We start from the raw sequence: 72,089 nt of genomic DNA, 5'->3' as shown, positions 1-72,089 counted from the left end.
TGGCTATTGAACTTCCTTTTTCTCGGCTCGGCGTACGTGTAGTACGTCACTGAGTTCTCACGTTCGGAATTTTGGGCCAACAGTTGTGTGACCCTGTGTATACAAGACAAGTTTCAGCCAACATCCTTCGGAAAAAAATCCATGGTTTTGTTGTCGGGAAATCCATTCGTGTGTACGGGCCATAAGAATTGTCAAAGTGCAATATAATAAATGTTTTTTTTTTTTTTTTTTTTTTATTATTAGAGGTACTTAGATAATGCCATCAATTTACACAGCACTTTACATATATATTGTACATTCACATCAGTCTCTGTACTCAAGGAGCTTACAATCTAAGGTCCCTAACTCACATTCATACATACACATACTAGGGGCAATTTAGAAAGGAGCCAATTAACCTACCAACATGTCTTTGGAGTGTTGGAGGAAACCCATGCAGGGACAGGGAGAACATGCAAACTCCAGGCAGGTATTACTATGGCTGGGATTCAAACTGATGACCCCAGTGCTGCTAGATAGAGTTGCTAACCACTTGGCCACTGTGCTGCCCAATACTGCTTTAATATTTACATATTGTTTATACTGTTTAAACAAACATTGAAATAAGCCCAGACACAGGGGCCCAATGTATGATCTTGCACACAGGCCCATTGCATTCAGAAAATTCCCCTGATGTGAGAGCTGAGCACTGTGGTGATGCTCGGAGGACAGGCTTATGCTACATTCACATGGTTGATTAGCTCCAGTTGGTTAGCCTCTGCTGATTCCCGCTGCTGTTTTTAGCACCTGTGAGTGGCTAGCTGTGGTCACTGAGCCCTGTACAAATATCAGGTCGCCAGTGGCTGCAGCTATCTATGACTGTCTGCATACAAAGGCTACTTTCACACTGGGGCGGGCACCGGCGGTAAAGCGGCGCTATATTTAGCGCCGCTTTACAGTCATTTTAGCTGCGCTATTCGGCCGTTAGCGGGGCGGTTTTAGTGCCCGAGAAAGGGTTAAAACATTCCGCAAAGGGCCGCTGCAGCTGCGCTTTGCTGGCGGGTTTGCAGCGCTGCCCCGTAGTTTTCAATGGGAAGGGGCGCTTTAGGAGCGGTGAATACACCGCTCCTATAGCGCTGCAAAGATGCGGCTTGCAGGACTTTTTTGACCATCCTGCAAGCGCATCGCTCCAGTGTGAAAGCCCTCGGGGCTTTCACATTGGAGTAAATTGAGCGGCTCTTTCCTGCGATTTGCAGGTGCTATTTTTAGCACTTTAGCGCCTGCAAAGTGTGAAAAGTGTGAAAGTAGCCAAAGTGTCATTGAAGTGTACAGGGCTCAGCAGCTGCAGCTAGCTGCTCACAGATGGCAAAATCAGCAGCAATTCCTCCTGATGTCATTCACACTGGGGCTAGTCACAAGTGCGAATGTAGTCTTATTCATTCTGTACTCACAGGACATCCACAGTCCAGGCATAGTTCGACTTGCAAAACTGAGTTCATTTAGTGACTCTAAAATATAAACTGCTGGGAGCAGCACTGGACATAAGGTGAGAGTTGCTGCCGGAGCTGCTTTTTTGCTTCTTTGCAAACCCTTGCTGGGGCTATTTTCGCCCAAAGATGGGCTTTAAAGAAGGCCTCCACCCAAAAAGGGAAGCACCGCTAGTCTACCTACCTAGTTTTGCTGCGGCAAACTCAGCCAGAAGTTTGGCCCCCCTCCTCCTTCCCCCCACGGCTGGCCCATTCACAGAGCACACCATGCTTCACGCAGTAGGGAACCAGCTGTGAAGCCCATTTCCCTCAGTGGAGATGGTGGAGACAGCACCCCGAAAGGCCGTTTGCAAAATCGGCTCATGTGAGGACACCGCTATATCCCTGGACAGGTAAGTGTCCTAATACAGTATTTAAGTAAGCAGCTACAGTATTTGTAGCTGCTGACTTTTATTTTTTCCGGAAGGAGCCTGTAGGTCCACTTAATAATATATTAGTCTACTTAGTCTCTTTTTCTGACCTAATCACCAGCGGGCGGGAGGCCAGCATGAAAGAGCTGGCGGGCGGGGACAGCAAGAGAAATCCGGTGAGCCGGCGGGTGGGAGGCCAGCATGAAAGAGCCAGTGGGCAGCATAAGAGAGCCGGCTGGCCGGCAAACAAGAGAGCAGAGAGTTGACATCATCTCTCACCACCCTCCTGGCATCACCGCTGTTCCATCCACTGTACATCTGCAGGCAACAGAGAGATTACATCACCTGTCACTGCCTGCCCTCTCTCTCTCTCTGGGACCCAGTTAATGCACATGTGCTGGATCTGGTGGCAGGTGAAATGGCAAGTGACAAGCTGCATATGGTGGCAGGTGATGTGACAAGCTGCATATGGTGGCAGGTGATGTGGCAAGTGACAAGCTGCATATGGTGGCAGGTGACGTGGAATGTGACAATCTGCATCTGGGAGCAGGTGACATGGCAAGTGACAATCCGTATCTGATGGCAGGTTGACGTGACAAGCTGTATCTGGTGGCAGGTGACACGGCAAGTGCCAATCCGCATCTGGTGGCAAGTGCCGTGGCACGTGACAATCTGCATCTGGTGGCAGGTGACGTGACAAGCTACATCTGGTGGTAGGTGAAGTGGCAAGTGACAATCCAAATCTGGTGGCAGGTGACGTGACAAGCTGCATCTGATGACAGGTGACAAGCTGAATCTGGTGGCAGGTGATTTGACAAGCTGCTTCTGGTGGCAGGTGATGTGGCAAGTGACAAGCTGCATCTGGTGGTAGGCGACGGTGGCAAGTGACACGCTCAGGGCTCCCACTTATTCTGCATTATGGTGAATTGAACTACTGTATTTATTGGCGTATAACACGCACTTTTTCACCCTGAAAATCGTGTGCAAATAGTGTGTGCGTGTTATACGCCGATACTTCAATTTTAACTGCCTCAGAGGGGACAGGGAGGGGTGCAGGACGAGCGCCGTCAGATTACATACAGTGAGAATCTCCTGTTTACTTGGCGGCCTCTGTAATAGGAAGTCAGGTCTCGTGGGCCGCCATTGGACCACTGGTTTGTCTATCACAGGAGATTCTCACTGTATGTAATCTGTCGGCGCTTGTCCCGCCCCCCTCCCTGTCCCCTCTAGGCTGCAGATGGGCATCGATCAGGCTACACTGATGGCAATGTTGAGGCTGCTGCATTGAAGGCAATGGTGAGGCTGCTGCATTGAAGGTAATGGTGAGGCTGCTGCATTGATGGCAATGGTGAGGCTGCTGCATTGATGGTAATCGTGAGGCTGCTGCATTCATGGCAATCGTGAGGCTGCATTGATGTGGACTGATGAAGCTGCATTGATGGCACTTGTGAGGCTGCAGATGGGCATTGATCAGGCTGCATTGATGGCAATGATGAGGCTGCAGATGGGCACTGACCATTATTTTGCTTCAAAGTTCCTTATTTAAAATTTAAGTTTTTTTCCTGAAACTTGTTATACGCCGATAAATATGGTATTTAATTTTATATTACAATGTAATAATTGAAATAATGCGCTTCAATCATTGCCCTGATGCACAAACTCCAGCCATTGCCCGTGAAAATCCGCATGGCCCCCCACCCGGGCCTTGGCATAATTTTCTTCCACGCAGCCAGTCCCCAGTGCCAAAAAGGTTGGGGACCGCTGCTTTACAGGACAGGAAGTAAAGGGAAATCTTTTTCAAGAGACTCTGTCACGTGTTAAAAAAAAGTCAAGCAAAAGCACAGAAAAAATATGTATTTTAAAAGCTTACTTGTGGTGTTTTTTATTTCTATAACTATTTCATATTCCATTACAATGTATCTTTGAACCTGCTAATACATTTAGTACTCCATGAGAGTAAGTTCCCTTACACAGCCTCCTCCCTCCTTGCACGTCATAGCCCTCTCCCCTTCTGGCAGTGTCTAATTACTGTCTGTGCTGGCCCAGCTCCTCTGACCTTCACTTCCCTACTGTTTGTGTAGCAGCTGAGGAGAAGAGATGGGGAATACTATAGGGCAGGGGTCTCTTTCTAAGGGCCAGTTTACTGGGGGGGCAGTAGGGGGGGCAGACTGTAGCTGTTGGGAGTAGAACAGGTCCCAACGTCAGTGGGGAAAAAAACAATGCTTAGTCCTTGGTGTCAGTGGGAAGAACAGTGCCCCATCATTAGTGTCATTGGGAGGAATTGTGCCCCATGGGTGTCATTGGGAGGAATTATGCCCCTTCGTTGGTGTCGGTGGGAAGAGTTGTGTCCCATCACTGGTGTCAATGGAAGGAATTGTTCCCCATCGTTGGTGTCATTGGGACGAATTGTGCCTCTTTACTGGTCTCAGTGGTAGGTAATTCCCCATCGTTGGTATTAGTGGATGAAATAGTGCCTCAAGGACTGGATAAAAGCAAGAAAAGGACCACATCTGGCCCGAAGGCCGCAGTTTGAAGACCACTTCTATAGGTTGTCCCTTGAGTATCTGCTGGGGCTGCTGACATCACATCCAAGATGACAGTACCCAGCAGCAGTCTCAGGACTTTTTGATGCTTAAAAGAGGGAGGCTTTTGCAGATGGATAGCATGCATAAAAATGTTTTTAAATGCATATATAACTTCATGGGAAGATTTTGGTTCAAATGAATGGTCTGGCAAAAAAAATAAAAATAAATATGACAGTGGTTTTAACCCTCTCCTACCCTATCAAACATTTAAAAAGAAAACATTTGTCTTTTAAATATACTTTAATAGGTCTATTTGTAATTTTTTTCTCCCAAGATTCACACATTTTAATTGGGAAAAAGTGTGAATACTGGGTGAAAGATGTGTGAATCTTCTGTGGAAACGTTTATTATTGAAATGCTGTGCATATAAAATGTACTATTTTATTACCAAAACATGTTATGCCGCACTAAACTTTTTCCCAAACTCTTTATTATTATTTTTATTTCTTTGTTATTTTAACAGCTTCAACCCCGGAAGGATTTACCCCCTTCCTGTCCAGAACACTTTTTGTGATTCGGCACTGCGTCCCTTTAACTGACAATTGCGCGGTCGTGTGACGTTGCACCCAAACAAAATTGATGTCCTTTTTTTCCCCACAAATAGAGCTTTCTTTTGGTGGTATTTGATCACCTCTGCGGTTTTTATTTATTGTACTATAAACAAAAAAAGAGCGTCAATTTAGAAAAAAACGCAATATTTTTTACTTTTTGCTATAATAAATTTCCCCCAAAAATATATATAAAAAATGTTTTTTTCCTCAGTTTAGGCCGATATGTATTCTTCTACATATTTTTGGAAAAAAAAAATTGCAATAGGCATATATTGATTGGTTTGCGCAAAAGTTATAGCGGATAGGGGATAGTTTTATGGCATTTTAATTTTTTTTTTTTTTATTAGTAATGGCGGCGATCTGCAATTTTTATCAGGACTGCGACATTATGGCGGACACATCGGACACTTTTGACACTATTTTGGGACCATTGTCATTTATAGAGCGATCAGTGCTATAAAAATGCACTGATTACTGTGTAAATGACACTGGCAGGGAAGGAGTTAACCACTAGGGAGCGATCAAGGGGTTATGTGTGTCCTAGGGAGTGATTCTAACTGTGGGGGGGTGGGCTACTACTTACATGACAACGATCACTGCTCCCAATCACAGGAAGCAGTGATCTCTGTCATATCACTAGGCAGAACAGGGAAATGCCTTGTTTACAAAGGCATCTCCCCGTTCTTCCGCTCCATGACACATTCCTGGTGCACCTGGCAGAAATCGAGTCCACGGGATCTGCAGTCACAGAGCACGCGGCGGGCGGGTGCGCGCGTGCCCACAATGCTGCTTCTTAAAGGGGACGTACCTGTACTGTCTTTTGCCCACCCGCGCAGTTCTGCCGACGTATATAGTCGTGTGGCGGTCGGGAAGGGGTTAATAAGCAGATATAAAAGGAAAAATAGAGGTCAGAAAACCACCTGTGTGGTTTAGCCAATCATTTTCTGCATATTAGAATAGGGTCCATGTTACCGGGCCATGGCAGGGACGTGTCCTTTGCCTACATACTGTGTGCCAAAAGGTACCCCTCTTTATCATTTCAGAAAGTGGTGAGGTATGGAAGTATAAGACCCCTTTCACATGGGCAGAAAAAATTGACAGGCAGACCCTCCATTATCCTCTATGGAGCAGCGGATGTAAGCGTAGACGTATCCGTTTACACCTGTCCACATCCAATCCGTTCTTCTAAAAACAAAAGAATGAGGATCTACTCCCCTTCCATCTAGACTCTAGCGGATCAGATCGGATGGTAGTTGGGTGTAAATGAACAGGTGGTCCTTTTACATCCGACCTCCCATAGAGGAGAGCGGTCTGTGTACGCTCTGCATGCGTGGAGTAGGCACAGACCAGCCATCAGTGGGGATCAGCAGACAGATTCCTCCCTGAGCAGGCAGGCTTCTGGCAGAGTCCGCCCCATGTGAAAGGGGCCTTATACAGCAGGGCAAATTTAGGATGAAGGAATGATGAACACCTGGATGCACAGCTTGAATTTCATCCAAATCCTGCTAGATCAGCCAAAATTTGAGCCATGGCACCACCTGGCCTGACAATAGTCAATTTAAAAATCGACTAAGGCCCCTTTCACATGGGCTTTCACATGGGCTTTCCGATCAGGTCCGCCTGTCAGTTTTTCAGGCGGACCTGATCGGAGCCTCCATTCACTCCTGTGGAGCGGCGGATGTCAGTGGTGACATGTCCGTTGACACCCGCTACTATCCGATCCTGTCCATGAAATCCAGATAGATGGTGACCCTATTTCCCACCTGTCTGGTGGATTGAATCCGATGGGGTTGGATGCTCAGATGATCTTGAGGGGGAACTCCGCGCCAAATTTTAAATAAAAAACCGGCATGGGTTCCCCCCCAAGGGCATACCAGGCCCTTGGGTCTGGTATGGACCTTGAGGGGAACCCCCTACGCCGAAAAAACGGCGTGGGGGTCCCCCCCAATCCATACCAGACCCTTATCCAAGGACGCAGCCCGGCCGGACAGGAATGGGGGTGGGGACGAGCGAGCGCCCCCCCCTCCTGAACCGTACCAGGCCGCATGCCCTCAACATGGAGGGGTTGGTGCCTTGGGGGAGAGGGGGCGCGCTGCGGTCCCCCCCACCCCAAAGCACCTTGTCCCCATGTTGATGAGGACAAGGGCCTCTTCCCGACAACCCTGGCCGTTGGTTGTCGGGGTCTGCGGGCGGGGGGCTTATCGCAAGCCGGGAGCCCCCTTTAATAAGGGGGCCCCCAGATCCCGGCCCCCCACCCTATGTGAATGAGTATGGGGTACATCGTACCCCTACCCATTCACCTAGGGAAAAAGTGTCAATTAAAAAAAACACTACACAGATTTTTAAAGTAATTTATTAGACAGCTCCGGGGGTCTTCTTCCGACTTCGGGGGTCTCTCCGGGTCTTCTGCCGGGCTCCTCTGCTATCTTCTGCTCTTTTGCCGCTCTTTTGCTATAGCGGAGGAGCCCAGTCTTCTGCCTTCTTCTCTTTGGTTCTTCTTCACGCTCTCCGGATCTTCTGCCGGGCTCCTCCGCTATTTTCTGCTCTTTTGCCACTCTTTTGCTATAGCGGAGGAGCCCGGTCTTTAATCTTCTGCCTTCTGCCCTCTGCTCCTGATGTTGACACGACGCTCTCTCGGGCTGGAATGCACTCTGGGCGCTCCGCGCTGACTTATATAGGCGGTGACCCCGCCCCCTTATGCCGTCACAGTCCCTGGGCATGCTGGGACTGTGATGTTTTAGGGGCGTGGTCATCACCCGATGACCACGCCCCCTTATGCCGTCACAGTCCAAGCATGCCCAGGGACTGTGACGGCATAAGGGGGCGGGGTCACCGCCTATATAAGCCATAGCAGAGCGCACAGAGAGCATTCCAGCCGGAGAGAGCGTCGTGTCAACATCAGAAGAAAAGAAGAGGGCAGAAGACTGAAGACCGGGCTCCTCCGCTATAGCAAAAGAGCGGCAAAAGAGCCGAAGAGAGCGGAGGAGCCCGGCAGAAGATCCGGAGAGCGTGGAGAAGAACCGGAGAGACCCCCGAAGTCGGAAGAAGACCCCCGGAGCTGTCTAATAAATGACTTTAAAATTCTGTGTAGTGTTTTTTGTATTGACACTTTTTCCCTAGGTGAATGGGTAGGGGTACGATGTACCCCATACTCATTCACATAGGGTGGGGGGCCGGGATCTGGGGGCCCCCTTATTAAAGGGGGCTCCCAGATTCCGATAAGCCCTCCGCCCGCAGACCCCGACAACCAACGGCCAGGGTTGTCGGGAAGAGGCCCTTGTCCTCATCAACATGGGGACAAGGTGCTTTGGGGTGGGGGGGGCCCGCAGCGCGCCCTCCCTCCAAGGTACCAACCCCCCATGTTGAGGGCATGCGGCCTGGTACGGTTCAGGAGGGGGGGGCGCTCGCTCGTCCCCACCCCCATTCCTGTCCGGCCGGGCTGCGTGCTCGGATAAGGGTCTGGTATGGATTGGGGGGGACCCCCACGCCGTTTTCTCAGCGTAGGGGGTTCCGCTCAAGGTCCATACCAGACCTAAGGGCCTGGTATGCTCTTGGAGGGGGAACCCATGCCGGTTTTTTATTTAAAATTTGGCGCGGGGTTCCCCCTAAAGATTCATACCAAACACAGTGCCGGGCATTGGCGGGGATCCAAGTCGGATCCCCGTTCATTGAAAGTTGGACATATGCCGGCTTCATGTCGCAGGGCAAAGTCGGATCCAAAGTAGGACGGCTGTCGTGTCGCACCAGTGTGAACCCAGCCTAAAACACAAAAGATGACAGGAGGTCAGAGGTCACTGCAATACAGAGCATTCACCCGCAGGTAATATTTAACACACAGTCAATATTGATGGAATCTGGACTGTTGGGAGCCATTTCTAGTAGTTATATTACTGTAGCAAGGTCCTGGACCTATAGAGGCCTAATGGTGACCTCCAGGGTCAGGGAGAACTGACATCCTTCTTGGTAGAGTGGGTTACGAGGCATGGTGGGTGTAACACAAACTGAAGTGATGGGCGCTAGACACTTTTTGAATGCAAAGAGATTTATTGTCTCTTGAACAAGAACTGTGGGAGAGAGGGTTAGGGCCAGGACACCCTTAGGTAGATGCAATGATAATTGGCAGACACCTAAAGGTAGACAGCTATACAGTGGAAGGCCTCTAGCCGGATACCACGTCTGTATAGGTAGGAATATAGGTAGGTAGGTATCTTGTAACAGTCACTAACGGTAATTGTACTTAACTATCGGTAACACAGTTCTCCTCGCACGCTACAGTCTCTCACTGTAGATCTTCACTCACTGAGCTCCCAATCTCTCATTAGACTCTCAGACCCAATCGCCACTGGATCCCTTGAGCTCTTTCACTTCTGTTACTCAATATCTTCCTCAAGCGTCACCCCCGCTTCCCTGCTGGATCCCTGGCTTGGCACTCACAGATACTCCTCAAGCGTCACCCCTGCTGACCCGCTAGGTCTCTGGCTTGGCACTCACTGATGCTCCTCAAGTGTCACCTTTGCTCTCCTGCTGGGTCCCTGACTTGGTACTTGCCGCAGTTTTCCCACTTCTTCACCATCCCTGGCTGGTGAGAAGACTGCTCTGGTACTGGCTCCAGCTTACTCACAGTGGTCTCCAGTAACAAGGTGGATGGTCCCTTAGTAGCGACAGCTTCCCCTCCACCTCCGACCTCAACTGGTTCCCGTCCGGCTGAACCGTTACTCTCGGTTGGACTCCAATCCTTCAGTCCCAACCCTGCGCTGCTTCTCCTGCTTATGGATAGGCCTCAGACAGCCTAGCAGCCAGATGTCCCCGGGATAGGCCTCAGACTTTCGGCCTAGCAGCCCGGGGCAGCATCACACACGTCTCCCCAGACAGTTGTCTGGGTGGCACAGAACCCCGATCACCTGACTCCACCCAAAAAAAAATAGGCTCTCCCAGCAGGCCAAGAGGCTTAACCACTTGACGACCGCCTCACGCCGATGTACGTCGGCAAAGTGGCACGGACAGGCAAAATCACGTACAGGGTACGTGATTTGCCTTCCGCGGGTGGGGGGTCCGATCGGACCCCCCCCCGGTGCCCGAGGCGGTCGTCTTTTGTCCAGCGGCGATCGGTGATGAGGGGGAGACCATCCGTTCGTGGCCCCCCCCTCGCGATCGCCGCCGGCCAATGAAAACACTCCTTTGCTGCTGTATGCTAAACAGCAGCAAAGGAAGTGATGCCATCTCCCCTCGGGTCGGTATTTTCCGTTCCGGCCCGAGGAGAGAAGACATCTATGTGAGTGCACCAACACACACACACACAGTAGAACATGCCAGGCACACAAAACACCCCGATCCCCCCCCCGATCGCCCCCCGATCCCCCCCCAATCACCCCCCCCCCCCCTGTCACAAACTGACACCAGCAGTTTTTTTTGTTTTTTTTTTTTTTTGTTTTCTGATTACTGCATAGTGTCAGTTTGTGACAGTTACAGTGTTGGGACAGTGAGTATTACCCCCCTTTAGGTCTAGGGTACCCCCCTAACCCCCCCTAATAAAGTTTTAACCCCTTGATCACCCCCTGTCACCAGTGTCACTAAGCGATCATTTTTCTGATCGCTGTATTAGTGTCGCTGGTGACGCTAGTTAGTGAGGTAAATATTTAGGTTCGCCGTCAGCGTTTTATAGCGTCAGGGACCCCCATATACTACCTAATAAATGTTTTAACCCCTTGATTGCCCCCTAGTTAACCCTTTCACCACTGATCACCGTATAACCGTTACGGATGACGCTGGTTAGTTCGTTTATTTTTTATAGTGTCAGGGCACCCACCGTTTATTACCAAATAAAGGTTTAGCCCCCTGATCGCCCGGCGGTGATATGCGTCGCCCCAGGCAGCGTCAGATTAGCGCCAGTACCGCTAACACCCACGCATGCAGCATACGCCTCCCTTAGTGGTATAGTATCTGATCGGATCAATATCTGATCCGATCAGATCTATACTAGCGTCCCCAGCAGTTTAGGGTTCCCAAAAACGCAGTGTTAGCGGGATCAGCCCAGATACCTGCTAGCACCTGCGTTTTGTGCCTCCGCCCAGCCCACCCAAGTGCAGTATCGATCGATCACTGTCACTTACAAAACACTAAACGCATAACTGCAGCGTTCGCAGAGTCAGGCCTGATCCCTGCGATCGCTAACAGTTTTTTTGGTAGCATTTTGGTGAACTGGCAAGCACCAGCCCCAGGCGTCAGGTTAGCGCCAGTACCGCTAACACCCACGCACGCACCGTACACCTCCCTTAGTGGTATAGTATCTGAACGGATCAATATCTGATCCGATCAGATCTATACTAGCGTCCCCAGCAGTTTAGGGTTCCCAAAAACGCAGTGTTAGCGGAATCAGCCCAGATACCTGCTAGCACCTGCGTTTTGCCCCTCCGCCCGGCCCAGCCCAGCCCACCCAAGTGCAGTATCGATCGATCACTGACACTTACAAAACACTAAACGCATAACTGCAGCGTTCGCAGAGTCAGGCCTGATCCCTGCGATCGCTAACAGTTTTTTTTGTAGCGTTTTGGTGAACTGGCAAGCACCAGCCCCAGGCAGCGTCAGGTTAGCGCCAGTACCACTAACACCCACGCACGCAGCATACGCCTCCCTTAGTGGTATAGTATCTGAACGGATCAATATCTGATCCGATCAGATCTATACTAGCGTCACCAGCAGTTTAGGGTTCCCAAAAACGCAGTGTTAGCGGGATCAGCCCAGATACCTGCTAGCACCTGCGTTTTGCCCCTCCGCCCGGCCCGGCCCAGCCCACCCAAGTGCAGTATCGATCGATCACTGACACTTACAAAACACTAAACGCATAACTGCAGCGTTCGCAGAGTCAGGCCTGATCCCTGCGATCGCTAACGTTTTTTGGTAGCGTTTTGGTGAACTGGCAAGTGCCAGCGGCCTAGTACACCCCGGTCGTAGTCAAACCAGCACTGCAGTAACACTTGGTGACGTGGCGAGTCCCATAAGTGCAGTTCAAGCTGGTGAGGTGGCAAGCACAAGTAGTGTCCCGCTGCCACCAAAAAGACAAACACAGGCCCATCGTGCCCATAGTGCCCTTCCTGCTGCATTCGCCAATCCTAATTGGGAACCCACCGCTTCTGCAGCGCCCGTACTTCCCCCATTCACATCCCCAACCAAATGCAGTCGGCTGCATGAGAGGCATTTTTATGTCCTCCCGAGTACCCCTACCCAACGAACCCCCCAAAAAAGATGTCGTGTCTGCAGCAAGCGCGGATATAGGCGTGACACCCGCTATTATTGTCCCTCCTGTCCTGACAATCCTGGTCTTTGCATTGGTGAATGTTTTGAACGCTACCATTCACTAGTTGAGTATTAGCGTAGGGTACAGCATTGCACAGACTAGGCACACTTTCACAGGGTCTCCCAAGATGCCATCGCATTTTGAGAGACCCGAACCTGGAACCGGTTACCGTTATAAAAGTTAGTTACAAAAAAAGTGTAAAAAAAAAAAAATATGAAATAAAAAAAAATAGTAGTTGTTTTATTGTTCTCTCTCTCTCTCTATTCTCTCTCTCTATTGTTCTGCTCTTTTTTACTGTATTCTATTCTGCAATGTTTTATTGTTATTGTTATTGTTATTATGTTTTATCATGTTTGTTTTTCAGGTATGTAATTATTTATACTTTACTGTTTACTGTGCTTTATTGTTAACCATTGTTAACCATTTTTTTGTCTTCAGGTACGCCATTCACGACTTTGAGTGGTTATACCAGAATGATGCCTGCAGGTTTAGGTATCATCTTGGTATCATTCTTTTCAGCCAGCGGTCGGCTTTCATGTAAAAGCAATCCTAGCGGCTAATTAGCCTCTAGACTGCTTTTACAAGCCGTGGGAGGGAATGCCCCCCCCCCCCACCGTCTTCCGTGTTTTTCTCTGGCTCTCCTGTCTCAACAGGGAACCTGAGAATGCAGCCGGTGATTCAGCCAGCTGACCATAGAGCTGATCAGAGACCAGAGTGGCTCCAAACATCTCTATGGCCTAAGAAACCGGAAGCTACGAGTATTTCATGACTTAGATTTCGCCAGATGTAAATAGCGCCATTGGGAAATTGGGGAAGCATTTTATCACACCGATCTTGGTGTGGTCAGATGCTTTGAGGGCAGAGGAGAGATCTAGGGTCTAATAGACCACAATTTTTTCAAAAAAGAGTACCTGTCACTACCTATTGCTATCATAGGGGATATTTACATTCCCCGAGATAACAATAAAAATGATTAAAAAAAAAAATATGAAAGGAACAGTTTAAAAGTACGATTAAAAAAGCAAAAAAATAATAAAGAAAAAAAAAACAAAAAAAAAAAACACCCCTGTCGCCCCCTGCTCTCGCGCTAAGGCGAACGCAAGCGGCGGTCTGTCGTCAAACATAAACAGCAATTGCACCATGCATGTGAGGTATCACCGCGAAGGCCAGATCGAGTGCAGTAATTTTTCCAGTAGACCTCCTCTGTAAATCTAAAGTGGTAACCTGTAAAGGCTTTTGAAGGCTTTTAAACATGTATTTATTTTGTTGCCACTGCACGTTTGTGCGCAATTTTAAAGCATGTCATGTTTGGTATCCATGTACTCGGCCTAAGATCATCTTTTTTATTTCATCAAACATTTGGGCAATATAGCGTGTTTTAGTGCATTAAAATTAAAAAAAGTGTGTTTTTTCCCCAAAAAATGCGTTTGAAAAATCGCTGCGCAATTACTGTGTGAAAAAAAAAAAATGAAACACCCACCATTTTAATCTGTAGGGCATTTGCTTTAAAAAAATATATATAATGTTTGGGGGTTCAAAGTAATTTTTTTGCAAAAAAAAAAAACTTTTTCATGTAAACAATAAGTGTCAGAAAGGGCTTTGTCTTCAAGTGGTTAGAAGAGTGGGTGATGTGTGACATAAGCTTCTAAATGTTGTGCATAAAATGCCAGGACAGTTCAAAACCCCCCCAAATGACCCCATTTTGGAAAGTAGACACCCCAAGCTATTTGCTGAGAGGCATGTCGAGTCCATGGAATATTTTATATTGCGACACAAGTTGCGGGAAAGAGACAAATTTTTTTTTTTTTTTTTTTTTTTTTGCACAAAGTTGTCACTAAATGATATATTGCTCAAACATGCCATGGAAATATGTGAAATTACACCCCAAAATACATTCTGCTGCTTCTCCTGAGTATGGGGATACCACATGTGTGAGACTTTTTGGGAGCCTAGCCGCGTACGGGACCCCGAAAACCAAGCACCGCCTTCAGGCTTTCTAAGGGCGTGAATTTTTGATTTCACTCTTCACTGCCTATCACAGTTTCGGAGGCCATGGAATGCCCAGGTGGCACAAAACCCCCCCAAATGACCCCATTTTGGAAAGTAGACACCCCAAGCTATTTGCTGAGAGGTATAGTGAGTATTTTGCAGACCTCACTTTTTGTCACAAAGTTTTGAAAATTGAAAAAAGAAAAAAAAAAAATGTTTTTTCTTGTCTTTCTTCATTTTCAAAAACAAATGAGAGCTGCAAAATACTCACCATGCCTTTCAGCAAATAGCTTGGGGTGTCTACTTTCCAAAATGGGGTCATTTGGGGGGGTTTTGTGCCACCTGGGCATTCCATGGCCTCCGAAACTGTGATAGGCAGTAAAGAGTGAAATCAAAAATTTTCACCCTTAGAAATCCTGAAGGCAGTGATTGGTTTTCGGGGTCCAGTACGCGGCTAGGCTCCCAAAAAGTCCCACACATGTGGTATCCCCATACTCAGGAGAAGCAGCTAAATGTATTTTGGGGTGCAATTCCACATATGCCCATGGCCTGTGTGAGCAATATATCATTTAGTGACAACTTTATGAAAAAAAAAAAAAAAAAAAAAAAAAAGTGTCACTTTCCCGCAACTTGTGTCAAAATATAAAATATTCCATGGACTCAATATGCCTCTCAGCAAATAGCTTGGGGTGTCTACTTTCCAAAATGGGGTCATTTTGGGGGGTTTTGTGCCACCTGGGCATTCCATGGCCTCCGAAACTGTGATAGGCAGTGAAGAGTGAAAGCAAAAATTTACACCCTTAGAAATCCTGAAGGCGGTGATTGGTTTTCGGGGCCCCGTACGCGGCTAGGCTCCCAAAAAGTCCCACACATGTGGTATCCCCATACTCAGGAGAAGCAGCTAAATGTATTTTGGGGTGCAATTCCACATAGGCCCATGGCCTGTGTGAGCAATATATCATTTAGTGACGACTTTTTGTAAATATTTTTTTTTTTTTGTCATTTTTCAATCACTTGGGACAAAAAAAATAAATATTCAATGGGTTCAACATGCCTCTCAGCAATTTCCTTGGGGTGTCTACTTTCCAAAATGGGGTCATTTGGGGGGGTTTTGTACTGTCCTGCCATTTTAGCACCTCAAGAAATGAGATAGGCAGTCATAAACTAAAAGCTGTGTAAATTCCAGAAAATGTACCCTAGTTTGTAGACGCTATAACTTTTGTGCAAACCAATAAATATACGCTTATTGACATTTTTTTTACCAAAGACATGTGGCCGAATACATTTTGGCCTAAATGTATGACTAAAATTTAGTTTATTGGATTTTTTTTATAACAAAAAGTAGAAAATATCATTTTTTTTCAAAATTTTCGGTCTTTTTCCGTTTATAGCGCAAAAAATAAAAACCGCAGAGGTGATCAAATACCATCAAAAGAAAGCTCTATTTGTGGGAAGAAAAGGACGCAAATTTCGTTTGGGTACAGCATTGCATGACCGCGCAATTAGCAGTTAAAGCGACGCAGTGCCAAATTGGAAAAAGACCTCTGGTCCTTAGGCAGCATAATGGTCCGGGGCTCAAGTGGTTAAAGAAATCCTTGCCAATGGCTGAGACACCCCATCCATTCGTAACCTGACCTTGCTAAGCCCTTGTCTATCTAATGTCACCAGCATAACGCCACCTAGCGACACACTTTTTTTTTTTTTTTTTCACTGCCCCTTTTATTTATTATTGTTGTTCCCCTGCCCCCTTTTTTAAAATTGTCAGCCGCAGTTTGTCTTGCTGCAACGCTGATGTTCCCCCCCTTTTTTTTTTTTTCAATTTGTGTTAGCGGTAGTGCTCAATTGTACACCACATTTCTTTTAAAAAAGTGCATCCAATCACCCATTTCATACTATCCAATAAATTTGTGTAATAAGCCCCCCCCATCATTTCTGGGAGGCCAAAAGGAGAGGCAGACATTCCCATGCCACTATGAGGGGGCCAGCAGCTTCTGTGTCAACAGGCAAAGGTGGACGTGGTTCGTCCTCAGGTACATTTGTCTCTTTTTACTAACGGCTGTGCTATCCAGCCACAGCATGCAGAGGAGGTGGTGAACTGGCTTACTAAACCATCCTCAACCTCTATGACCCAAGTAGAGAATAGTGTGCAGTCCACCACAGCTGCCAGAGCAGATTATTCTGCCTCCTTGTCCACAGCCACTCCTGCCATAGCCCCAGCATCATGCATGGAGGAGTCAGCTAAATTATTTGAACACAGTGTCAGCCACTTGCTTCTTAAAGATGCACAGACATTACTTGATTCTGAGGTTGAGGAAGGGAGTAACATGAGCCTACGGAGAGGGGATAACATTGATAAATAACAAATTGGCAGTCATGTTCCCAGTGGTGTATTTAGGTTTTGTGCTGCCCTAGGCGTGACTAAACTCATGTACCCCCCTAATTTAAATACGACCCACCCCTTGTTGCCGAGGCCACACCCCTTCCTGTTTAAGACCCACCCTATCATCTGTAAACTACACCCCTTCCTCTTTAGGCTCATTTGGCACCTTTCGGGGGAAGGGAGGAACGGGTACCTGTTTTTTACAGTGCCGCCCTAGGCCTAGGCCTTGTCAGCCTAGGCCAAAACACAGCCCTGCATGTTCCCCCATGTGCTTGAGCCTGAGTGTACTATGATTTGGCTTCTTTACATAAGGCTTGCTCAATGTGGTGCAAAACCTTGTTATTTCCATCTAAAGACAACAGAATTTATCCAAAACATCTCTAATCTTGTTCTGAGTACACTAAAATGTGGCCTCATCATACAGACTGGCTCCCCGAGCCATTGTTTACTAAATAAAGAAAGCTTGCAGGGAAAATCAATTTAAATGTCATTTGTTTTTTTTATATATGTCAGTTTTGCAGCAGCAGGTTCTATACACGGTACAGATAGGCCATTACATCAGGCAAACTAAGGGGACAATCCAAGGCACTATATTTAAAGGATTTTTTTTTTTATTACTTCACTTTAAGCATCATTAAAATCTCTGCTCATTTAAAAACAATATTTTTTAACAGTTTTTTTTGCATTGATACATGTCCCCTAGGGCAGTACCCGGGCCCCCATACCCTTTTTATGGCCAATAACTTGCATATAAGCCATAAAAATGGGGACTTTTGATTTTTTGAGTTCTGGTCCCATAGAGTTTAATAGGGCTCTGGGTTCTGGTGAGAACTTTTTCCAGGTTCTGGTGTAGAACAGAACCTGGGGGTGTTCTGCCCATTACTAGTTCAGATCGAACCCGCCAGGAAGCCGTCACTGCACACCGCCAATCATAGGCAGTGAGGCATTTCCCGACTGACAGCTGCACATACACACGCTGCCTATGATTGGCAGTGTGCAGTGCCGGCTTCCTGAAGGGTCCGAGCTGAACACGCCTGAGCCCATTCTTACCCATCACTAGTTGCTGCTACTACATTTTTGTGCATGCGGCCATGTCCACTTCTATAGGCTGCCTACACACGCAAAACAAAGGCAGCTTGCACACAGGACGGTTAATGTTTTTTTTGGGGGGGGGAAAGTCCATTAATTACAAAATCGATCGTTAAAAGCTAATGAAGTTTGTACTTTTGAATATAATTTGTCAACTCATTGAATGTACTGAGAATTTTAGTATAAAATGTTTGTACAAATGTTTGTTTGAAAATCTACTAGTATATGCAATAGAGGATTTTACTGGATAAGCCCAAATTCAAGCTGTGGCTGGCCCTACAAGCACCACCTGGCCAGACAATAGTCAATTTTCCATCCAGCTCAGCTGATTTTTTATCTTATCAGATGCAGTCACTATTCAGGTATTCAATACAATAACCTTCAGTGGGGATTCCTCCATCTACATTGTTCGTGACTGGGGGATCAATTGATTGCTGCAGGCTGATCAAAAGAAAATCAAGCAGTGTAGGACAGCTGGTAAATAAACAGAGGAACTTTTGCTTTATTGGTGTGTTTTATTTCATAATAGGAAGAGAGGAGAGGGGAGTTTTGGATAGAAAGGTGAGCTGAAGTATAGTGAGGGATGGGTAAAGCTTGGGGTTCACTGGAAGGGATCTCATCTGTAAAACACAAAGGTCAGTGGTCACTGCAATGCAGAGCATTCACTTGCAGGTTATATTTAACACACAGTCAATACTGATAGAATCTGGACTGTTTAGAGCCATGGCTAGTAGTTATAGGAGGTGCTGGTTTCCTTCTGAAACTACTATTATGTCTGGAAGTAATTCTGATCCTCTAACTTTAATACTTTGAGTCACTGATCTGGAGAAAATATGTCTTGAAAGTAGAGTGCCTCAAAAAATGGAACTTCCGCTTTAAGTGATGGTGACCCCCTGACATGCCACATTTGTTATGTCATTTTTTTTTTGGTGGGGGGAGTCTGTACCCAGTTTTTATGGGCACCCAGCTCCCACTTCCTCCTCTGGCTCCGCGGCGCCGGAAGGAAGTTCACCTCTCCCCCCTCCCTCCCCTGCAATCTTCTGGGACACGTCACAGGTCCCATAAGATTGCCCAGCTATTCACAGCGCGCATGCGCAATGCACGCCTGGCTGTGAAGCCAGAGCCAGCCGCCCACAGTTAGAATGCCGGCACCATGGTAGAGAAGAGGTAGAGCAACAATGCTTTGTACGCCCGCATCGCTGGACCGTGGGACAGGTGAGTGTCTGGTTATTAAAAATGGGTGGAAGTCCGCTTGAAGAAGGACGTTAGATCAACCTGACAGCCAGGGAAATGCCATTTTTACAAGGATAGTTCAGTATAGAAACAGAACACTGCCATGAGAGCCATGCAAATGCCTGTCAACGAACGCATACAAATTGAGACCAGTGGTTCTTTTCGTGCAGCCGCCGCGTTACAATGGGCATGACTGGGACTGCCTGCACACAGATGCATAGAACACCTATGCATCAAAGTCAGTCCTTCACTGTTACAGCCCATCACTGTTCATTTTTTTGTTTTTGTAACTTTACTTGAAATGTCACGGTACATGTCATTCAAGTCACCCCACAGCAGCTTGTTGTGACATGTGATGTCAATGGCCCCACCTTTAAAGCAGAACTAAACCCACCTATCTTTAGAAGCTGAGGAAGCTGCCATCTTAGCCGCTGTTTGATCTGCAGGTGCCATGGTGCTACACACGTGATCAGATATGATACAAGCCTTTGATGGCTCGACAGTTCAGTTGAGCACTGCCAGAAGCACCCTAGTGCTGGTAAATGTAAAAGTGATCACTCAAGACATGCCTTGAATGTAACTTTTTGGGAAACAGTTAAAAATGGTAGGTTTAGTTTTGCTTCAAAGCAGAACTAAAGCTCCATTTAGAACAACGAGCAGGCAGGCTTTTATTGCACAAAAGGCATGCAATGTTTCCTGTGCAATAAAATGTCCCTACCTGCCTGCTCACCATCTCCTCTGGCGCTGTAAACTGAGCTGCACATGCACAGCTCATCTTACAGTACCGTGATGTCTCTGAGTGCCGGTGTTCTGACGAGAACTGTCCTCCTATCAGATAGTGTCCGCCCCATACTGCGCAAGCGCAGTGCCTGCGCAGTACGGAGGAGATGGAGATGCCGAAAGTGTCCGAAGTTGATCAGCTGACTATTAGCTGTACACGGCGCTTGGGCATTTATTAGTGATGGCTGTGTAAGAGGGCCCCTCGTGGGCTCGCTTCGCTCGCCACGCTTCGGGCACGGCCTCGCTGCACTCGGCATCTATTTATTCTTACTCTATGTCCACTTGGATAGTAGGGAATGAACCTGGACACAGGGTAAGAATAAAAGCGCAGGCGCCGTGTACAGTTGACGATCAGCTGTTGAACATCGGAGACTTTCGGCTCTCGTTTGTCCTCTGTACTGCGCCTGCGCAGTACACGGTGGACACTATCAGATGGGGACAGTATTTGACAAGACACCGGGATGACTGGCTCTTGCACAGGAGTGACGTCATCCCGCCTCAGCCAATACAGAGGTCTGAAGACTGGCACCCAAAGTAGACTCTGGCACCAGTGAGGGACCGTTGCATAGATGAAAATGAACCCTTTTATTCTGCTTTACAGAAACAATACATACTCAAACCCCATCAGAAGCTTTATAATGAAAATAAATCGGTATTTGTGTGGCTCCTGTTCCTCTAAAAGTCAGATGTAGGTGGAAGGATCAGCTGTGACTGGACACTCCTCCTCCCCAGCATATCATAGTATGAACTTAAGAAGCTGTTTGGTCGGTATGGCCAATACAGAATTTTTGATGCTTTCATTCATGAAGCCCAGTGTTAGTATGCAGTAGGTGTTTGTGAAACAAATAACAAACTTACCTAGAATCATTTAGGGACACAAGTTGCTGCAAAGACAAGAGGTCAGAGGTCAGTTATAAAGAATATTGTAAGATCCATACTATATGCGCTATGCCATGTGCTTCTTTTCAAGGGTCAGCGCATCCGAAACTCATATTTCACAATTTATGAGGCTCTCCCATAGCTCCGGACTTTGGAACAAAGTCCCTCTGTCCCTCTTTCCTCCTCATTTGTCCCTCCTTTTGGTCTGATCTATATAGTTTATAGTATATAAAATTCACATTTTTATCTTTGAATAGGTGTTCCCCAGTGCTAAACCTTTTATCCAATTTTTAAATGGCTGCATTTGTAAATTTCAACAGCCAGTATAAAAGAATAGTAAGGTAAAAAAAAGCACTTGTGGGTTTACCTAATCAATTTTTTTAGTATAATTCTACTTTAGGCTCCATTCACACTAGCGCGTTTTTTGATGCATTTTGCATTTTGCAGAAATGCACGGGAATTTTTTAACATGGGTTCCTATGGAACATGTTCACATCAATGCTTTTTTGTTTCTCTGCATTTTTGGAAAGGGTCGGGGACTTTTTTTCATGCAAAAAGCAGCGTTTTGCATGTAATGGATTTCAATGGACAAGCATCAAAAACGCAAGTGCACCGTTTTTGCAGCGTTTTTGCAGCGTTTTTGATGCGTTTTTGCCGTTTTTTTTTTTTTTTTTTTTAATTTTTTTTTTTAGACTGTAAAAAAAACTGTAAAAAAAAAAAAAAAAAAAACGCAAATCGCGGCAAAAACGCCGCAAAAACACTGCTCAAAAACGTGGCAAGCATGAAAAAAAAACCTCCAAAAACGCTCAAAAGCAACATGCATAGGTGTGAATCGAGCCTTAGGCTCGATTCACACCTATGCAGTTTTAGTGCTTTTTGCATTTTGCAGATTTGCACTACAGTCCATTCACCATGGTTTCCTATGGAACATGTTCTGTAGTGCAAATCTGCAAAATGCGAAAAGCACTAAAAATGCATAGGTGTGAATCCAGCCTTAAGGAGACTTGACAGGGGATGTGTCCTATGCCTACATTGTTAATAGGTGTCACTCATTCCTATCTCAGAAAGTTGGGAGGTATGCTCTCCCCTAACTTGGAGTCTCACTCCTCCCGTTTGTTTTATATGTAACACAATCTACATGAAAAAAAGCAGCAGATAAAGACCCCCTTAAATGACCGCAGCAAGTAGGAGGAGCTGGGAACTCCACTACAGAGATCTCCCCTCCATTTTCCTCAAGTCTAAGGCTCGATTCACACCTATGCATGTTGCTTTTGAGCGTTTTTGGTGGTTTTTTTTTCATGCTTGCCGCGTTTTTGAGCCGCGTTTTTGCCGCGTTTTAGCGGCGTTTTTGCCGCGATTTGCGTTTTTTTTTTTTTTTCATTTTTTTTACAGTCTTACAAAAAAATTACAAAAAAAAAAAAAAAAAAACGGCAAAAACGCACCAAAAACGCATCAAAAACGCTGCAAAAAAGGTGCACTTGCGTTTTTGTTGCTTGTCCATTGAAAACCATTACATGCAAAACGCTGCATTTTGCATGAGAAAAAGTCCCCGACCCTTTCCAAAAACGCGGAGATACAAAAAAGCATTGATGTGAACATGTTCCATAGGAACCCATGTTAAAAAATTCCCGTGCATTTCTGCAAAATGCAAAATGCATCAAAAAACGCGCTAGTGTGAATGGGGCCTAAGAGTGGTCGGACTCCTCATGCTCTACAATCCAAATATCAGTTTTAGGTTGATTACTAAAAGAAAACTTTTACTACTATAAAAATTGTCATTAAAAATCTGCATTCTGCGTGACTGTCTGCATTGTGTGAAATCTGCACAGAGCTGGAGATCAAAGCTATCCCCTACAGTGAGAGCTTCATATCTGCTGAGTTTGTTGTTTTTAAGACTCTTTAAAGGCTAATGGGATACAGATGGTGGCCCTTTTCCTTATTTCAACCCTGAGAATACTCAGGTGGTGATAATAAAAGCAGATGCTCAGACCTATCGACTGGTCTGAATAAGGCCATGGTAAGGTCTGGATGAACATGTCAAGAGGTAAGAATCTGCAAAAACAACTTCAAAGACAAACGCTTGTTCTTTTTCAGGAAGATTTTACCAATGATGCTGGCATGGTCTGAATAAATACAGAACCCAGTAAGACTCTGCTAAAAGTTCTTAAATGGTATCTAGCCAACCTGTTTTTTGTGTGTTGTTTTTTTTTACTATTTAAAGGGTTGGTCCACCTACAAGTGATATTCCAGATAGAGGTGTCAGTCCTTGGCTTTTTATGTTCTAACAGTGTGATCTCTCTGTCATACTTCCCGAATCTGTCCACCTTGCAGTTTTAAGGTCATGCAGACAGGTGTACAATACGCTGCCTTCAGTTCCGTAATTCATATGGATCTAAATGCAGTAGTATTCTATGCTATGGGCCCATTCACATTTGCCTGGGCGAATGAGGTGCACCTGGGGTGATTTTTTATTTTTTATGTTTAGATTTGACCTCATATTATATGGTTTTGGTAAATCTAAAAGAAAATCGTATAATATATGGCCAGCCTTACACATGTAGGTTAGACACACAGACTGAGGTGAATGGCATCTTAAAGCCGAACTCCAGATTTAATTTAACTTTAAATACTTAATTTAAACCAAAATGGTCCAAACGAACCATTACCTTCACTAGTACATGTGCGTGCTGGGAGCGCTGTGTATACTGTATGGAGCATCAGCTCCATACAGTATACAGCACGGTGTTCCAGCAGCGGTACAAGGACTTTCCGTCTCCTTCCTGGAACAAAATCGAGGTGGGTTGAACACTGCTTAAGTAGCTTTACATTTTCTGAATGAGTACAAGGCTTCCTTAGATAGGCTGAGGTAGTGATCGTGATGTCATCTGCCTGCCTCTCCACCTCAGCCAATTAGAGGAAGCCTTGTATTCATTCATAAAACACCTGTGAATGGTTGAGCAGCACTCAGTCTGACTCCATTTTGTTCTGGGAGAGGGATGGGATGTCTCTGTCCAGCTGTTGTAACACAGCACTGTATACTGTATGAAACTGAGGCTACATACAGTTTATACAGCACTCGTAGCATGTGGGCGGGGCCACCTTACCCGTGCACATGGGGGTACCTCTTCTCATTTACTTACTCATCAATACCTGGGACCAGGCAGGGCCGTGTTCATGTGAGAGTCGACAGTAAGGAAGAACCCTGGCTTAGAGATGAGCCACACACAGTTTGCAGCCATGTGACCTATAGAGTCTCTCTGTAAAACATGCCATCCCGTGTCACTACACACCTTGACTTACAGTGTTGCATTTAGGAGTGACACCGCAGAGCCCATGCCCTCTCCATTTGTCCAGCGTAACTCTGCCACCTACTCCCAGTGACAGAATGGGGTCCCGTCGTGCGCTAGTGCGGACCTCAAGATTGCACTCTTTTTAACTCCTTCTCTCTCCTCTACAAGGTGACAAGGTATCCAAGGTCTCCGTACCGTGGGTTCAGTCCCAGCTTCAACTGGGGGGAACTGACCGCTAGGGAGGGAGGCAGAACACTGCCCCCCCCCCTCGCTACTGGAGGACCTGTCGCCTGCACCAGGTACTGCTGCTGACCGGCTGCTTGACTTTCCAACCAGTTCATTCTTACCTATAGCAACTATGCTCCTCCGTCCTTCCTGCCAAGTTAACCCCCTGTGATGGACTTCCTCTTCTACCCCATATGTGCTTCAACAGGCCCTGTTCTTTAAAGCGGAGTTCCAGGCTTTTTTTTTGTTTATTAAAAGTCCAAAAGTTTAGCTGCTGAATTTAATAAACAGACACTCACCTGTTCCACAGTCCAGCGATGCGTCCGCACGGAGCCTCGCTCCTCTCCCCTCCGTTGAAACTGTGGGCACCCGGCCGTGACAGCTTGCGGCTTCACAGCCGGGCGCGCATTGTGCATGTGCGAGTCGTGCTGCGCTCTCCCAGTAGACAGACAATCTTCTGGGACCTGTGACGTGTCCCAGAAGATTGCAGATAGGGAGGGGCCACCTAAGGGGAGAGGAGGAGTCGCCTAGGCAGCCCGTAGTCGGAAGCAGGAGGTGGGACAGGAAGTCCCACTCAAAACTAAGCACCCTCCTCCCCCCCCCCCCCCCCCCAAAAAAAAATTACATGCCAAATGTTGCATGTAAGAGGGCGAGGAGTGCTTAAAGCGTAAGTTTCACTTTTGGGTGGAACTCTGCTTTAATACGCCAGGTATCACCATGCACCCCTTTAAAGTAATTTCAGACCAAGCTCAAGAACAGTTCAAGGAACTTTACTGAAAGCTTCTGCAAGGTTACAGGATAAAGAGCAAAACTCGTCCTAACTAACTCTTTGGTGGCTGCCCAGGCATACCTGTACAGGTATGAGTCCGTAAAAGGTCCATTGCTGGTGGGTATACGCTGGTTACAGGGCCTACCTTGAAGCTGGTTCCCATGTGGTCCTCTCCGGGCTCTCTGAATGTAGCCTTCCCCCTATTTAGAGTACCACAGAGAGAAGGGCAGAAGGGCAGACCCCCAAAAAAGCCTGGGAAACCGGCAGAGCTCGCATTAACCCTTTCCCCCACCTGGGCAACACAAATACTCTAGCTTACATAGCCTGCCTACAAGCGGGTGCATCTGTTAGTGAAGGAAATCATTTTAAAGTGACAGAAAGCTGGAGTTTTGTTTCACTTTTCACAATGACCCAAAATCTGGGCCTATGAAAATGCATGACACTTTATTTTTTAGTTCCACACCATCCTCTGTGGTTCTCAGAGGGAAGTTTAACACCCCATAATGATGAAACACAGGACGGCAGTGTACTCAGCAGCACTCTGAAAGGCCTCCTGATTCTGGTTGTAATGAATAATACACATTTAGTATTGAACTTCTTGAATTTAGCATAGTTGCATTGTTTACCAGAATTTAGTTTAGCTTTTGATTACTGCTTAGAAATTTCCTTGTGTTTTTTTTATGCTCAGTTCACTGAACATTACATACTGTACGTGAATGGAACTCACATGCTCCAACATAACAAACAGCTCCAGTTCATGTGTCATAGTTACCTTTAGTATGGAATTGGATATATTGCTCCTCCTTGAGGCCCACCTTCTCAATGTGTTCTCTAAAGTGCTTAATTTTATCTTCAGGAAGTGTGTATTTCCTCCCTGTAAGAGAAAAGTTATTCATACGTGAAGCATATCATCCAAGATGCCGAAATGGCAAAGCACTTTTTTTTTTTTTTTAAAGAATGGGGAGGGGTTGGACTCTATGTGGTCTTGGTTGCTGTCTGTGCCCCTTTGGGAAAATGTCCTATTACTTCCAGTTGGGTCCGTGGGAAAGGAAGGGAGACAAATATCTTCAAATGGGACTTGGCAATAAAGTACTTTAGCTAGTAGACTGGGAAAAGGTTGGCTACCTTTAGGTCTTTGTTGCCGTGTTTCCTTTCGGATTCTTTTGCTTCCTCTTGTGTCATCAGAACCAGAAGTAGTAGGATATGTGCCAACCAGGACATGGGCTAAATAAATTATAGCATGTAGGTGGGGTGCAGCATGGTGTGGTAGCATTAACACACACAGTCTGAGTACGATGCAAGAACTTGTACTGAAGTAATGCAAAAAACTGTTCACAACAACCCAACCAGAAACACTCACAGATTCCAACAGCGTGTAGAAAGCAGGCTCCAGCCAAACTGACCACACCTGTTAGGAGTGGCAGAATTCAGCCTGGCCATCTCATGCCCAAATGGGAAGAGGTCCAGAGAAGTTGCGATCCCTATACTTTCCCTATTTGTCAGGAACCTGGCCGCTAGTTCTGTCCCTAACAGACTAAGTACCTGTCCCTACTCTACTTACTCACAAATGCACTCCAAGCCCGGGGATCCAGGCCCTTTAATAGGCTCTGCCTGACCCAAGATGGCTGCCAGGGTCACATGGGGCAGCAGCATCCACTCAGCTTCCCCATAGAAACCAATCAGCTTTCATGTGTTTTTGTCCAAGGTTAATTGAACAAGCTGAAGTTAGAAGCTGATTGGCTACCGTTCACAGCTGCACCAGATTTTTTACTCTCCAATTTGAGTGAATCAACATGTGTGACATATACTATACTTATACTGACTGTAAAAAGTGATATATCCTAACACTTTAGTAAAATAGTCAAACGGTTTACACAGAATATTGTGCCTTCCATTATCTGTATTATACTGCATGCTTACCGAAAAGTTTAACAGTTACACAGGCTTCCGCACCCATCTGGTTCTTTGTAAATTCCATTAAAAATACGTCATAGTCAGTTGCTACAATGATGGTTTCAAAATCCCCTTGTTCTGTGTGGAAAGAAGAATAGAGAATACTGTGTGGTCATGTGAGATAAATGGTAAACCTGTCACAAAACAGGGCAATTTAAAGAGATAAAAGCTGCTGAAATTAAATGCACGTCTTCTTTAAGCTAAATTCACACGAGCGTCGGGGGTAGGCCAGGGGCAGCCATTGGTGACAGTCAGTAGTTTCTTGCAGGTGGTTGTAAATGCTGCCTGAACACAATGTGTGTGACCACAGCAATTGTGAGCAGCAGCTGTCAGATTTGGACTCTGTACACTTAAATGCCCAGCACCGACAAAGTTTGCATGTAACTGCTCACTTGAGTGGTCACATGTGAATAGAGCCTCCAACCAACCCTGGATTCAGATAGTGTGCTTCCTCCAGAGTTGGCAATTCTGTAGCTAAGCCAACAGTTTATATGCAGCCATAGCACATAGTGTGTTGCATCCAGAGGCAGGTTTAGTCGCCTCTGAAACCAGCAAACTATTCACGTCCATGTGAATGTAGCTGTAATGTGATGGACAACCTTATTAGCCAATGGGGGTTTTGGTGGCAACTATATCTTTATTGCTGTCTTAGGGCTCATTCACGCAGCCAATTACTTACATACCTCATGCAGGGCCATGTTTTTGTCAGCATGGGGATGCACAAGTTTTGGCTGCATCTCCATGCAGGCAGACCCATAGTTGTCTATTTGGACACGCGGCTGCATGGACACAGCTTCTTGTCCCATTGTGACATCTGTCCTATAACTCCCACTGGGTGCGTTTGGGGCTGTGCACCTGCACAGATGTCACATTGGGAAACGGCAGCTGTGTCCGCGCAGCCGCATGTCCCAATAGACATCTATGGGTCTGTCAGCATGGGGATGCACGCAACACATATGCATCCATATCTGATGGCTTGGTGCTAGATACCACAGCATACCTTCAGAGGTCTAGTGGAGCCCACCATGCTGTGAGGGGATGCTATGTTTATATTGGAAGCCATAACTAGAACAAGCTCTCATGACTAATCTAATACTGCCTCTTTTTTGGTATTGTGCTGATTAACAGGTTGTTGTCATATTGGAGGGTGCCCCTCACAGGCTGGGCTGGGGCTTGATGTTTGCCCCCATGTCTTTGGCTGACACCCAGGACGCAGTGTAGGATAAGATGACGTTTTATATACATCATCACAACAAAATACAGGAGAAATTCCGTTTGAGCTTTTGGAGGCTCTGATGAAGTGGGGTGTCCGGAGAAAGGCATAGGCCACTGCATCAACCTAAAAGTGTATTGTGTTTATTGGATATTTGTTTATGTATAGGTGCAATGATCACTTTTTAACGCAATTTTGTAGTAAACATTTTATACTAATTGTAACTGTTTGGTGTTGTGACTGTTAGTGCCGGTTCACACTGATGCGAGTTCATAACGAATGTGATGCGTCAAAAACATTCTAAATTCGCATGTCATCCATAAAGGCATTGTTTTCAATGACCGTCGTTCACATACATGCGTTGCGATTCCCCTACAAATGCGATGCGATAAAAAAAAAAGGGTCTTGTGTGAGTTTACAGCGTTGCGTTGCGAATTTAGTCTTCATAGACATCAGTGTAAATCGTTCTGGAATCGCATTGTTGGTTCAGATATGTGCGAATTCCACCACACTACTCTCCACAAAAAACAGGAAATACACAGGAAGTTAACGCCTTTTTTTTTTTTTTTTGTCCCATTATGATTCCATTGGCTAGAACATCAATCGCAGCTATGACCAACTCCTGAAATTCGCGGTAAAATCGTGTTAAAATCGCGGTAAATTTGCGGTAAAATCGCACCTCACACAGGACAAAAAAAACGGAACAAATTCACAGTGCAGCAGTGTGAACCGGCACTAAGAGGCATAATTAAAGTCCCATTGAGTTTCTTTTTGGTATTGGGTCTAGTTGGGAACATGCCTTGACAGGTCAGGGCTGTTTTGGAGACAAAAGAAGGACCTACTCAACATTAGGTGGGTTGGCAAAAAGGTGAACCTGATTGGTGTATATACTGTACATATTGTCATTTACGCAATCTGTTTAACCACTTCCCTACCCGCGTATGTACATATGACGTCCACAGATGGGATCTCCCATCCTGGGTGGACGTCATATGACGGCCTCGGGTTCCCGGCCGTCTAGGGGGCGCGCGCGCGCCTGCCGCGTTGCTCGGGACCCGGTGCGTGTGCCTGGCGGCCGCGATGTCCGCCGGGCACCCGAGATTGCCCGTTAACCGGGCCGGACCGTGGATCTGTGTGTGTAAACACACAGATCCACGTCCTGTCAGTTCAGAGGAGAGCGATCTGTGTTCTGAGTACAGCGGAACACTGATCGGTCTCCTCCCCTTGTACGTCCCCGCCCCCGTCCCCTACACATTTAACCCCTTGTGTCCCCCTAGTGGTTAACCCCTTCACTGCCTGTCACATTTACACAGTAATCAATGCAATTTTATAGCATTGATCGCTGTATAAATGTGAATGGTCCCAAAAATGTGTCAAAAGTGTCCAATGTGTCCGCCATAATGTCGCAGTCACGAAAAAAAAATCGCGATCGCCGATATTACTAGTAAAAAAAACAAATAAATAATTTTTTTTTAAAAAATGCCATAAATCTATCCCGTATTTTGTAGACGCTATAACTTTTGCGCAAACCAATCAATATACGCTTATTGCGATTTTTTTTTTTTTTTTTTTTTTTTTTTTTTTTTTTTTTTTACCAAAAATATGTATAAGAATACGTATCGGCCAAAACTGAGGAAAAAATTTTTTTTTTTTTTTTTTAAATTGGGATATTTATTATAGCAAAAAGTAAAAAATAATGTGTTTTTTTTCAAAATTGTCGCTCTTCCTTTGTTTATAGCGCAAAAAATAAAAACCGCAGAGGTGATCAAATACCACCAAAAGAAAGCTCTATTTGTGGGGAAAAAAAGAACGTTTGGGTACAACGTCGCACGACCGCGCAAAAGTGCGACAGCGCTGAAAACTAAAAGTTGGTCTGGGAAGAAAGGGGGTGAAAATGCCTGGTATTGAACCAGTTAAGATGTATTGGGCCATGATCTTTTACTTAGTAATTTAATATAATAAACACCACAAAAAAAACAGAACCCCCCCCCCACAAAAAAATAGACTTACGCATTTTCCCTTTGTAGTGGCCTTTCTCCACAGTTGTCATGTCAATGTCCATTTGCTGACAACCCTTGTCTCTGCGAAGTGTCAAGGAAAAAATATTAGAATCAATTTCTAATCACCTTAATTGTATAGCCTGGTATATACATTATATCTATGAAAACGTTGAAGAAACACCTCTGTTTGATTGATGAATTCATGCAATGATCCTAAAGTGATTCTAAAGGTTTGACATTAAAAAAAAAATAACAAACATGTCATATTTACTTGCTCCTTGCAGTAGTTTATTACAGAGCAGCCCTAATCCTCCTCTTCCGGGGTCCCCCACCGTCGCTCCTGGCCCCCTCTCCACTGCTGAGTGCCCCCAATACCAACCCTTTTGCGCTGATGGTACTCAGGCATGCTCACTTCTGTGAATGAATTGTCCATTCCCACACATAACACGCCCCCCCCCCCCAAACTTTCCCCTCCCCTCATTGGCTCACTGGCTGTGATTGACAGCAGCAGAAGCCAATGGCTCCTGCGTGAGCCAATGGGGAGGCAGAGACCTGGAGGAGCCACTGCTCTCATGCACATCGCTGAGTCAAGATGGGGCTCAGGTAAGTATGGGGGGGGGTACGCCAAGAAGGTTTTTGCCTTAACCACTTGACCTCCAGAAGATTACCCCCCTTCATGACCAGGACTTTTTTTGCGATACAGCACTGCGGTACTTTAACTGACAATTGTCCTTTTTTTCCCACAAATGGAGCTTTCTTTTGGTGGTACAGGCATACCCCACTTTTAAGTACACAATGGGGTTTATTTACTAAAGCTGGAAAGTGCAAAATCAGGCTCCATTCTGCATAGAAACCAATGAGCTTCTAACTCCAGCTTGTTCAATTAAGCTTTGGTAATAAAACCTGGAAGCTCATTGGTTTCTATGCAGAAGTGAGCCTGATTTTACACTTTCCAGCGTTAGTAAATAAACCCCATTGTGTACTTAAAAGTGGGGTATGCCTGTATTTGATCACATCTGCGTTTATTTTTTTTTTTGCGTTATTAACAAAAAAAAGACTGACAATTTAAAAAAAAAAAAAAACTTTTTTTTTACTTTCTGCTATAAAAACCAAAAAAAAAAAAAAATGTAATTTCTTCATCAATTTAGGCCAATATGTATTCTGCTACATGTTTTTAGTAAAACAAAATCCCAATAAGCGTATATCGATTGGTTTGCACAGAAGTTATAGTGTCTACAAACTATGGGATATATTTATGGAATTTTTATTTATTTATTTGTTACTAGTAATGGCAATGACCAGCGACTTATAGCGGGACTGCGATATTGCGGCGTAAAATCAGACACTAACTGACACTTTTGGGAACCAGTGACACTAATACAGTGATCAGCGCTAAAAATATGGACTGTCCATGTACTAATGCTATTGGCTGGGAAGGGGTTAAGAACAGGGGCGAGCAAAGGGTTAACTGTGTGCCTCCCCTGCTGATATCCCCAGGAGACATACTTGTAGTTTTTATAGTTTATGATCTGGAAATGTTCCTATCATGTTTTACTACACTATGTGGCTTATCTAGTGCAATCCCTTCTAGTCACTAACTGGACACTCTGAGGGTTTCCTGAACTACCTAATCATGGACTCCTTCTCTTTACTTTAATACCCTCATGTAGACCAGGGCAGCAATTCACTCCTATATCCACCCAGCATATTCCATGTTTTGCCATGTGACTGAGCATATTTATCTACTGGAGTTCCTTACAGATATCTTCAGTCTGAATCTGATTCTGTTGCTAAACGAATATGCCTATGCCAGTGGTCATCAACCCTGTCCTCAGGGCCCACTAACAGGCCAGGTTTTATGTATTACCTTGGGGAGATGCAGACTAGAATACTGCAATCACTGAGCAGCAAATGATATTACCTGTGATGTATTTCAGTTATCTTGCAAACCTGGCCTGTTAGTGGGTCCTGAGGACAGGGTTGATGACCGCTGGCCTATACAACATTGATGCTTGAAAGTGATGACTGGGGTGTGTTTGTGATATGCGCAGCTGCGGTTCCCCCTGTTTTTAATTACTTGATAACATTGTCTTTTTTAAATCAATCTGTGTGTATACGATCAATCTACAAAAACATATTTGGGGGGCACACCCTACCATGCGTTTAAATTCAAGATGGTGCTGCTATAAGACCTACAAACAGTACAAAATATTTTACAGCGCACACATTCAAGTAGGGCTGAAACGATTAATCGATATTATCGATAATAATCGATAATGAAAATCGTTGTCAACAATTAGTTGGTCTGCACCTTCCTCCCTGCCGGTCCGTTAGAATCCTCTGCATCCTCCTGTGTCCTACGCATGTGCCACGTCCGCGAGCACGCAGCTACGCCTGCTCGCATTCTTCACCCAGCTGACGTCCCGCCAGCAACGCGCCTGTGCTGCTTTCGGCTCCTCCTCCCCCTCTACCCAGCAGCCTTCCGATAGGCCCACCGCAGAGCGCAGGTGCGACAAGCCCTCGCCGGGCCGCTTTCCAGCGCTGCCGTGACTGGAGGGTGCGCTCTGTTCATGCGTGCATCCATCTCCCGGCTTCGGGGTGCCCTTCACGCCATTCGGAGGAGTCGGCCGGGTCACATGTGGCGGGTCCAGAGGAGGAGGGGCACCGGCCGGCTGAGATACCGAGCTTACCTCAGAGAGGAAGAGCGAGAGAGAGGACGGGGTGGGGTGAACTGGGACTGAGACTCCGAGCCACCGGCACCGCGCATTCGCACCCCCTACCCGGAAGTGCAGGATCACGTGTGTGTGTGTGTATTTACATGATCCTGCGCACAGCGGCCACACTGTAGCAGTAAAAGGGCGTTTGGCAAATTTGTTAAGTAATAAAATGCATTCAGGTGAAAAACCTGACTTTTGTTTTGGACAGAACAGAGAACAGTTTGAACTGTTAGTTTTTTTGGCATTATTCGGACGAAGTCCTCTCACTTTTTGCCAGTGACAGCATTATCGCTGGGACAGGAAGTGAGTATTGAGAATAAATCTCTAAAGTGGCCATACACTAAACAATTTGATTGTACAATCTCTACACAATCACCTCCAAAACAATATAATAGATGCTTAAAGTGGATGTAAACCCAATGTCATCCTTTCTAAACTACTGCCATAGGGGTTATCTATAAGGATATACATGCCTCCTGAAAAACTGCAGGTTCTGTGGGTGGGTCTGTTGTCTGGAGCTCGGTGGGTGGAGTTGTGATGTCAGTAGACTCCCCGCCCACCTCTACACTCCCCTTGTCAATATGTATTTTCTCCTGTGTATTTCTTACACTGAACTTCTGCTATGATCTCTAACATCCAGTGAAAAGACAGGAAAGTAACCACATGACTTCAGCATGCCAAATCATGCTGAGGTGTGGAACAGCCAATCCTTGCAGAGCTGCTGAAGAAAGGAGTGGGGGAGGGAATTAAAAAATAATGCATGTCTTAGGCTAGTGCACGAGATGTAAATCACCTGTCACTCACAGCAAGGGGGAGGATTTGACATAGTTTTTCTCTGTCAAGATTTATCTCACTGAACAATAAAAGAGGATTGCTCAGAGCCGGATTAACTCTGTGTGGCAAGACTGGGCTCAAATGATAGGAAATCTTATACTCTACAGTATGACATAAAAAAAAAAAAAATTTGGGTTTACATTCACTTTAACTTACAAATCCTTTCCATTTTCGTATCCAGTCAAGCAGAAAATTGTACTACATAGTTTGTGTTAGATCTAAAGCAGATTGTACAATTAAATTGCAAGATGAATGGCCGGATTTAATCTCTGCACACACATTACATTCTGATTGTACAATCACTTTTAGATCTACCACCAAGGGCAAGGCCTGATCCAATGCAAAGTGATTGGATAGTTTTGGTAGATCTAAAGTTGATTGTACAGAGATTGTAAACTCAGATTGTAATATGTATGGTGAGCCTAAATCTTTCCATATGCTATACAACCTGATTGATTGTACAATCTTCCTAGATGTACCATCTAATATTTAGTGCAGGGACCTGCTTGATTTGATACAAATTAAATGGATTGTTTAGATGTGTCTTCATATTTAGTAATTTCGGTAAATCTAAAGGAGATTGAGTAGAGATTGTACAATCAGGTTGTATAGTGTATGGCCAGCTCAACATTGAAATAATGGCAATAAATAACCCCCTATAACCCCCTATTAAAAATGATAAAAAATCGTAATAAATAATAAAAAAATAAAATTAACTAATAAATTCCCTACTCTATCCAAAACGAATAATTAAAGTATTTCTAATAAAAGTTTATTGCTAGGCAAAATTGTTGTTAAAAGAATGAAGGGTTAGGCTCTCTGCTAAGCCTTTATTGCTCTCTGTGTTCCCATTAGATGAGATTCACCCTTCCTATATTGGTTACCATCGTCAACGAGAAGGAATGTGAGGGGACAGCCAAAGTTGTTCCCAGAAGAAGTAGTAAGAGGAAATCTTTCAATAGGGACATCTGTTTTGGGGAAAAACCTTACTTGGGGAGATTTCCTCTAACTTCCTTTTGCATTCCTGGGACAAGAAGTGAAGGGAAATTTTCTCAATCGCATTCAGACAGTAAAAATAAACTGACAGGAATTGGTCACAAAACTTTTCTGGCCATACTACTTCTGTGGGTCACAGTAGTATGCCTGTAATCCAGAGTGACAGGCTTGGTAAGCATCATTATTATTATTATTATTATTATTATACAATATTTATATAGCGCCAACAGTTTACGTAGCGCTTTACAACTTGAGGGTAGACAGTACAAATACAATACAATTTGATACAGTAGGAATCAGAGGGCCCTGCTCACTTAGAGCTTACAATCTAAGAGGGAAGGTTAAGAGATACAAGAGGTAATAGCTGTGGGTGATGTGCTGATTGAGAAGATAAATGTACAGTTGTTAGGTGGGGGCCAGATAGGCTTCTCTGAAGAGATGAGTTTTCAGGGATCGTCTGAAAGTGGATAAGGTAGGAGAAAATCGGACGGATTGGGGAAGAGCATTCCAGAGGATGGGGGAGGCTCTGGAGAAGTCCTGAAGGCGAGCATGGGATGAGGTGACAAGGGAGTTTGAGAGCAGGAGGTCTTGGGAGGAGCGAAGAGAACGATTAGGTTGGTATTTTGTGACTAGGTTAGAGATGTAGCTAGGGGCCAGGTTGTGGATGGCTTTGTAAGTTATAGTTAGTATCTTGAATTTAATTCGGTGACTGAGTGGCAGCCAATGGAGGGATTGGCAGAGGGGTGTAGCAGACGCTGAGCGGTTTGTGTGGTGGATGAGCCTGGCCGCAGCGTTCATGATGGACTGAAGTGGGGATAGCCTATTTAGAGGTAAACCAATGAGGAGGGAGTTGCAGTAGTCAAGGCGGGAGATGACCAGGGAGTGGATTAGAAGCTTTGTGGTGTCATTGGTTAGGAAGGGGCGTATCTTGGAGATGTTGCGAAGACAGAGGCGGCAAGCTTTGGATAGTGATAGAATGTGGGGTCGAAAGGTTAGTTCAGAGTCCAGGATTACACCTAGGACCTTGGCGTGGGGAGATGGGTTGATAGTTGAGCCGTTGATCTTGACAGGGAGATCAGGGGAAGTGGCACCTGAGGGAGGAAATATCATGAGCTCGGTTTTGGATAGGTTGAGTTTGAGAAAGTGATGTGACATCCAGGCTGATATGTCTGCTAATAAGTTGGTAATGCGTGAGGAGACAGATGGAGAGAGCTATCATGACAATATTGTCGGGATCCACTCCACTGCGTGATGGACAGCTGGCTTCGCCTTCCAGCATGCAACTGAGAGCAGGAGCCAGCCACCCGCACCACCTCCCCAGCTAGGTGCTGAGCACTGAAGGGGCAGAGCGGTGACTGACAGTCTCCACTCTGAGCAGACTGAGAACTGAGTGATCAGCAGTTATGTAATTGCTCAGTTCCCGGTTTTAGAGACAGCATGGGACAGCTGCAGCATCACACAGATGCTGCAGCATGAAGGTGAATATAGATGTTGTTTTTTTGTTTTTATCCCATACCTCTCCTTTGAGTCCTTTTAGGTGCAGCACAGAGCGATGCCATTGAATGCATTGCACAGTGCTGCATGAAAAGTACACTTTTTAAAAAAAAAAAATATTTTTTATTAGCGTGTACCACCGCAGCATGGTGGTATGAACTGGCATGATGGGGACAAAGCTTTTGCTTGGCACAGTCTCAACGCACCAGGCATTGGTGTGCACAGCCTATTGCATTAGGGTGTGCACCCAAGAGCACAAACACACGTGTGTACATCAGCAGAGCAGTGGGCGGTGTCAGTAGAGCAGAGATTGGTGTTAGTAGGGCAGTGGAACGGTGTCAGTAGTTTTTTATTTTTATTATTTTTTTTTTTACAATTTTTTTTTTTTTTAAATATTATTATTATTATTATTATTTGTTGTTTTTAGGAGTTGGGGGGGGGGGGGGGGGCTTTGGTGAAATATCAAGAGTCTAAAGAGAGAAAGGGACTGAGGACATAGCTTCTCATGGTGTACTATGCTTCAATTAAGAATGAACACAGAAGGGATCGGTATAGATCACTCACTGTGTTCATTCATTCGTCCATCTTGAAACATCCCTTGCAGCAGCCAGCGGGAGAGGAGAGAAGGAGGAGCTGGCAGCATTGCAGGAGAGAGACAGGGGATGCCAGGAAGCAGGGGGAATTGACACTGCACAGGGTGATTAGGGTGTGCCCAGGCACACCCAGCACACCCTGTGCGCACGCCTATGGCACCAGGTGTCAACAAGTCCTAAAGCTGAACCCCAAGCAGTTATAAACGACACAAATGAATTCAGCTCTTTTTTAAATAATACATCTTTGCATGTAACAAATGTATTTGGTACATGTGAATTTGTACATTTTTTTTTTTTTTTGTCATGCATGAAAGATGTGTAAGAACATGAATTTGACTTATTAGTGGGAAAAGCAGGGCAAAGAAGCATGTCGGTATCCGGCTCTGTTTTAAACATGCCCATTATAAATAACTGATGCCTTTTTATGCATGCCTGTTAGGCCACACCCACTTTAGGTAAGACACGCTCACTTTTTACCACAAATGCTTTTTTTTTTTTTCCTTATGGCAGCTCTAGTACTTCTGCACAGAATAGAATTTTTTGTAGCTTCATAGTCATAGGTACTTACGTCTGAAAGGAAGTGCTGCTTTTCAAATGCCCATTGTTCAGAGAATAGATATTGATGGGGGCCGGCATATTGTTTGACTTCATTTGCAAAAATTGTTTGCAGTTGGATGCTGCGGCAACTCCATACCAAACACCTCCAAACTGTAAAACAAAGTAGACAAACTAAAGTTATTATTTTTTTTTTTTTTGTATTTATGTGTAGCACTACCCCCGTAGGAGCTGCTGATGAATGTATAATCCTGTACCCTGCCTATCAACCCCAAGAACAGTCTCAAACCCCCCTATCACACCTCTATGGTATTATTAGTGTGAGACCCAGTGATAGAGAAACACAGTAATGGTACATTACACAGTATATTTACCGTGACCTTGGAACCCGTCACTTCACCAGCTGTAGTAATAGATGGAGTCTCACACAAGTTGTAAATGAACCACTTAGGAAGAGGATGTTTAGCACAATAAACACTGTGGTAACTCAGATATAAAGAATGACAATAGAAAACAGTCAATGTGTACATGAACTGAGAATTCAATGATCATATGGAGGGTATATGCAGACAGATGCACAGTGGGACAATTGCTCAATATCATACAACACTTCCATAGTTGCCAACATTGTAAAAAAAAAATTCGGGACACTTTTTTTTGGCCGTAGGCGGAGAAACCTTATAATTAGGGGGCGGGGCATGCATTAGTAGGTGTGGCATAGGAAAAGAGAAAAATGTGGAGCGTGTCAAAAATTGGGCGTGGTATGCGTGAAATAGTGGGAGTGGCTTAAAGGGGCATGACTCAAAGGGGATGTGGTTAGAGTCTGAGATAAACGAGGGATGGAGGGAGAAACAAAGGGAGAAAGAAAGAGAAAGAAAGGGATGGAGGGACAGCGGGATCCTACACCACAATAGAAATATGTGTATTTCAGAAAGTTTAACAATCAGCAAATAAAGATACTCTAAACACCTGGTGTTGGCGCTTCAATCATCCCGGCACCATGGTTGTTATGGTCAGGATGATTGAAGCACATTATTACATTGTAATATAAAATTAAATAGTTCAACTCACCATAATGCAGAACCAGTGGGAGCCCCGAGTGTGTCACTTGTCATGTCGCCTGCCACCAGATGCCATTAGGTGTCCCCAATAGAGTCCCTCCTTACATCTCAGGTGTCCCCAGCGGAGTGCTTCTATGATGGGGGGTGGGTGAGTGTGGGGGTCCCTCTGACAGGGGGTAGGTCAGTGTGGAGTGTAGGGGTCCCTCTGACAAGGGGTAGGTCAGTGTGGAGTGTAGGGGTCCTGGAGGAGGGGGGGGGTGGCTGACAGAGGAGAAGGGGGGCGGCTGACAGAGGAGAGGGGGGCAGCAGACAGAGAGGAGGGGGGGCGACTGACAGAGAGGAGAAGGGGGGCGGCTGACAGAGAGGAGGGGGGGCGACTGACAGAGAGGAGAAGGGGGGCGGCTGACAGAGCAGATGACAGCGACGCACAGCGCGAGTATAGGACACTCACGGGCATGCAGGGCTGGTGCGATTACTCACAGACACAATCCAGCCCTGCATCCACATGTGACCAGCTCCTCCAGGCGAATCATGTCCTCTGTCTGTCCCGCACATGACCTGCTTGGCCAATTACAGGACACCCACTGCTGCCCATTGCTGAGCTCGGCTCATACACAGAGTGCATGGACGTTCTGGTCTTTTGGAAAATGGCGGCCGGCTGAGACATTATCTCTGCCGGCCATGGACCTCTACCGGGAAAAAAAATTTGTGAAAAAAAGGGATTTCCCAGGACATTTCTCAGGAAACACTAAAATCGGGAAAAGGGTCTAAATCCCGGGAATGTCCCGGGAAATTCGGGACTACTGGCAACTATGTACTTCTATTAGGCACCACTATTGGCAACTATGCACTTCTATTAGGCACTTTCCCACTGCAGCCTCAATGAACACCCCAAACCCAAACATATTACATTCACATAAACAGGATAATGCAGTATAATATTGAATGCTATACTCTAGGGCTCCCCCTAGACTGCAATTAAATGTTCCGAGAGTATAGAGACACCCTGATGCCTTGCTGAGGGTGACAAAAGTACTTTATCTTCATTTATTCTTCAGCTAACTCTTACATAGTTACATAGTTACATAGTAGGTGAGGTTGAAAAAAGACACAAGTCCAACCTATGTGTGTGATTATGTGTCAGTATTACATTACATATCCCTGTATATTGCGGTCATTCAGGTGATTATCTAATAGTTTCTTGAAGCTATCAATGCTCCCCGCTGAGACCACCGCCTGTGGAAAGGAATTCCACATCCTTGCCGCTCTTGCAGTAAAGAACCCTCTATGTAGTTTAAGGTTAAACCTCTTTTCTTCTAATTGTAATGAGTGGCCACGAGTCTTATTAAACTCTCTTCTGCGAAAAAGTTTTATCCCTATTGTGGGGTCACCAGTACAGTATTTGTAAATTGAAATCATATCCCCTCTCAAGCGTCTCTTCTCCAGAGAGAATAAGTTCAGTGCTCGCAACCTTTCCTCATAACTAAGATCCTCCAGACCCTTTATTAGCTTTGTTGCCCTTCTTTGTACTCGCTCCATTTCCAGTACGTCCCTCCTGAGGACTGGTGCCCAGAACTGGACAGCATACTCCAGGTGCGGCCGGACCAGAGTCTTGATTTGAACTGCAGTTATTTGTAATCCAACATGAGAGAACATAAAGGAACAGACTGTATGAGTGTAATGAGAACTATTCCTTTGTTGGTGATGCACAAACAACACTCCTTTAACTCTTCCTTGTGAACTGTAATGGTAATGCAGTATCACCTCTACAGCATGGGTTGTAATAAACCCCAGAGTTCCACTGTGCACGGCCTATGAATAAGCAGAACCACCTCCATGGAACCACAAGTCTCACCAGCAAACAGTGTATTGTATTGGTCTGGGCAAGTGCACGCTCACCACAACAGGCCCAGATACTGTAGGATTCCTTCCGAACTCCTTTCTTGCGATCACCATCTGATGCAAAGCCGGCGCTGTCACACCGCACAGCTCCTTCAGATGGCTGGTGACTGGGATGCAGGGGAACTCCAGATGTCTTGGGTCCTCAGGTCCGTCCGCACTCGGATCCAGCTGGCTGTGCTCTGGAACTCCTCTGAGGCCAATCGATTCCGCTCCGCGCCTTACAGGCTGCAGTCTCCTGGTCACACTCACAGACCTCACTGCAGGCAGGTGTTGAATGGCGTCCCCAGAGGCCGGAAAATGGCCGCACTGTCCTTTTTATCCCTGCTCCCAGCATGGAGTGTGGTAAATTTGCCTTGTGGGTCTGTGGCTGGGCATTGTGGGTTTAGTAGTTCTAAGAATTAAGTTAACACATGAGTCCTTTCCTCCTTAAACTACATCACCCACAATGCTTTGTAACTCTGATTACAGAACTGGTTCAAAAGTCTCAATAGCATTAAAAGGACGATAGAGGGAGCCAAACTCTTATTTAAGAAACAACTTATCATTAACATGATAGCTTGGGTAGTAAAACCCCTGGGCTACATATGCTTTAGCAGTATTTCTTCACAAAATCATACTACTAACAAATTAGCAATTAACTTCACAATAAGGGGTGGTCACTCTTTAGATAGTACAAAAACCAGACAAGTGACCACACTTATATCTCACGCCGCTCGTGTAGTGGTGGTTGCTCACTCACTGCCACTCCTCTAAATTAGAGGCTCTAGCCATAGCCAAAAAACAGCATACAAAAAGGTAAATATTCCAAGGGGAATCACAAAAGGGGATCTCCCTGGAACATAGACAGCTACTAGTGGCCAAAGAGGGCAATAAAGGAGAGTGAGCAAAAATCAATACAAAATTTATTGTAATATCAAAACTACATAGAAGTAAAACATTTTCCTTCAACAAGGAAGCTGGATTCCCCTTGGAATATTTAACTCTTTAGACAGTGCCCACAGCTTATAAATCTTCTTTTTACATTAAAATACTGCTACTATATACCTTTTTGGCTGATCTGTATACCATGGTCATGTGATAAACTGCAGGGTACTTTGCCTAAGTACTGAGTGTTCAGGTAGGAGAAGATTTCCACTATAGCCTGTGTCGTCATGCTGTTATGGGAAGCGGATTATCCATCAATCAAGATGTGACATCCCACCCACTGTGGTTTTTGTTTTAGTTACTGGGTATGGAGGAGGAGGGAGGGACTGGGCTGTCATTTAGGATCTGTATACACACCCACATGTGTAATGTCAATATCATGTGACCTGAAAAGCTCAGCTCAACAAGGAACTGTTCTCTCCAGCAATAGAGACCAAACTGAGCATTTGCAGCTTTACTACCCTCACTGTGTGGTATCTGGCCATGCCAAGAGAGACCCTGCAGGAGGGAGAGGATGTGTGCATAGAGGATTAAAGAGCCTTTTTACACAGTGAATATAACAAACATGCTATTCTGCATATACAGACTGATTTTATTGTTGTGGGTTTAGTAACACTTTAAATTAAATTTTGGCTTCACTGTAGTGAGTGGAGCAGTGATTTTTTTTTTTTGTCTGTTCAAGGCTTCCTATGCTGGTTTTTTTGATTCCTCTCACCTGTTTCTAGAAGAAGCTTCCAGAACATAGGGCAGGGAGATTCAAATGGCATGAATAGGTATCATGACTTCCACATATTTCCTCGTCTTCTTAAACACCTTCCAATCTTTCCATCTGTTTATCACTCCCTCTATTTGCTCCTCTCCACTGTATCTCAGATATTCCATATTATATGTCTCTTCTACCTTTCTAATCCAATCTTTTATTGTGGGACTTTCTGTTTCTTGCCAGTGCCTTGGAATCTGATTTTTAGCTGCAGTAATTCAATGAGGGATCAAGGAGTATTTGTATTGTTTTTTTGAATTTTCTATCTCGTGAAATAAGCACGTCCATGGGTCTTCTAATATTTCCCTATTGGTAATTTCTTTTATTAACTGTATAATCTCTTTCCAGTAATTTTAGATTTTTTTTGGCAACCCCACCATAGATGAGCCATTGTTCCCACTACCTTACATCCCCTCCAACAATATGACAATTTCTCTATTTGATATTTACTTATTTTATCAGGGGTTCTATACCACCTTGATAGACATTTATAGTTCATCAGAGTCAACTGCAGAAACCTTTTCAGAATTTTTCCTAGTTTTTGTTTATTGCTTCTTGTTCCCAATTCTTTTTCTCATTTTTTATATATGGCGGGGCCTTCAGCCCATCCACTGCCAGTAAGATTTTATAAATCAGGGCAGGACTTAGGGTGGTGGGGGGCCCCTGGGCTTGAGTCACTTTCAGGCCCTACCGTTCTATACATATGCCCCCCCCCCCCCCAAATGACCCCATTTTGGAAAGTAGACACCCCAAGCTATTTGCTGAGAGGCATGGTGAGTATTTTGCAGCTCTCATTTGTTTTTGAAAATGAAGAAAGACAAGAAAACATTTTTTTTTTTTTTCAATTTTCAAAACTTTGTGACAAAAAGTGAGGTCTGCAAAATACTCACTATACCTCTCAGCAAATAGCTTGGGGTGTCTACTTTCCAAAATGGGGTCATTTGGGGGGGGGGGGTTTTGCCACCTGGGCATTCCATGGCCTCCGAAACTGTGATACGCAGTGAAGAGTGAAATCAAAAATTTACGCCCTTAGAAAGCCTGAAGGCGGTGCTTGGTTTTCGGGGTCCCGTGCGCAGCTAGGCTCCCAAAAAGTCCCACACATGTGGTATCCCCATACTCAGGAGAAGCAACAGAATGTATTTTTGGGTGTAATTTCACATATTCCCATGGCATGTTTGAGCAATATATCATTTAGTGACAACTTTGTGCAAAAAAAAAAAAAAAATTTGGCTCTTTCCGGCAACTTGTGTCACAATATAAAATATTCCATGGACTCGACATGCCTCTCAGCAAATAGCTTGGGGTGTCTACTTTTCAAAATGGGGTCATTTTGGGGGGTTTTGAACTGTCCTGGCATTTTATGCACAACATTTAGAAGCTTATGTCACACATCACCCACTCTTCTAACCACTTGAAGACAAAGCCCTTTCTGACGCTTTTTGATTACATGAAAAAATTATTTTTTTTTGCAAGAAAATTACTTTGAACCCCCAAACATTATATATTTTTTTAAAGTAAATGCCCTACAGATTAAAATGGTGGGTGTTTCATTTTTTTTTCACACAGTATTTGGGCAGCGATTTTTCAAACACATTTTTTGGGGAAAAAACACACTTTTTTAAATTTAATGCACTAAAACACACTATATTGCCCAAATGTTTGATGAAATAAAAAAGATGATCTTAGGCCGAGTACATGGATACCAAACATGACATGCTTTAAAATTGCGTACAAACGTGCAGTGGCAACAAAATTAATACATTTTTAAAAGCCTTTACAGGTTACCACTTTAGATTTACAGAGGTCTACTGCTAAAATTACTGCCCTCGATCTGACCTTTGCGGTGATACCTCACATGCTTGGTGCAGTTGCTGTTTACATTTGACGCCAGACCGATGCTTGCGTTCGCCTTAGCACAAGAGCAGGAGGGGACAGGGGTGCTTTATTATTTTTTTGCTTTTTTATCTTATTTTTAAACTGTTCCTTTCATTTTTTTTTTTTTTTTTTTTTTTTTTTTTTTTTTTATCATTTTTATTGTTATCTCAGGGAATGTAAATATCCCCTATGATAGCAATAGGTAGTGACAGGTACTCTTTTTTTGAAAAAATTGGGGTCCATTAGACCCTAGATTTCTCCTCTGCCCTCAAAGCATCTGACCACACCAAGATCGGTGTGATAAAATGCTTTCCCAATTTCCCAATGGCGCTGTTTATATCCGGCGAAATCTAAGTCATAAAATGCTCGTAGCTTCCTGTTTCTTAAGCCATAGAGATGTTTGGAGCCACTCTGGTCTCTAATCAGCTCTATGGTCAGCTGGCTGAATCACCGGCTGCATTCTCAGGTTCCCTGTTGAGACAGGAGAGCCAGAGAAAAACACGGAAGACGGTGGTGGGGGGGGGCATTCCCTCCCACTGCTTGTAAAAGCAGTCTAGAGGCTAATTAGCCGCTAGGATTGCTTTTACATGAAAGCCGACCGCTGGCTGAAAAGAATGATACCAAGATGATACCTAAACCTGCAGGCATCATTCTGGTATAACCACTCAAAGTAGTGAATGGCGTACCTGAAGACAAAAAAATGGTTAACAATAAAGCAGAGTAAACGGTAAAGTATAAAAAATTGCATACCTGAAAAGCAAACATGATAAAACATAATAACAATAAAATATTGCAGAATAGAATACAGTAAAAAAGAGCAGAACAATAGAGAGAGAAAGAACAATAAAACGACAACTATTTTTTTTTTTTATTTTATATATTTTTTTTTTTTTTTGTAACTAACTTTTATAACTGTAACCGGTTCCAGGTTCGGGTCTCTCAAAATGCGATGGCATCTTGGGAGACCCTGTGAAAGTGTGCCTAGTCTGTGCAATGCTGTACCCTACGCTAATACTCAACTAGTGTATGGTAGCGTTCAAAACATTCACCAATGCAAAGACCAGGATTGTCAGGACAGGAGGGACAATAATAGCGGGTGTCACGCCTATATCCGCGCTTGCTGCAGACACAACATCTTTTTTGGGGGGGTTCGTTGGGTAGGGGTACTCGGGAGGACATAAAAAAAATGCCTCTCATGCAGCTGACTGCATTTGGTTGGGGATGTGAATGGGGGAAGTACGGGCGCTGCAGAAGTGGTGGGTTCCCAATTAGGATTGGCGAATGCAGCAGGAAGGGCATTATGGGCACGACGGGCCTGTGTTTGTCTTCTTCTTGGTGGCAGGGGGACACTACTTGTGCTTGCCACCTCACCAGCTTGAACGGCACTTATGGGACAAGCCACGTCACCAAGTGTTACTGCAGTGCTGGTTTGACTACGACCGGGGTGTACTAGGCCGCTGGCGCTTGCCAGTTGACCAAAACGCTACCAAAAAAACTGTTAGCAATCGCAGGGATCAGGCCTGACTCTGCGAACGCTGCAGTTATGTGTTTAGTGTTTTGTAAGTGACAGTGATCGATCGATACTGCACTTGGGTGGGCTGGGCTGGGCCGGGCGGAGGGGCAAAACGCAGGTGCTAGCAGGTATCTGGGCTGATCCCGCTAACGCTGCGTTTTTGGGAACCCTAAACTGCTGGGGACGCTAGTATAGATCTGATCGGATCAGATATTGATCTGTTCAGATACTATACCACTAAGGGAGGTGTACGGTGCGTGCGTGGGTGTTAGCGCTACTGGCACTAACCTGACGCTGCCTGGGGCTGGTGCTTGCCAGTTCACCAAAACGCTACCAAAAAAACTGTCAGCGATCGCAGGGATCAGGCCTGACTCTGCGAACGCTGCAGTTATGCGTTTAGTGTTTTGTAAGTGACAGTGATCAATCGATACTGCACTTGGGTGGGCTGGGCCGGGCGGAGGGGCAAAACGCAGGTGCTAGCAGGTATCTGGGCTGATCCCGCTAACACTGCGTTTTTGGGAACCCTAAACTGCTGGGGACGCTAGTATAGATCTGATCAGATCAGATATTGATCCGTACAGATACTATACCACTAAGGGAGGCGTATACTGCATGCCTGGGTGTTAGCTGTACTGGCGCTAATCTGACGCTGCCTGGGGCGAGGCATATCACCCCCGGGGCGATCAGGGGGCTAAACCTTTATTCGGTAATAAACGGCGGGTGCCCTGACACTATAAAGAATAAACGAACTAACCAGCGTCACCCGTAACCGTTATACGGTGATCAGTGGTGAAAGGGTTAACTAGGGGGCAATCAAGGGGTTAAAAAATTTATTAGATAGTATATGGGGTCCCTGTCGCTATAAAACGTTGACGGCGACCTAAATATTTACGTCGCTAACTAGCGTCACCAGCGACACTAATACAGCGATCAGAAAAATGATCGCTTAGCGACACTGGCGACAGGGGGTGATCAAGGGGTTAAAACTTTATTGGGGGGGTTAGGGGGTATCCTAGACCTAAAGGGGGCTAACAGTAACTGCCCTACCACACTAACTGTCACAAACTGACACCATGCATTAATCAGAAAAAAAAAACAAAAAAAAACTGCTTGGTGTCAGTGTGACGGGGGGGGGGGGTGATTGGGGGGGGATCGGGGGTGTAAAGTATGCCTGGCATGTTCTATTGTAAGTGTATGTGTTGTGCAACTCACTTAGATGTCTTCTCTCCTTGGCGCCGGAACGGAAACTGCCGAGCCGAGGAGAGATGACATCACATCCTCTGCCTGTGTGTACTACACAGGCAGGGGAGGATTCTCACTGGCTGGGAGCGATCGCGAGGGGGGGGGGCACAAATGGATGGCCTCCCCCTCATCACTGAACGCTCCCAGACCAAAAGCCAACCGCCTCGGGCACCGGGGGGGTCCGATCGGACCCCCCACCCGTGGGAGGCAGATCACGTATGGGTACGTGATTCTGCCTGCCCGTGCCATTCTGCTGACATATATCAGCGTGAGGCGGTCGGCAAGTGGTTAATTGGACAAGACAAAACAGCCAAATGGCTACTCACAAAAGTAGATAATATCTAAGCGTATAAGTGGGGGATACTGTACTGGTATTTGTCCTGGGTCCACGATTAATAAATGCAATACAAATGGATAAAATGATAATTACCGTATTTATCGGTGTATAACACGTGCCGGTGTATAACACGCACCCCAAGTTTAGGAGGGAATTTTAAGGGAAAAAACTTTTAGGAGGGAAGTTTAAGGAAAAAAACGTACATTTAAATGCCCATCAATGCAGCCTTGTCATGTCCATCTGCAGCCTTGTCATGTCCATCTGCAGCCTTGTCAGTGTCATTGCAGCCTTGTCAGTGTCATTGCAGCCTTGTCAGTGTCATTGCAGCCTTGTCAGTGTCATTGCAGCCTTGTCAGTGTCATTGCAGCCTTGTCAGTGTCATTGCAGCCTTGTCAGTGTAGCCTTGCCCCAGTGTCATTTGCAGACTTGTCAGTGTAGCCTTGCTCCAGTGTCATTGCTGCCTTGTCATTGCAGCCTTTCAGTTTAAAAATGGCACCGCCGAGATACAGAGCATACGGATGTCCTGTGTATTGCGGCGGTTTTCGGCTGCTCTTGGCAGCTTTCGAAACGGGCGGGGCCCCCTATTGGCCGGGGCCCATGGGCTGGAGCCCAGTCAAGCCCAATAGTAAGTCCAGCCCTGGTGATACCCCATTTTTTGTGCTTAATGCTAAACTCAGCTGCTCTAGCGGCCTAAGATCTTCCGCTGATCTTATTGGTTGTGGTAAGGTACTGACAATGTGTTTCAGCTGGAGGTACCGCCATTCATTTATCACCATCATTTCTGTCTTGTGTTTTAGTTCTTGGAATGTGTATATTTTCCCATTTTCCATTATATCCTTTAATTGTACATTATCATGTTTTATCCAATCCCCAAATATATACCCTTTACCTGGTGTAAAATTAGTTTCTTACAGTGATATGAGTGGTGAGTTTTAATTACATTTAATAGGACAATAGGGTTAATTAGGAGAACTGGGAGAAAATAAGAAAATCCAGTGTATGGACGGACGGGGATAGCTGGAGAAAGCGGGGGGGGGGGGGGGGGGGTTTATGGGGTTGGATTTTTGGAGGGGATGTAAAATGTATGCAATATTTACTTGCATGTTGCTATTTATTTGTATTTTTGCATAAATTAAAATAAATAATAGAACAAAAAAAAATGAATAGGTATCATGTTCCAGCCAATCCCTGGAGGGAGGCATCCAGAACATGGCTGGGGAGGTGATAAATGTTTGTGAAGTGGTAGGGCCTGGAGGAGACCCTATCTCCTGATTTCGGCATAGGTTTCACTGCTGTGAGACACCACAGAGCTGGAGACACAGTGAAGCCGGAGACACAGTGAAGCCGGAGACGCAGTGAGTAACACTACCTGCGGTTAGAGTTGCCATTAAAAGTCCCAACTACAGTCCTCAGATGAGCAAATGACCTTGATCAATAGCACCTATGTTGGCTGATCAGAACTCCCCCCCAGCACTGCCACTCATCCCCCCCCCCCCCCCCCACCAAGGAGTAAGAGAAGGAATAAAAATAGAGAATACATGGAAGGGAGAGGAAAAGAGAGGGAGGAACAAAGAAAAAGGGAGAGAAAGAATAAGAGAACAAGAAAGACGGCTAGAAAGAGGGATGGGGGGGACAAGAAATTAGGATAGAGAGATAAAGCGGAAAGAAAGGAGAACAAAGAGAGAGTGGTACATCCTAAAATGTACCTCTCCCTGCCAGCTGCCTTATACAACAATAGATTGGAGGGAATCTGCCCCTAGCCTCAGTTCTAATGAGGGTGAGCCTAGGGGGAAGAACACCCCCTCTGCAGTTCTACCTCTCTGTATCTGAGGTTTGTAAGTTGAGGGAATGGGGGAGTTGTACTGGGGGACACAATGACCTGGAATGGGTAACAAACAACTGTGCCTGTGGTGAAGTAGATTTGTGCTGGTATGGGGAATTTGGGGGGATTTATACTGGGTGAGGGCATGGGGGGGGGGGTAACGTTTTTATGTTGGGAGGGGGGATTTTTTGGATAGGTAAGATAATTGGTGCTTGGAGGGGTGTAGAGGGAGCATTTTTGTATCAGGAGGGGACAATTTTGGGGGGAGGAAAGATGATTTGTGCTGAGAGTTGGTATTTGTGGGGGGAATCAGACTTGTGCTGGGAGTGGGGCAGGAGGGTTGGTTGGTGGGGGAGGATTTGTGCTGGGATGGGGGATTTTTTGGGGAGGTAAGAGGATTAGTACTGGGAGGGGTGATTTTTTTTTTTTTTAAAAGATTTGTTCGGAGGAGATTTTTTGCTGGCAGAGGAATTTGGTGGGGGGATTTTTGCATTCCCCTGGCACCTGCACTTTGTGTGTTACATGCCCTGACACCTGCAGTCTGTGAATTATACACGTTCTGAACCCTGCACTCTGTTCAATAAATATTTCTAACCCTTGCACTCTGTTCATTACACACCCCTGCACTGTACATTACACACCCTGACCCCTGCACACTTTGCAATACACTCCCTTAACCCCTGCACACATTGCAGTAGAGACCCCTGACCCCTGCACTGTGCATTACATGCCCCTAAACCCTGCACACACTGCAGTAGAGACCCCTGCACTGTGCATTACATGCCCCTAACCCATGCACACATTGCAGGAGAGACCCCTGCACTGTGCATTACATGCCCCTAACCCCTGCACACATTACAGTAGAGACCTCTGCACTGTGCATTACACGCCCCTAACCCCTGCACCCATTGCAGTAGAGACCCCTGCCATGTGCATTACATGCTCCTACCCCCTACACACATTGCAGTAAAGACCCCTGCAGTGTGCATTACACACCCCTAACCCCTGCACACATTGCAGTAGAGACCCCTGACCCCTGCACTGTGCATGTTACACACCCCTGACCACTGCACTCTATGCCTTTCACACCCCTGACCCCTGCAGTTTTTGTATGATGGACTCCTGCACTATATTTTACATTGCATACTTCTGACCCATGCACTTTTTATGTTATACTGTACATTACATATTCCTGACTAAACTATTTAAAAAAAACAGTTGCTGGTTTCTAAGAAGTCTCTATTTTAATAGTGTTCTTCTTTAGGGTAGGCGCAAACAGTTTTAGCTCTTTTTACCATGCCCCTTTAAGCCTGTCCAAGTTTTTTTTTTTTTTTTTTTTTTTTTTTTTTTATTTGCCTGGAGTGTAGCTGTAGCTGATGCAGGCTTGAGCAGTAACAGATTTTTTTTTTATTTTTGCAATTATTTAAAAAGAAAAAAACATGTCCTTCTCTTACCTTGTTCTCTTCTAAACCTTTCATTACCGGCGGCAAATCAGCATGGCACTGGAGAAAGAAGAGCACCACAATGGCGATGATTCGGATCATGTTTGGTATTGAGCTGAGTGATTGCTGTGATGTGATGGATGCCTGGTGCCTATATTTATACACCCCTCCATATCAGGAAGGCGACAGTGAAAATAAGAGCTCATTGTTTGATAAGTGTATTATATAACGGAAACCGGACTTCTTATAACAAAAGTGCTGCCAAAATTGTAGAAGATCTCTAGAACATTCAGTGCAAGGTGGAATTTTTACGAGCACACTCCTATATCGCTTTCACGATCATGTCCCCAATAGAGAAAACTTTGATATTCCCATTGAGTTGGTAATGGTCCGTGTCATTGTGGTGCATTTATAGGTGGTTCTTATGACTGTAGTCTTTCTTGATTAAAGCAAAACTCCAGCAAAACCCCCATTTTTTTGTTTTTGGACAGAGAGGATAAGGTTAGAACCTCTGGTCTTTATTACTGGTTCCTTAGCTATTGGGGAATTGTCCCTCACTTCTTGTCCTGGTGCTCACACACTCTGTAGAAAAATGGTATAGAAACAGCTATAAAATTTGAGGTTCCCTGCTTCGACCATGTCAGGTTTTTACTGCTGTCTATGTCCCTGCTGGGGAGAGTTATTATGTTCTTTGTCCTAGCGACCATTGTCATCAGGACTGAGTGAGGGAAATTCAAATTTTGTGTTGTCCCCAGAGCAGGTGACCACTGTCTAAGAGAGGATTTACCAGACTTTAGAGATTTTTCCTCTCATTCCCTTATTTGTCTGTGGGACAAGAAGTAAAGGGAGACCTCAACAATAGGACACAGTGGGGTAGACAGCCTTCCTTCACCAAGTCTGGGCCCCACCAGTTCAGCAGGGGGCATGTGGGCAGAAAGGGAACTTTTTTAAAATACCTTTTGGGCACGTGCACATGAATTCCAGGGTCCATGGTTTCCAGAGGTTAAAGAAGTTCCCTTGGCCCCATCAGTTCAGCTGCAGGGGCCTGGGCAGAAGAGAAATACTTACTCACTTTTGGGGGGCAGGTGGAATAATCCTCTGTTCTGTGGCTCCCGACAATTAAATTAAAGATCTGGCCTCTCCTACATCAATTTGCCAATTTCCCATTTGCCTATGGACACACAGAGTTGACTCAGGAGCGAGCCTGCACAAGTGCCTCCAATGCCAGCGACCTGCTATGATGGGCATTCGACGGGGAGTAGGAGCTAGGAGCACTGTCAAGGGACCCAAGAAGAGGAGGATCGAGGCTATGTACAAAACCATTGCACAGAGCAGGTAAGTGTGACAGGTTTGTAATTTCAAAGAAAAAAAATAGTGGGTTTACTATCACTTTAACTAAGAGCTTCACTTTGATCCCAACTACAAATGAGCCTTCACTCTGGAGCTCTGACATGCCACCATTATGTAATTCTCCTCTAAGAAACTTTTAATTTCAAAGTTAAATCATCAAGTTCACCTAAATTTAGTTTTAGAGTCCAACTCCTGGCTATCTTATTTGCCTAGAAATGTCCTCCAGCCAGTGAAAATAAAGTAGCTCTGGCTGCAGTTCTTACATGCAATCTGGTTAGTATGGGCCCGGCCCCTGAGTACCCTACATTGACTGTGTATTGGCACAGTGGTACTGAGGTGGATTTTTTTTTTTTAATCAGGACTGCCCAGCCTGTAGGGGGCAAAAAGGAAAAGGACCCTGCAGCATCACATGACCAGACTGAAGATAGGGTAGTATAAAACAATCAGTGAGGGCCCAGAAGAGTGGTTCGATGTTGGTGGGCTTGCAGAGCTTGGAATTGGGCTTTAAACATGCCTTCAAGGCTAAGGCAGCATGGTTCTTGCCACACCAAATTAGAATTGGTAGGAGATTCTCTTAAGGTGGTCAGCATCTTGCAATAACTTAATTTTGAAATGTCTTGGTGGGAGCTATGAAAAATAAGGCAAAGTAAGCTCATTGGTTGGACTTGTGGAATTAAGATGCCCAGGTGTGAGGTCAGGTCATGACTGTTTTTCATCTCGAGTACAGATTATTCTTTGCCTAAATCTGGTCTGATCATATTATCGCTCTTATCAGGGCTTAAATGTCCTGGATCAAGTATATATTTCCTTGTTCTGCATTAGCACACAAATAACACTCCATCCAGGGATTAAATTAAAGAACACCAAATTGCCACCTCCAGGATCACTGCTTATTCATTTTTACTGTTTTACTTATGCCATGTAGTAAAGCTCTCCCTATACTTCTGGTGCTGCTTCAGGAGAGCTTCGGCTCTAATACAGAGAAGCTGCACTATCCACCCCTCCTCTGCCTTTGTCCATTCACAGAATGCTTTGCGTTTTGCAAAGCATTCTATGAATGAACAAGAGGGGTAGACAAACAGTGAGCCGCATCCCTCCTATTACAGCGTTGTACAGTTGATCATTTGTTACCCACCACACTTGAAAATAAATTCCTAGAGTTCTCCTTTTAACATGGATCTGTATGAAAATCTTACATCAAAGGGCAAAATATGTTTTATTTTTGTCTTGTGTTGTTAAAGGGTAACTCCATTTTCGTGAGAAAAAATAGCAAATAAAAAATAAATAAATAATATAGCGTATAAAGTACAATTGCGACTCAAGTCATATTGTAATTGAATGTTATTAAAAATTACCTTCCTTTTAAATCTGCAGCACTGTAATTTTCTGTAAAATGCAATGCAATATGGCTACCTGGAGGTGTTCTGTACACAGATGGTGTACAGAACACCCCCCGGAAAATGAAAATGTAATGCTTGTGTGATTGGCTTATTGATTTTCCCAGAAGACTGCACCAAGATAGAAGTCAGATTTTTGGCATCCCCTGCAACAAAAATGTCATTTTTGGTGAAATACTCCCAAAGGGAAATCACATCTAAAGGGATGCAGACCTTGCCAATTCTTCTTGCCCTTAGAGCCCTGCAGGTGCAGCAGTTGACTGATAAATATAAAATCACTTCCATACAGATTCACTCTACATATGGACACAGACAAACAAACTGCTATTTCTTCAGAATAACAAATGATAGGAATCTGTAAAAAATTTTAAAAATTGTTAAAATCCTTGCAATGTACATACAATACAAGTGGAATTACTCTTTAAGGAATGTGACTTTGTGTTTAAATCAGAAATATAGGCAGATGTTAAATACAGAGTGCAGCTCAGCCCCACCCCTGCTCCCTCCTCACCGACTGTGACTGCCTCTGAGCCAGTGCTGAGTGAAAGCAGCAATACTGCTCTCGTGCACAGGGCTGGATTGACTTCGGGCTCAAGTAAGTATAAAGGGGGGGAGGGGGAGCTGCACATAGAAGGTTTTGTACCTAAATGCATAAAATACATTTAGATACAGAACCTTCTGTCTTTAGAACCACGTTAAAGGGCCATGGTCAACCCCTTCGCACCTAAGGGTAAAACAAATGTTGTTAATGCCTAAACACAATTTTGCAACTTTGACGTGTGTTAGTAAAACTGTACATATCATTAAACTTTGTGTATCAAGGTAGATTAAACCGTGTTTTATTCAGGACAAATTGGGCTTTCATTTGGTGGTAAATGGTACTGGAAATCTCCTGATTTTTTTTTTTTTTTTTTTTTTTTTTTTAATTATCAAAAGAAAATTCCCTCCAAAGTAGTAAAAAAAAGTTATTTTTAAAATTTTTAGCTGTGTTTTTCTTGTTACTACCATAACCTACTGCCAAAGAACAAACCAAAATAAATTTCCCTGCTTTGGATGATTGCACCGATATCACATATGAGTATGTTAGTTGTTGTATGTACCCGTAGTACAGCCCAGAAACAATAGTGCGCATTTTGCTGTTTTTTTTTATCCTACCTAACACACACTCACACTGATACTAATTTAAAAAATGCTTTTTTAAAATGAAAAACCCTGTCCAAAATATACTGCCCATGACCTTTTATGCTGACCTTTTACCTTTTACTTGACCCAAACACTTTATTTTTTACACAGTTTTTTTTTTTTCTTCTCGCTGCTAGAAGAGAGAGATACAATCTATCTTTCCTCTCTATTCAAAAAGAGAGAAACACAGGGGCGGACTTCATGGTTGACTGATCACTGTGATAGCCAATCAGAGGCTATCACAGTGATCAGGTGACCCGGACCCAGGTGCTTCATGGCCTGATCATTAGTTCGGTGAGACCCCGGTCTCTGTGCTTGGAGTGCGCTGTGTGGCGCGATCCCATGGCGTAGCCACGTATATGCGTACCGTCAGTGTGAAAGGGTTAAATAAAACTTGAGCCTACTCACTGTATACACAGCACACATATGCCCCAGTACTTGTACGTATACTCTCAGTTGTGCATAATGCACAGAGTGCAGGGCTCAGGAGTGCGTAACGCACAGGCCACTGCACAGAATAAAACCAAATATTATTCCCTCCTGCCACAGCAAATCTAAACCCCTGGCCAAGATGGCGATGTGAGCGGCTGCTTTTTAGAGAGCTCCGCACATCGTGAATAATAATCCAGATCCATCGGCTTTAAAAACCCTGCTGCCGCATCCCTGTTGCCTGTGGGGGGTCTAAAGACCTATTGCCTCTTGAAGGGGGAGGAAAGTTTCTGTTCTGGGGCCGCGATCGGGGCCTGTCGGACGCTCCCGGCCTACATCGTGCAACTAGGCTGCTGCTGCGGCCTTTCCTGGCGGGCCGCGCCGCGTCTCGAGTGACCCCTGGTGCGATCGGCGCTCCCGAGGAGCATCACAGCCCGCTGCAGATCGCGGGTGAAGGTCCATCAGCAGGCTCAGGCCTGGCCATAACAGCTGACTCGGCCCTGCTCTTCTCCTCACCCTCCACGGACAGCTAGGCCACAACCGCGGCCTTTCCTGAGGATCCGGGGCCGGCGGACAGGCCAGGAGAGTGACTGACACTAGAGGCCTAGAGGAGGGGACCCTAATACGGCCGGAGGCCTATACCTGGTCAGTGGTGCAGACCCGAAACCTTCTCTACCCCTGACACCCTGGGTGGGACACACTGACGATAGGTTGCAAGTTCCTGTGGGCCTGTGAAAGTCTGAGGAGGATAGCCCCGGTCCTACTCAATCTGCAGGTGAGGGGGTAGATTCTCTGGGGGGCACGTAGCGCTCTACACAGACTGCCTGCGTACCCCTGAACCCCCCCTGACTGGCTCCCCCAACCACCCTCTGATTATTGCCCAGACAAGGGCTTTGCCATTCTGAATGAGGCGCAGGTCTTCTTGTGCAAAATACAGCAAAGGGGGCAAAAAGTTGGCCTTTCCGCCACAGTCTGACTTTCCTCAGACCCCCACCTGTCCCACTCCGGAGGCTCACGCTATACGTAGCGCATATAGAGCTTCACAGACAAGCATCATGGAGACGGACGACTCTCGTCCCCCCCTGGCTGGCGGACGTCATGGCGGCTATTGCAACTTGCCAATCCACGTTAACAACAAAAATTGAGGCTGTCCAGCTAGATATGGGTCTAATCCGCCAAGATATAGACAAAATTAGGTCGCGAGTTACTGAGACGGAACAAAGACTGAGTACCACTGAAGATATCACAACGGAACATGGAGCAACACTCCGTACACTTCAAACCAAAGTAAAAGCCCTAGAATACAGAGCTGAAGACGCGGAGAACAGAAACAGGCGCAATAATCTTCGCATTATCGGTTTACCGGAGGGGGCGGAGGGAAATAACCCTACCTCCTTCATAGAAGGCTTACTGCGCGATCTCCTGCCGGAGGCCCGATGGTCACCCTACTACACAGTCGAGAGGGCACAACGTGTACCGCCTAAGCCAGGACCTCCTGGATCCCCTCCTCGCACCTTCATACTTTGTCTCCTTAATTTTAGAGATAGGGATGAAGTTCTTCGCGCCTCCAGAAATGTTGGGGACCTAAGATTTCAGAACACTAAATTGATGATTTTTCCTGACTATTCAGTGGAGACCCAAAAACTCAGGAAATCGTTTGACCAGGTTAAGGCGGCATTGAGATCACGCAGCATTCGCTATAGTGTACTTTTCCCTGCTCGCTTGAGGGTTCAAGATGGCGAGACGACACGATTTTTCACCACACCGAGAGAGGCCTCTGCCTGGCTGGATTCTCTGCCACAGATCCGCTGACCGACTAACCGGTATATGCCGAACGTCCTCTTCATTGTTTAATTATAACAACCTGGGCCCAGATCTGAGTTCACGCACGAACTGCTCCATGGATGACTCAGTTTTGTTGCACAGGTTGTGCCCAGTTTAACCCCATGGTGTGCTCAGACTTGAGGGGGGTAACTAACTATCCCCTATCAGGAAATTCTAAGGTAATGCCCCTGCCAAAGAATTTGGTCAGGAGACTGTTGAGATATGAAGCTTCTAGACACCTGCATATCTCCTTGGGGTTTACTAAAGTTCCTGTTCTTGGTATCCTTTTAACGATGGATCGACTTCACAGTGGGGTCGCAATATGGTTTACCTTTTCTCTGTTTGACTTTTAACACCTCACAGCCTGTTATATTCCAATAGCGGAGTTCTCACATTTTGAAGGGTCGCTTGAACTGCTGCTTACCCCCCCGTGAGAAGTCTCGGGGGGTTGGGCTCGCCTCTTCCACGGACCCCTCATTGCAGCCGGCGAGCTGAATTGGTTTGGGATTGAAACCCACCTCAGTTTGGGGGGGGGGGGGGGAAAGTTCCCCTAAAGGGGCTATTTTAATTTACGTTAGATGTTGGGCTGTTTTCAGTTTGGTTTGGTTTTTGTTTTACATTTGTTTTAAAAAAATTGACTCATCAGCATTGCAATGTTTTCAGGTGTGTCCGTTATGGGTCCGGGGGTCCAATTCAGGTGCCGTGACCTACATTGATCCTAACATTATTATCACTCTGAGTAACCATGTCCTCCCTTAACATCATTTCCTGGAATACTAGGGGACTGAATTCCCCGGTCAAGCGTTCCCTGGTGTTCCAATTCATTAAAGCTTATAACCCTCATATACAGTATGTGTGTTACAGGAAACGCATTTAATAGGAAGTAGGGTTCTGGCCCTCAAAAAACCATGGGTGGGTTACCACTACCACTCTAAACACTCCAGTTTTTCCAGGGGTGTTACTATCCTGATATTGAAATCTCTTCCTTTTCGGCTCCTGGATTTGGCCCTGGACCCTGATGGTTGTTATGTCATCATCCATGCTAAAATATACTCTCTGACGTGGACTATTGTGGGTTTATACTTGCCTCCTCCGGCTTCCTTGCTGGTGCTCAACCAGATCACCGGCAAGATAGCCGAATTTGCATCTGATAACAATATCATATTGGGTGATTTTTAATCTGGTTCCTGATCCAGATCTTGATAGACTAGCTTCTGTGGGATATCATCACCCTGGGTTGACTGAATGGGCGGATACATATGGCCTGACTGATGTCTGGAGGTGGAGACACCCCCAGACCAGGGCATACACATGCCATTCGGCCTCCCATAGGACATTCTCCCGAATAGACTTAGTCTTTGCGGGAAGTCCGGTCCTCCCACGGGTCAGATATACGAATACTCCCTAGAGGAATCTGACCACGCTCCCCTGTTGTTGTCACTGGACCTTTCACTGGGTCCTGTAGACAAGATATGGAGGCTCTCGAGGTTTTGGATTTCAGACACGGATGTGGACTCCCAATTCAGAACAGAGCTGCTTGACTTCTGGGTGGTAAATGTAGGTTCGGCTGACCCCACGGTTGTCTGGGATGCCTTCAAGGCCACAACGAGGGGACACTATCAGACCATCATAGCCAAAGTCCGTAGAAAGTGCAGGGCAGAGTTGGTGAGGGCTGAGAGGGAGGCGAGTAGCGCAGAGGTTCTCTTTGTTCGTACCCGTGACCCGACACACTATTCACAATTACAACATATGACGTCGGAGGTGGTTCGTCTTCGTACCTCTCTTACCCAGAAAAAGATGTTGGCTCAATCCCAGCGGATTTTTGAGCAGGGGGAGCGGGCGGGCCGTTTGTTGGCATGGCTCTCCAGGGAACAGGCGGGAGGGATGAGCATTTCCCACATCAGGGATCCCTCGGGACAGATAGTCCACACACCGGAAGAGATCAATAGCTGCTTTGCGGAGTTCTACAAATCCCTCTACACGTCCAGGACAGATTATAGGGAGGAGGATCTGGTAGCATACTTGGATAATATTGATATCCCAACCCTTACGGTGACGTATCGTGACAAGCTTGACGCCCCAATTACATCCTTAGAAATACTCCAGGCACTTAAATCAATGCAGACCGGGAAAACACCGGGACCTGATGGTATCCCTGTAGAATTTTACAACAATATGCTGAAGAACTAGTAGATAAGCTTCAGGGCCTCTTCTCTGCGTCGACGCGTCTCGAGAAACTCCCGGATACAATGAGTGAGGCGATCATAGTGGTGATCCCCAAGCCAGGGAAAGATCCTACTCTTTGCTCCTCATATCGCCCCATATCCCTCCTGAATGTGGATGCAAAAGTCCTGGCAAAAGTTTTGGCCAATAGGCTTAATCTAGTCATCACTGCCCTCATTCACAGGGATCAAACAGGCTTTATGCCCAGGAGAGGTACCGACATTAATATCAGACATCTTTATACTCATATAGACAGGGCAGATGCGACGTTTGGGGGATTGGTGGCCTCACTCGACGCGGAGAAGGCTTTTGACTCCATCGAGTGGGGCTACTTACGGGAGGTGCTCTCGCGATTTGGGATTGGCCCGGGTTTTACGAAATGGCTCCGCATGCTATATCCTAGTCCTTCAGCCAGAATACGCACCAACGGTTGTCTATCAGAGAAGTTTAATTTGTTTCGGGGTACGAGACAGGGGTGCCTCCTCTCCCCGGGCTTATTTGCCCTGGCGATGGAGCCCCTGGCTATACTGCTGCGGGCTAACCACGATGTGAGGGGGCTTCAGGTGGGCTCGATCGAGGAGAAGATTTCGCTGTATGCGGACGACGCTCTGCTCTATTTGGCAGACGCTTCGTCCTCCTTGCAGACTGCACTAGGTCAGATCAACCGTTTCGGCGGGTATTCGGGGATCTGTGTCAACTGCGATAAGTCGATATTGTTCCCGCTCCATCCGTCAACCCCTAGGGTCCCACACGCGCAGCTTAAATGGGTAGAGGACTGGCACTACCGAACTTCCAAATTTATTACTGGGCAGCTGTTTTTGTTACGATTCGGTGGTGGTTCTCCCAGCCTGCACAAAATCTTGCTGTCACTCTCGAAGCAGCCATTTTGGGTTCTTTTGCAGCCCTGAGCAACCTTCCGTTCCGTGGACTTCGGGCTAGTCCTTCCATGACAACTCCGATGCGAACCACTGTAAGGGTCTGGCAGGAGGCTAGAAGGATATATGGGAAACCTAATCATATCTCACCTCATATGCCCCTATGGGGCAATCCCATGCTCCCTCACCTTCACAGTATACCAGACCCCTCTATCTGGGCAAAAAAGGGTATTCTCACACTAAAACATATAGTTCAGGACGGTAGGCTTAAGACTTTCTAGGCCCTGAGGCAATCATTTGCTATCCCATCCTCCTTCCAATTTAGATACTGGCAGCTAAAGCATGCCTTTGAAGCTCAGTTCCCTGCACCCCTTATTTTGGAACCAGATTCCATTGAACGACTCCTGATTTCTAGTGAGATGGGGAAGCCACTTTCAACATTATATCTATACCTCACAGTAGAGTATGACACCAAACTAACTAAGACATGGGAAAAATGGAGAGTTGATATCCCTTCCCTAGTTGAAGAGGAATGGAAGGAGTGCTTACTCTCCTACATTCCTTCCATGATCGCGGCGAAAGATAGGTTCATACAATTTAAGTTCCTACACAGAGCGTACTTCACCCCACAGAGACTGGTGCGCATTTACGATCAAAGGGATCCCAATTGTCAGAGATGCAGGCAGGAGGTGGGCACGTTTTGGCACATGGTCTGGACCTGTCCCAAACTTAAACCCTTTTGGTCAGCAGTAGCCTCCACACTGAGCAATGTCACAGGGTTTATTGTACCGGTCGACCCTCAGATACTATTGCATAGCCATTTGGAAGATCTTGAGGGGGACAGATATAGTAGGCTGTGTCTTACCTTTGCATTATATTATGCTAGGCGTGAAATCTTAATGGTATGGAAAAAGGCGGAGCCTCCTACTTTGGAGTCATGGAAAAGGTTGGTGAACATGGTGCTTCCCCTGTATAGATTGACATATGAAAGTAGGCAATGTCCAGGTAAATTCAATTAAGATCTGGTCCTCTTGGGTAGATGCCTCTGGGGTCCCGGAACCCCCTACTCCATAATTATTATGTTGTGAAACTCATTGGAGGAACTCCTAGGTCTCTCTGATTATTCTCTCTGGGCCCGTTCCCTCTTACCCCCCCTTGCCTTTCCTTCGCTCCCCCTCCCCCTTAACTGCAGCAGCAATGCAGAGGGAGAGGAAGTCAGGAGGAACATGGTTTGTTTATGGTTTCCTGGGCCGCAGGGGCAGTGATCCAGTTGGATGCTGACAACCCATGTGACTCTGGCAGCCATCTAGGGTCAGGCAGAGTCTATTTAGGATCCTGGCTCCTGAGTTTGGTGTGCGTTTAGCTTGTGGGTAGTGTAGGGACAGGTCACTTGTCTGTCAGGGACAGTAATGACAGGGAAATGTTCCAGACTAGTAGGGAAAGGCTAAGGATTCACCACTTCTCCTGCTTCCCGCTTGTGAAGGGATCGGCCAGTCCACATTTCGCCCCTCAAGACAGATGCTGTCAGTTCGGCTGAGATCTGTTCTGCTACAATCTGCTGTTCACCTATGAGTGTTTCCAGTCAGGCTGCCATCCATTGGGTTTGTTGTGAACTGTTCTATTTTGACTACAATACACATTCTTTCTATTGCATTTGGACTGTGTGTGTTACTGCCACCGCTCCACGCTGCACCCTCCCACAAGTTTTAAAATGACTTAAATTGCGTTTTCAGTTTGTGGTACTCAGATACAGTTTAGTTCTGCTTTAAATGTACCAATGAGGAAGAAATGTATTCGCCCACTACTAAGTGTATATATAAAATGATCAAAATTGTCTTTGCTTATATCTTCATGAAAACATGTTTCCTAAAAACGTAAACATAATACCTCAATATGCCATATGATATCAAGTGAATTGTGTCGATGAAGACAAGTGTTTGACCATAGATTTGTACACTGTATGCTTGATGTCATATAACATTATTTTATTGTGGTATTATGTCTATTTTTTATGAAGCTCAAGGAAAACAAATTATCATGAAGAGGTATAAATGCATTTTTTTTTTAGTAATATTATATGTACTTGTAGTTGTGGGCTAATACATTTCTTTCACTTTGTGGAATAATAAATGTTGTGATTGTATGCATTTGGATGTTACCTATGAGAAAGTAGTTCATTATACTCTTCTTTTTTTTTTTTTTTCATTATACTTGCTCCTTTAGGCTCGGTTCATACCAGCGCGATGCGGGAAGAAGCGCGATTCCAGTGCCGGTTCACGCATCACATAAAACTCGCATGTAGTTCACACTGCCCTATGTGATCTGCTGCATGAGGCAATAGAAAGTTAATGACACCCCAGATCAGTTTGCATATCGCGGTGCAAACTGTCAAGTGGTGCAGGAATCGGATTGCATGGGCATAAACACCCATGCGATCCGATTCCAGTGTGGACTAAAAAAAGAGGTGCGGTGCGAATTCAGCCATACAATATTATATGGCTGAATTCACAGTGCACTGACATGGCATGTGATCTGCACTGCAGTGCGGTGCGAATCACATGCGATGTCTAACGATGCACCAGTGTGAACCCAGCCTTACTATCCAGTCACAGCCTGGGACTGTCCTTGACCAAGCTGTATTCCTTTAACTGCAGGAGAGAAAAGTGAAGTCAGACCCCATCAGCATCCATAAAAGAAGACTTGCTGAACAGAATTACAAATCTTTTGGCAGGTAAGACCTTTTACATTTTATTTTAAGTTTTGGATAGAGGAGACCCTGTAACACCTGTCAGGTTTTTATTGCCGTCTTTCCCCGTTAGGAAGATTCACCATCTCTTTTTGTTGTATTTATCATTCTCATCGAAACTGAAAGAAATTCCCAAATTTTGAGTTGTCGGCAGAACAGGAGTAGAGGGGAAATCTTCCAATGGGGACACTAGTTCTGGTGACCTATCAAAACAAAGCAGTGCAGCGTTTAGAAGAAATAATAAATGAATAATGAATGAATAATGAAAAATGTAATGAATGTAAGGCCAAGTCCCAAAATATATCTTGATCCGAAGGAATGAATAGTCAATGAATGGCACACCCACAAGTAGAGCGGAAATTTGCAGTATCCAAATATCATTATGTTTTGCGCGCATGACAAGCCAGGAGATTAGGAAACCCGAGAATCAGTGTAGTGCCTGGGCAACATATCAGAGACTCTCCTGTGCACCTGTGAAAGACTTGCTTAGCTGACGTCCCTTCTGGTTACTGATCCTGCTTGCTGTTCCACTACACTGATGCCGCGTACACACGAGCGGACTTTACGGCAGACTTTGCCCGGCGGATGGGATTTTGTCGGACAATTCGGTCGTGTGTGGGCTGCAGCGGACTTTGTTTTCTCAAAAGTTGGACGGACTTAGATTTGAAACATGTTTCAAATCTATCCGACGGACTCGAGTCCGCTCGAAAAGTCAGCTCATCTGTATGCTAGTTCGACGGACAAAAAGCCACGCTAGGGCAGCTATTGGCTACTGGCTATGAACTTCCTTATTTTAGTCCGGTCGTACGTCATCACGTACGAATTCGACGGACTTTGGTTGATTGTGTGTAGGCAAGTCTGTTCATTCAGAAAGTCCGTCGTAAAGTCTGTCGAAGTCCGCCGGGCAAAGTCTGCCGTAAAGTCCGCTCGTTTCTACGCGGCATGATTCTCGGGTTTCCTAATCTCCTGGCTTGTCATGCGCGCAAAACATAATGATATTTGGATACTGCAAGTTTCAGTGGACGACATATGTGGCCAGCCTTTTCATCTTTATGATTACCCTGTTGAAGGGACTGCATGAGTGACCTATCTGTTAGCTCAGAAGGTCTACTCAATAAGGTGAGCAGCCTAGACTTCTAGTGGTGGAACACATTGGTGTGGATACACGATTGTTATTTTATCACAGCACCTTTTCTCACCACCTAAGGAGTTTCCTCTCTGCTTGTGGGTGTGCCAGTCATTGACTATTCATTCCTTCGGATCAAGATATATTTTGGGACTTGGCCTTACATTCATTACATTTATTTCTTCTAAGCGCTGCACTGCTTTGTTTTGATAGTTATATTCAAGGATTTTTATATTGACCTTGAGTGTTCAGCTGCTGTATGTTAGGATTGGTTTTCCGCTGTATGTTTTTTCTTTTTTGCAGTTCTGGTGACCTGCAACTGTTTTGTGATACAGCTTAGCTGGAAGAAAGATATATTTGCAGTAGCATGACAAAGCCTTCTACAAAGCCTTTTACAGTATACTGCTGCAGATGTAGCATAGTTTTGATAACATTACTGTTGCCATTAAGTCTGGAAAGGAAAGGACACATTTTTAATATTCTTAAATAAATAATTATGTAAAAGGTAAGTTGGTATATTGAATAACCATTTTCATTCAACTGTATACTGTACTATTTCAGTTTTGGGTTTGAAAAATCTGAACATACAGTGGGGACGGAAAGTATTCAGACCCCCTTAAATTTTTCACTCTTTGTTATATTGCAGCTATTTGCTAAAATCATTTAAGTTAATTTTTTTTCCTCATTAATGTACACACAGCACACCATATTGACAGAAAAACACAGAATTGTTGACATTTTTGCAGATTTATTGAAAAAGAAAAACTGAAATATCTCATGGTCCTAAATATTCAGACCCTTTGCTCAGTATTTAGTAGAAGCACCCTTTTGATCTAATACAGCCATGAGTCTTTTTGGGAAAGATGCAACAAGTTTTTCACACCTGGATTTGGGGATCCTTGTCAGGTCACCTAGAGGCTGGGTGACAGATGCACACCGTTGGGATCAGGAGTGCACCGCAAGGTAGTGGACCCTATGGCTGACTGCTGCGGATTGAACCCTGGGAGGTTCAGGAAGCAGGTCTACTGGATCACTGACACAGATCCCACTGGGAGCTAGAGCATAGATTCCCCAGGACGCGGAGTCTAAGAGCCAGCAGGTGTTCACCAGAGCCTTTAATGGTAAGGATGGACTGCGCTGCAGTCTGGCTCCAGGTCGCGGCCCCCAGGGTCTCACAGCTCACGCTCACGGTAGAAAGTAAGGGACAAGCCAAGGTCGGGGCCACAAGCAGACAAGGACAACAGAGTACACGCCAAGGTTCAGGGTCACAGGCAAACAGGGATGGTCGGTAACACGCCAAAGGTCAGGGTCACGAGCAGACAGGAATAGTTAAGAACAGGCCAAAGTCGGTAACAGGAATCAGATGTAGGAAACACAGCAAGTACACACAGAGGCTAACACACAATGGTTTATCAGCACTGCTGGCTTGCAGTGCACAGGTTAATATAGGGTTCCCTGATGGGGCCTGGGATGGGGCCATGCTTAGAGGAGAGGTTACAAAAGCAGTCAGGTGAGGGTCAGCTGGTCTCTAGAGATGAACACATGGAGACAGGTATGCTGATCGATAAACTCTATTGCATAACCATGACAATCCTCTGCCATTCCTCCTTGCAGATCCTCTCCAGTTCTGTCAGGTTGGATGGTAAGTGTTGGTGGACAGCCATTTTTAGGTCTCTCCAGAGATGCTCAATTGGGTTTAAGCCAGGGCTCTGGCTGGGCCATTCAAGAACAGTCACAGAGTTGTTGTGAAGCCACTCCTTCGTTATTTTAGCTGTGTGCTTAGGGTCGTTGTCTTGTTGGAAGGTAAACCTTTGGCCCAGTCTGAGGTCCTGAGCACTCTGTTGAAGGTTTTCCTCCAGGATATCCCTGTACTTGGCCGCATTCATCTTTCCCTCGATTGCAACCAGTCATCCTGTCCCTGCAGCTGAAAAACACCCCACAGCATGATGCTGCCACCACCATGCTTCACTGTTGGGACTGTATTGGACAGGTGATGAGCAGTGCCTGGTGTCAGGAAATGTTCCATCCACTGGTAATACCTGCTATTTGGCATGCAGTACTGAGGTCCACCAGCAGGTGTCTCCTGGCAGTTTGGAACTGTCAGGAGAGCTTTTCCCTGTTAATATTATGTCATCTTTGGGCCACAGTACTGGCGTCCACCAGCGGATGGATCCTGGCAGTGTGGAGCAGATAGTACATCCTACAATCAGGTGTCACTTGAGGCCAATCACAGGCCTATAAATACCCGGCAAGCATTCACATGTTTGCCTTGGTTTCTTCATTGCCTCCTGACCTGCTAGCGATCTGATCCTGTGCCCTGAACCTGATCCTGCGTCCCTGTCCCGATCCCTATCCTGTCCCACCTGTTACCTTGCATCCCTGCCTGCAGTCTGACCCATCCATCCTCTCCCTGTCCTGTGTTCTATACACCATCTGCTGACCTCCCTGTGTATGACCTTGGCCTGGCTTACGTTTGTCTCTGGAACATCCCCTGTCCATCCGCTGATCTGCTGTGTATGACCCTGGCCTGGCTATTGTTTATGATCCTGGTATTTCGAATTTGTTGCACTTATCTGTCTGTTGTTATTTGTGAGTCTGTCTGTGGTTGGTTATTGCACTTGGTTGTACTATATTACTCACTTTCTTTAATAAATTATTATATTTTCACGTATATACGTTTTGGGTGTCCTCTGTCGCAGATCACACGGTTCTAGTCACACCTGTTCATGACAGTAAACCAAGGCCATCTCTGACCAGAAGTGACTGCGCAGAGGAACCATTGTAGTGCTGTTACTGCTACTAAAATGCAATCAGAAACAGTTGTTCTCCTTGCCTCACTAGTGTTGAGGGATAACAATTACTGTCGTCTGGTATTGAAAGAGTGGGCCAGCGATCAGCTCCTGGAGTGTATCCGTCTGGCCCATTCTCTGGTTGATCAGGGTAGATTACTGTTTGAAAACGTTCAGCCCCTGATACAGGTGTGTGCTGAGCTAGCCTTGTCTAGCAGTCCTAAAGGAAGTGATGATTTTTCTCCCCCCTTCAGTAGTGATCAGGTGGAGTCTCTGGTATGGCTGTTGGAGGATGATGCTGTATACTTTCTGGAGCATTATTCAGCTTGTCCTAAACAGGTGCTAGTGGATTGTATAGATTCGGTGCAGTCCCTGGTTAGACAGGCAGTATGTGAACCCACGTTTGTTCAACCTGTACTACAGGCATGGTCAGACTTATTATTTCCAGTTTCGGTCAGCTCTTCACAACCCAGACCTGCTATTAGACACCTGCCTGCCCGGGAGTCTTTTTCACCTTCACCCATGGCAACCTCCGTTTCAGCCCAATATACCCTGCTTCCCACCAAATATCAATACCCTGTCCCTACCCGCTGCACCTATCCTGCATTCAACCCACCTGCCTCTTCTCAGCTGTCCACAAACCCACAGGAACTTCCTCCAGCTACTGTTACCTCTTCTCTGCCATATTCCAATCCTCCTTTCCAGTCTGCTGCACCCCTCACCTACAGAGCTTCAGTGGCTAAGCCGAAGAAAAAACGAAAGTTTTTTCCAACCAAGACGATCCTGCCAGTAACCCAACCTGCCTCCGCACCAGCTAATCCAACCCAGTCTGACATCCCGGTGCCTGCCTTCCAGCCTGACGTCTCTGTGCCTGCCTTCCAGCCTGACGTCTCGGTGCCTGCCTTCCAGCCTGACGTCTCGGTGCCTGCCCTCCAGCCTGACGTCTCGGTGCCTGCCCTCCAGCCTGACGTCTCGGTGCCTGCCTTCCAGCCTGACGTCTCGGTGCCTGCCCTCCAGCCTGACGTCTCGGTGCCTGCCTTCCAGCCTGACTTCTCGGTGCCTGCCTTCCAGCCTGACGTCTCGGTGCCTGCCCTCCAGCCTGACGTCTCGGTGCCTGCCCTCCAGCCTGACGTCTCGGTGCCTGCCCTCCAGCCTGACGTCTCGGTGCCTGCCCTCCAGCCTGACGTCTCGGTGCCTGCCCTCCAGCCTGACGTCTCGGTGCCTGCCCTCCAGCCTGACGTCTCGGTGCCTGCCCTCCAGCCTGACGTCTCGGTGCCTGCCCTCCAGCCTGACGTCTCGGTGCCTGCCCTCCAGCCTGACGTCTCGGTGCCTGCCCTCCAGCCTGACGTCTCGGTGCCTGCCCTCCAGCCTGACGTCTCGGTGCCTGCCCTCCAGCCTGACGTCTCGGTGCCCGCCCTCCAGCCTGGCGTCTGTGTGCCCGCCCTCCAGCCTGGCGTCTGTGTGCCCGCCCTCCAGCCTGGCGTCTGTGTGCCCGCCCTCCAGCCTGGCGTCTGTGTGCCCGCCCTCCAGCCTGGCGTCTGTGTGCCCGCCCTCCAGCCTGGCGTCTGTGTGCCCGCCCTCCAGCCTGGCGTCTGTGTGCCCGCCCTCCAGCCTGGCGTCTGTGTGCCCGCCCTCCAGCCTGGCGTCTGTGTGCCCGCCCTCCAGCCTGGCGTCTGTGTGCCCGCCCTCCAGCCTGGCGTCTGTGTGCCCGCCCTCCAGCCTGACGTCTGTGTGCCCGCCCTCCAGCCTGACGTCTGTGTGCCCGCCCTCCAGCCTGCCGTCTGTGTGCCCGCCCTCCAGCCTGCCGTCTGTGTGCCCGCCCTCCAGCCTGCCGTCTGTGTGCCCGCCCTCCAGCCTGGCGTCTGTGTGCCCGCCCTCCAGCCTGGCGTCTGTGTGCCCGCCCTCCAGCCTGGCGTCTGTGTGCCCGCCCTCCAGCCTGGCGTCTGTGTGCCCGCCCTCCAGCCTGGCGTCTGTGTGCCCGCCCTCCAGCCTGGCGTCTGTGTGCCCGCCCTCCAGCCTGGCGTCTGTGTGCCCGCCCTCCAGCCTGGCGTCTGTGTGCCCGCCCTCCAGCCTGGCGTCTGTGTGCCCGCCCTCCAGCCTGGCGTCTGTGTGCCCGCCCTCCAGCCTGACGTCTGTGTGCCCGCCCTCCAGCCTGACGTCTGTGTGCCCGCCCTCCAGCCTGCCGTCTGTGTGCCCGCCCTCCAGCCTGCCGTCTGTGTGCCCGCCCTCCAGCCTGCCGTCTGTGTGCCCGCCCTCCAGCCTGCCGTCTGTGTGCCCGCCCTCCAGCCTGCCGTCTGTGTGCCCGCCCTCCAGCCTGACGTCTGTGTGCCCGCCCTCCAGCCTGACGTCTGTGTGCCCGCCCTCCAGCCTGACGTCTTGGTGCCAGTGTTCCAGCCGGAAGTACCGGTGCCTGCTCCCCAGCCTGATGTGCCACCGTCTGCTGCCCAGCCTGATGTGCCACCGTCTGCTGCCCAGCCTGATGTGCCACCGTCTGCTGCCCAGTCTGTTGTGCCACCACCTGTTGTTCTGCTTGCTGCCATAGACTATGGACAATTACAACCAGTTGGAGCGTCCGGAGGCCGCTCCTTTGAGGGGGGGTACTGTCAGGAAATGTTTCATCCGCTGGTAATACCTGTTATTTGGCATGCAGTACTGAGGTTCACCAACAGGTGTCTCCTGGCAGTTTGGAACTGTCAGGAGAGCTTTTCCCTGTTAATATTATGTCATCTTTGGGCCGCAGTACTGGCGTCCACCAGTGGATGGATCCTGGCAGTGTGGAGCAGACAGTACCTCCTACAATCAGGTGTCACTTGAGGCCAATCACAGGCCTATAAATACCCGGCAAGCATTCACATGTTTGCCTTGGTTTCTTTATTGCCTCCTGACCTGCTAGCGATCTGATCCTGTGCCCTGAACCTGATCCTGCGTCCCTGTCCCGATCCCTATCCTGTCCCACCTGTTACCTTGCATCCCTGCCTGCAGTCTGACCCATCCATCCTCTCCCTGTCCTGTGTTCTATACACCATCTGCTGACCTCCCTGTGTATGACCTTGGCCTGGCTTACGTTTATGTCTCTGGAACATCCCCTGTCCATCCGCTGATCTGCTGTGTATGACCCTGGCCTGGCTATTGTTTATGATCCTGGTATTTGTTGCACTTATCTGTCTGTTGTTGTTTGTGGGTCTCTGTCTGTGGTTGGTTATTGCACTTGGTTGTACTATATTACTCACTTTCTTTAATAAATTATTATATTTTCATGTATATACGTTTGGGTGTCCTCTGTCGCAGATCACACGGTTCTGGTCACACCTGTTCATGACACCTGGTTTTCTCCACACATACCGCTTAGAATTAAGGCCAAAAAGTTCTATCTTGGTCTCATCAGACCAAAGAATCTTATTTCTCACCATCTTGGAGTCCTTCAGGTGTTTTTTTAGCCCTTCAGGTGTTTTTTTAGAAAACTCCATGCGAACCTTAAGTGCAGCAGAAATTTTTTTGTAACCTTGGCCAGATCTGTGCCTTGCCACAATTCTGTCTCTGAGCTCTTCAGGCAGTTCATTTGACCTCATGATTCTCATTTGCTCTGACATGCACTGTGAGCTGTAAGGTCTTATATAGACAGGTGTGTGGCTTTCCTAATCAAGTCCAATCAGTATAATCAAACACAGCTGGACTCAAATGAAGGTGTAGAACCATCTCAAGGATGATCAGAAGAAATGGACAGCACCTGAGTTAGATATATGAGTGTCACAGCAAATGGTCTGAATACTTAGGACCATGTGATATTTCAGTTTTTCTTTTTTAATAAATCTGCAAAAATGTCAACAATTCTGTGTTTTTCTGTCAATATAGGGTGCTATGTGTACATTAATGAGGAAAAAAATGAACTTAAATGATTTTAGCAAATGGCTGCAATATAACAAAGAGTGAAAAATTTCAGGGGGTCTGAATACTTTTCGTCCCCACTGTAGTTACATACAGGGCCGGCGGTACTACTAGGCGAAGTAGGCAGCTGCCTAGGGCGCACTACCACCTAGGGCGCAGCCATGGCCTCTGTCCCAGTGAAGCTCCAGGCATGTGTAGCACCCTAGTGTTTAGGCAGGGTTGCTAATAAATTTAGTTTGTCAGGTATTAATCATCCTGGCTGATTGTTAGAAGATCCACTGATTCCTCTCTAACCCTGGATTGCTGTACCTTTTCTCTTCTGCCACTAGGTGGCATTTGCTGGTGGCATTAGATTGACAAGGGTTTAGCAAGGTCAGACTATGGATGGCTTGGGTGTCTCAGCCAAATGGCTGGGGTTTCTTTGGTCCCTTGGCCTGCTGGGAGAGCCTATTTATTTGGGTGGAGTCAGGTGATCGGGGTTCTGTGCCACCTGGACGGCTGTCTGGGTGGACATGTGTTATGTTGCCCCAGGCTGTTAGACCAGAAGCCTGAGGCCTATCCTGGGGACACCTGGCTGCTAGGCTGCCTGAGGCCTATCCAGGAGCAAGAGAAGCAGTGTAGGGTTGGGAATGCAGGATTGGAGTCCAACCGAGTTGTGAAGGTCCAGCCGGACAGGGAACCAGTTGTGGTCGGAGGTAGAGAGGAAGCTGTCGTCACTAAGAGAGCAGTCTTCTCACAAGCCAGGGACGGTGAAGAAGGGGAAAGCTTCAGCAGGTGCCAAGCTAGAGACCCAGCAGGACAGCAGGGGAGACGCTTGAGGAGCATCGAGTACCAAGCTAGGGACCCATCAGGATAGCGGGGGTGACGATTGAGAATTATACAGCGTGCTAGCTGTGGAAGAGCTCAGGAGATTCAGTGGCGATTGGATCTGGAGGCCTAGTGAGAGACTGGGAGCTCAGCGAGTGGAAAGCTACAGTGAGAAACTGTAATGTAAGAGAAGAACTATTCTGTGTTGCCAATAGTTAAGTACAACTACTGTTATTGACTGTTACAAGATTTGTTGCCATAGGAGACAGCGGTCCTACCTATACAGAAGTGTTATCTGGCTGGAGGCCTTCCACCGTATAGCTGTCTACCTATAGAAGTCTCGGAGTCTCACAATTATCATTGCATCTACTTAAGGGCATCCTGGCCCTAACCCTCTCTCCCACAGTTCTTGTTCAAGAGACAATAAATCTCTTTTGCATTCAAAAAGTGTCTGGCGCTCATTACTCCATCTTGCATCACACCCACCATGCCTGGTAACCCACTCTACAAAGACGGATGTCAGTTATCCCTGACTCTGGAGGTCACCATTAGTCCTTTTGGAGGTCCGGGACCTTTCTACACATGTGTGAGCTCAGCTCTTCTGTCCTGATCACTCGCCCCTGTTCAGTGCTGGGCCGGCTGTCCCGGGAACTCATCTGCTGCGTGCCGCCAATCCCCCCCAGGCTCAGTGGAGATGGGAGCATAAGCATTGAGAGAGGTGCAGCGGCTGTTAGCTGACCTCCCGGTGGCGGCAGGGACATCATGGAGCAGCTGGATGGCAGCGCTCGCAGGGACTCCTAAGCGATACTGCCCGCCCAGTGCTAAGGAGAGCCCTGATGTGGTGGTCGATGAAGCAATAAAGAGCAGAGGTAAGGAGGAGGATGGATCCTCCTCGATCTTCATCAAGCTGTGTGTGGGGGATGGGAGGGAAGTAGTGCAGGAAGTAGGAGTCAGGTGGGGTCAGTGTATATGTCAGGTAGGTGGGTGAGTGTATGTGTCAGGTAGGTGGGTGAGTGTAATGGTCAGGTAGGTCATTGTAGGGGTCAGATAGGTGGGTCAGTGTATGTGTCAGGTAGGTGGGTGAGTGTATGTGTCAGGTAGGTCAGTGTATGTAGTTAATACTTAACCACTTGCCGACCGCCTCACGTCTATATACGTGAGCAGAATGGCACGGGCAGGCAAAATCACGTACCTGATACGTGATGCCTTCCCGCGGGCGGGGGGTCCGATCGGACCCCCCCGGTGCCATAGGCGGTCGGCTCTTGTTCGCGGGCGATGAGAGG

At 46.3% G+C, this 72,089-nt stretch overlaps 1 protein-coding gene across 1 annotated transcript; it reads right to left on the bottom strand.

The window, feature by feature from the left end:
- Positions 1-18,254: 18,254 nt before the first annotated feature.
- Positions 18,255-50,374, bottom strand: LOC141107290 (olfactory protein). The gene is made up of 7 exons (XM_073597981.1): positions 50,186-50,374; positions 37,309-37,448; positions 30,117-30,187; positions 26,861-26,971; positions 25,713-25,814; positions 20,636-20,661; positions 18,255-18,384 (listed from the first exon to the last, which is right to left on the bottom strand). Exons 1-6 carry the CDS (start codon positions 50,273-50,275, stop codon positions 20,642-20,644), a joined length of 534 nt encoding a protein of 177 aa, XP_073454082.1. The 5' UTR covers positions 50,276-50,374; the 3' UTR covers positions 18,255-18,384; positions 20,636-20,641.
- Between the last annotated feature and the right edge of the window lie 21,715 nt (positions 50,375-72,089).

The sequence above is a fragment of the Aquarana catesbeiana genome, linkage group LG09 (assembly GCF_042186555.1).
Source record: "Aquarana catesbeiana isolate 2022-GZ linkage group LG09, ASM4218655v1, whole genome shotgun sequence".
Classification (NCBI taxonomy): domain Eukaryota; kingdom Metazoa; phylum Chordata; class Amphibia; order Anura; family Ranidae; genus Aquarana; species Aquarana catesbeiana.
Note: the sequence above shows the minus strand (reverse complement) of the source record. Positions and strands in the feature narration are given on the sequence as shown.

Excerpts from the sequence above, each read along its gene's own strand:
- LOC141107290 (XM_073597981.1), bottom strand. The coding sequence starts at position 50,275 with ATGATCCGAATCATCGCCATTGTGGTGCTCTTCTTTCTCCAGTGCCAT. Across the intron at positions 37,449-50,185 it reads AAGGTTTAGAAGAGAACAAG|TTTGGAGGTGTTTGGTATGG; the intron begins GTAAGAGAAGGA and ends TTTGTTTTACAG. Across the intron at positions 26,972-30,116 it reads CCACTACAAAGGGAAAATGC|AACAAGGGGATTTTGAAACC; the intron begins GTAAGTCTATTT and ends CTTTCCACACAG.